The 72,089-nt window shown below is 33.6% G+C and overlaps 3 protein-coding genes and 2 long non-coding RNA genes across 16 annotated transcripts; 3 read left to right on the top strand and 2 right to left on the bottom strand.

Moving 5' to 3' along the window:
• The first annotated feature begins 14,182 nt into the window (after positions 1-14,182).
• LOC114305507 (uncharacterized) lies at positions 14,183-15,931 on the top strand. The gene is made up of 2 exons (XR_014361125.1): positions 14,183-15,375; positions 15,419-15,931. It is a non-coding gene; the product is annotated as an uncharacterized LOC114305507 (long non-coding RNA).
• An 8,512-nt stretch (positions 15,932-24,443) lies between these two features.
• On the bottom strand, positions 24,444-24,920 carry LOC145814399 (uncharacterized). The gene is made up of 2 exons (XM_082911192.1): positions 24,872-24,920; positions 24,444-24,784 (listed from the first exon to the last, which is right to left on the bottom strand). The coding sequence occupies exons 1-2, from the start codon at positions 24,918-24,920 to the stop codon at positions 24,444-24,446; spliced, it is 390 nt and encodes a 129-aa protein (XP_082767318.1).
• Positions 24,921-45,517: 20,597 nt separating this feature from the next.
• On the top strand, positions 45,518-58,815 carry LOC114305512 (uncharacterized). Of its 12 annotated transcripts, none has more exons than XR_014361120.1 (7): positions 45,549-45,790; positions 45,963-46,073; positions 48,887-49,002; positions 50,225-50,605; positions 52,344-52,527; positions 52,637-52,830; positions 57,897-58,815. XR_014361120.1 is itself a non-coding variant. In XM_082914845.1 (5 exons), exons 2-4 carry the CDS (start codon positions 45,966-45,968, stop codon positions 50,577-50,579), a joined length of 579 nt encoding a protein of 192 aa, XP_082770971.1. In that variant the 5' UTR covers positions 45,549-45,790; positions 45,963-45,965; the 3' UTR covers positions 50,580-50,605; positions 52,637-52,949. The 12 variants fall into 12 exon arrangements, 4 of the variants coding, with proteins under 4 accessions (XP_082770969.1, XP_082770972.1, XP_082770971.1 ...); XR_014361118.1 differs by having other exon boundaries at positions 52,347-52,527; positions 57,897-58,810; XR_014361123.1 differs by having other exon boundaries at positions 45,566-45,790; positions 45,938-46,073; positions 52,347-52,527; positions 57,897-58,810.
• A 6,393-nt stretch (positions 58,816-65,208) lies between these two features.
• On the top strand, positions 65,209-68,743 carry LOC145820123 (cytochrome P450 90D2-like). The gene is made up of 4 exons (XM_082914848.1): positions 65,209-65,386; positions 66,429-66,478; positions 68,171-68,320; positions 68,416-68,743. Exons 1-4 carry the CDS (start codon positions 65,353-65,355, stop codon positions 68,437-68,439), a joined length of 258 nt encoding a protein of 85 aa, XP_082770974.1. The 5' UTR covers positions 65,209-65,352; the 3' UTR covers positions 68,440-68,743.
• A 1,195-nt stretch (positions 68,744-69,938) lies between these two features.
• LOC114305506 (uncharacterized) lies at positions 69,939-70,575 on the bottom strand. The gene is made up of 3 exons (XR_003644394.2): positions 70,438-70,575; positions 70,306-70,347; positions 69,939-70,203 (listed from the first exon to the last, which is right to left on the bottom strand). It is a non-coding gene; the product is annotated as an uncharacterized LOC114305506 (long non-coding RNA).
• Between the last annotated feature and the right edge of the window lie 1,514 nt (positions 70,576-72,089).

The raw sequence follows: 72,089 nt of genomic DNA, 5'->3' as shown, positions 1-72,089 counted from the left end.
TACCGACTTAGGTGGAGACATCAACCATAATCGCCAAAGTTCGACACTTCAAATATTTGTCCCTCGACAAAGTCTTTGTCAACATATCCGAAATATTATCATTCGTGTGAACCTTTTCGAGTTGCAACAATTTCAAATCTAACGCATCACGAATCTAATGGTATCTCACATCAATGTGTTTTGATCTCGAATGAAAAATAGAATTTTTACTCAAATAAATAGTACTTTGATTATCACAATAAAGCACATACTTTTCTTGCTTTAAACCCAACTCTTGCAAAAATTTCTTTAACCATAACTCTTCTTTGCAAGCTTCCGTAATGGCAATAAATTCTGCTTCGGTAGTTGAGACAGTAACACATATTTGTAATCTAGATTGCCATGCTACAGCTCCCCCTGCAAAAGTCATCAAATACTCCGAAGTAAATTTCCTAGAATCAACATCACCGGCCATGTCAGAATCTGTGAACCCATCAAGCATCAACTTACTATCCCCGAAACACAAACACACCTTCGAAGTCCCTCGAAAATACCTTAGAATCTATTTTACCGTTGTCCAATGTTCTTTACTCGGATTAGAGAAAAAACAACTCACCACACCAACGACGTGAGCAATATTTGACCTTATACAAACTATGACGTACATTAAAGAACCAATCACTGAAACATAAGAAATTTTTAGCATCTCTTCCTTGTCTTTGTTACTTGTAGGACATTGATTCGAACTAGCTTGAAGTGACTCGCAAGTGGACAACCAACTGGCTTTACTTTATCTATGTTGAACCTCTCAAGAACTTTCTCAATGTAGCTTTCTTGAGACAACCAAATCAGCTCATTTTTGCGATCACAAACAATTTTCATACCAAATATTTGCTTTGCTGGCCCCAAATCTTTCATAGCAAACGACTTACTCAACTCCAATTTTAACTTGTTAATCATAGTGTAATCTTGACCCAAAATTAACATGTCATCAACATAAAGCAAAAAAATAATAAATATGCCATCCAAATTTTTTTTCACAAACACACAATAGTCCGATGCAATTTTAGAAAAATTATTATTCATCATGAAAGAGTCAAATTTTTTGTACCATTGCCGTGGGGCTTGCTTGAGGCCATACAAATTTTTCTTCAATTTGCAAACAAATTTTGCTTTCCCTTTTTCCACAAAACCGTCCAGTTGCTCCAAGTAAATTTCTTTTTCAAGGTCACCATGAAGAAATGCGATCTTCACATCAAGTTGCTCAACTTTAAAGTTTATACTTGCAGCCATACCAAGTACAACCCAAATAGAAGATATCTTCATAACCGGCGAGAAAATCTCATCAAAGTCAATACCTTTCTTTTGCCCAAAACTTTTCACAACAAGACGTGCTTTATACCCCAGATTCTTACTATCATTCTTCATTTTGAAAACCCACTTATTTTTCATAATTTTCCTTCCCTTAAGCAACTTCACTAAATCATAAGTGTCATTTTCAAATAAGGAATTTATCCACTCTTCCATGACCTTTTTTCAATCATCTTTCTTTGCATGCTCAATTGCTTCTTGGTAGCTCTCGGGCTCCCCTTGATCGGAAATTAACACATATTCATTAGGAGGATACTTTCTTGAAGGTTGTTGGTCCCTTGTAGATTTCCTCAACTCAAGCTGTGGTGGCAGTTCTTGAGTTGGATGCTCTTCCTCAATTTTTGACTTAAATTCATTAGGATTAGTATCATCCTCTACATCTTGAGTAGGTAGCTACACATCTCCCCCATTTTCATCATTCATCGAAGATGAAGGAGATCGATCTATGTCAATGAGATCACTACTTTTCGGCTCCGGTTAATCACCTTTGCCAACGCCTGCAATTGTTTGGTCTTCAAGAAACACAACACCACGACTTCGAATGACTTTCTTGTCGACCAGATCCCACAATCTATAACCAATTTCATCACACCCATAGCCAAGAAAAATGCATTGTCTTGGCTTGCTATCAAGCTTGGACCTCTCATCTTTTGGAATGTAAACAAAGGCTCAGTAACCAAACACTCTCAAGTACTCATAAGATACATTTTTACTAGTCTAAACTCTTTTGGGAACATCACCATTCAAAGGATAGGAATGAGGCAAATGGATCCTGTCAACCGCTGTCCTCATTGCCTCAACCCAAAAGGATCTTGGCAATTTAGCATGTGAAAGCAGACACCTTATTCTTTCCACAATGGTGCGCTTCATCCTCTCAGCAACACCATTTTGTTGAGGAGTTTTCTTAACTGTCTTTTGGTGTCGAATACTTTGCCTGCGACAGTACTCATCAAATGGTCCAACGTATTCACCACCATTGTCTAATCGGATACACTTCAATTTCTGCCTTGTTTCTCTTTCAACCATGACCAGAAAATGTTTGAATACATCTAGAACTTGATCTTTAGTTTTTAGTATAAAAGCACAAACTTTCCTTGAATAATCATTAATGAAAGTAACAAAATAAAGTGCACAACTATTTGTTCTAACTTTTAAAGGACCACAAATATCTGAATGAATCAACTCCAAAACATTTTCTTTCTAGAAATAAATTTTTAAGAAAAGAAATTCTATGTTATTTTCCCGTCAAACAATGAACACAAGTTTTAAGATGTGTACCTTTCAAACCGAGTAGAAGCTCTTTCTTGAACAAAACTTGTAGCCCTTTTTCACTCACGTGCCCAAGCCGCTTGTGCCACAATTTGATAGAAGTATCATATTCAAGTACATTGACAACACCTTTACAAATTTTTCTTTGCATCGAATAAAGTGTATGAGTCTTCTTGTACTAAACCACCACCAAAGAACCCTTTGTGAGCTTCTATATTCCATTACCAAATTTGTTATTGTAGCCATCATCCTCTAACTTCCTAGTAGAAATCAAATTAAGACAAATGTCGGGAACATGCCTCACATTTTTAAGCAACAACTTGTAGCCCAAATTTGTTTCAAAGCAAACATCACCCATGTCAATAATCTTGGACAAACCTTCATTACCCATTCGAACACAACCATAATCTCTTTTGGTGTAGGTAGTGAAGAAATCAACTCGAGAAGTCACATGAAAAGAAGTACTCGAATCAATCACCCAATTGCTCTCTTGGCCTACAAAATTGATGCAATCATCTTCACAAATGACCATGATATCATCGGTAGTAACTACTGTTGTGTCTTTTTGCTTCTTATCCACACTTTTGTCATGCATTTTCTCCTTATTCTTAAGCTTTCGACATTCTCGCTTCATGTGCCCTTTCTCATGACAATAATGGTACTCAATATCTTTCTTTGAAAAAGAACCATCTCTTGATTTGTCACGACTTTGATCACGACCATGAGGAGTCTTACCCTTTCCCATTTTTTTGCTTCGGTCTCTCATAACAAATGCCTCCGAATGAGAGGAACCCGTTGATTTTCTTCCAGTTTCTTCATTCAACAAGCTGCTAGTGACTTGGCTCATTGTGATAACTCCATCGGGCGCCGAATCACTAACTGTCATAACTAAAGTCTCCCAACTTTAGGGTAAAGAACTAAGTAACATAAAAGTCTGCAACTTATCATCAAAAATAATTTTCATAGAAGCAAGTTGGTTAACAATACTCTTTATTTCATTCAAATGTTCTGGAATGAGGTTGCCATCTTTATATTTTAAATTAACCAACTTACAAAACAGAAAAACTTTATTTGTGGCTGATTTTCTGTCATAAAGGCCTTCTAATTTTTTTTCCATAAATCATGTGTTGAAGTTTCAGTAGCAACATGATGAAATACACTGTCATCAATCCATTGACGGATACCACCAATAATTTTTCGATTAAGCCTCTTCTATTCATTATCTTTCATATCATCAGATTTGCCACTATCACCCTCGATAGGCCCATACAAATCTTTACAAATAATAGGTCCTCTATTTTAGTTTTTTAAGTTACTCAACTGCTTCCATTGAAGCTAGACATACGACCCACATTCCCCCTCCATTGATTTACACAAATAAATAAATCCAAATAAACCGTAAACTCTGATACCAGTTGTTAGGGAAAATATATGATTTCCCACAAGTAAATCAATCAATAAGAATAAAAACTAATGAGGAAAATTTAAATCAACAGCAACACAAGAATTTTTACGTGATTCCCTTAATGTGAGGTACGTCCATAGGATCGAAAACCAATTCCACTATTAACCAAAGAGTTTCCAAACGATTACAAACGAGACACGAATGGTCTCACAAAATTACTTTTAGGTGAATTTCAAATAATCACAAATAAACAAGAGCAAAACCTCACTAAATAGATGAACAAAAACTTTCAAAACAGAATTGTAAAAGACCCAAAATAATAATCTAAATCAATCTCCAAGCACCAACCAAAATTGACAATGCTTCAAAGTAGAACTAGAAACCAATCAAATCTTCCAAGCAACCAATTGAAAAACTGCCCACCGAATTAATGTATGTAGCAGCTGCAGTCTCTCTGATTTTTTTTCTTGGGAAAAACAAAAAAAATACCAATATTTATATTGTGAACTCTTGGGTTTTTTTATCAAAATCCCAGGTGTACCAAACTGATTATAATCAAACTAACGGACTTCTCAAGATTAGATATAATATATTAAAATATTTTATAATCAATATCAAACCAAACTAAAATCTTTTAATAAATCAATTGGATCGCAAACTACCCAACATGAAATGCTGCATTTTTGCTTAAAATATTCAATATAGTCTATCCCTGTCTTTGATTTTGATAAAAGTTTTTGAGTGGCCTATATCATTTTTATTACAACTGTACGAGTACACAAAAATGATTATAGAATTAAACCACATGTATATTTATGCTATACCATTATATAGTATAAATGTTAGAGTTCACCTTGGCGTCTCATTTTTTAAATTTGCTCAAAATATCCTGGGATAGTTAGATGGGCAACCTTGAATTCAGTTTTTTTTTTTCTTTCCCAAAATCTCTCAACTTTTGATTTTTTCAAATTCATTTTAATTTTTCAAATTTTAAATTTAATACGTGTATGTATTGCGTGTGCCGTCACTTCTAATATTATATATATATATATATATATGATCTGCTGAAATTATCATAAAAGTTACCATTTCACTTAAATTGCTTGATCTATGTTTTATGTAGTTGAGTTCATGGTTGATTCTTTGCCCGTGAGATGTTTTTTAGTTTTATGGAGACGTGTGATATGGGCTTATGTCGTCCCATATGTTTGATTGGTTGATCTGGATAAACATCAGAGAACTTGCCAGTTGGTTCATCAACAAATTCAAACTAGTTATAGTCTAATGTGTCATTCGAAAATAATTTTTTATTAACTTTTTAATTTAAAAAAAAATTAATGTGTTAGAGAATAATTTTTTATTTTTATTTTAGTTGTATAGGAAAATGTGAAAAATTGATGTGATGTTTTAATTTTTTTATTTGAAATTTCTATTTTACCCTTGTTTTAGGCATTGTTTGAAAATACTTTCTTAAGTCAACTTTGACATCTCTTCAAAAAGATAAAAAATCAAAAAGTTAAAAAGTTATTACTATTTATCAAAAAAATATTAAAAAATTAATTTTTCACACAAAAGTACAACTCAACAATCATGTATGTTCAGTGTTGTGCAGCGTTTGTTAAGAAAAATTGCACAGTTTGGGTGCAATTTTCACACACTGTTGTTCGGCCCGTGGGGGCCCATCACAGTTCCCATTTTGATAATCTGAACCGTTCAATGTGTAGAACTCATTGAGTACTATATGTCTGTAAAAAATCACATTAATCGGATATTGATAACTACATGATCAAATCAATTTTGTATAAAAAAATGGATGGTGTTATAATTAAGGATTGAAAAAAAAATAAATCTGATCAGATAGCTATCGATATCCAATCAAAGTGATTTGTTATAGGCATATAATACTTGACGAGTTCTACACATCGAACGGTTCAGATTATCAAAATGTGACTCGTGATGGCCCCTACGGGTTGAACAAAACCGTCTAATGCAATGCCCAAAAAGTAGCCAATAATTTCTTACCATCAATTCGGCTGTGCAGATTGTACGACTGTACAATACACATCTCTAATCTTCTCCTACACACTTCTTTATATAATTTTTTAATACATATTCTTTCATAAAAAGTCAAAAAGTTAACTCAAACATCCATATTTTTTTTCCTCACTTTTTAGTCTAACAAGACGAAAAGTACACTTATTTAGGACAACCCAAACATGTGTATATATATATATATATATATATATATATTTGTGGCTATTTTAGAGGGGAGGGAATTAACGTATTTGGGAATTGAGGAAAACCTGATGTGGTCATCGGTTGGACAGATATTCGAGCATTCGTGTAGAAAGGTACGGGTGTTTATGAGGGAAAGGGGAAACAGGGCTCTGTCATACATTACGTGAGCTGGAGTAGCCTTCCAATAAAGTGAGGGAATAGTCCCTTACAAAACACGCCCCTCACGCCCCCTCACGCACCTATGAGAGAGAGGAAAGAAAGAAAAAAAAAAAAATACATACATGTAGTCCACATTCATCGGAGGTCATGCGGGTCACCCATTTTTAAGGGGTCTCAAGCATCAATCTTTTATCTTTTTGCTCTGGATATATTTCAAGACACGGGCTACCCATGAGGGTTGGATGGAATTATTGATTTTTCAAACTTTTTTTTTTTTTATTTATGATTTTTTGACTTTTAAACTAAAATGTGGTGTTGCCAAACAACACCTAGTTGTATGGAAAAAATTAATGTGAGCGTAAGTTGGTCTTTTTACACTGATAGGAGTCAATTTTTTTTAAGGCTGCTATTAGCACTTATCTTTATTCTTTGGACCCTTCAATTTTAACTCTTTTTTTTTTAATTTTTTTATTACAATTATAATTTAAAAGTAAAATTACAATAAAGAACAACTTCTAATGGAACATTCACCCACCAATGCAGATAATTAGAAACACACTTTATAATAGTGTACACCTACCTCCACTCTCCACCAAACCATTCGACAAAGACCATTCACCAACCTAAACCCTAAATGGTATTCATCTTCTCATCACCACCCTAAACTCCAAATGAAAAATCATTGTCATTGTGGGCTAAAGTTTTTAGTTCAAGTCACCATTCGTTAATATAAGAAATCAACAGTTCAGATAAGTCCAACAATGGAGGATGATGACAACAACTCAGACGAGATTGGCGTTGCATTGGTTGGTTTATTTATTTTCTCGATCCTTGAATTAATGATTCTTTGTCGTTTTCGATTGGTGTTCTATTGCTTGATGTTGTTTGGTACTGGTTTGCCGACTATTAAGGTTTTGTTCGGTAACACAGTGTTGAACAAAAACATTTAGTTCAAAAGGTAGGTTCTAAAAAGTAATGTTTTGTTTAGCACTGGTGTGCTAAACTGTCACGACCCAAACCCGTCCCTATAGGTTTAGCATCGTAACCGGCCAGTAATCCTTGGATTACCAAAGGCCTCTTGTTAGATTAGCATATGATAAGGGGCTGCAGAAGCAAATATACGAAATATACGAGGTCCAATGAGCTGTGATGACATACATGGGGCATAATAATTTAAAACTTTTATAACATACAAGTGACGACCCAAAGGTAACATATTTACACGTTACTCCCAGAAGTGTAGTGCCAGAAATTCATCCTAACTAAAAAAACAACAGAATCTAATAATTACAAAAACAACCATTAAACTTGACTTCATCTGTAACCTCCTCGGGAGGTACATTGGTTGGCCGACAAAACAAGAACTTTGGCCGTCAACTCTAGGCCTGGTCATGTGCTTGCTTACCTACATACATAATATAAATACTGAGCGGAAGTCCAATGAATAATAACGGAGTAAAGGGTTTTAATGGACGAGTCCGTAGAGATTCAGAAATCATAATTCAGTTTCGTATCAAATTCATATTCTTGTCCAGGTCATATACAGAAATCATAAGTCATGCTTAAGTATACGTGGTACATCCATTAGCACTAACAGAACAAGTACAAAGCAGATGCAGAACATGTGGGGGGTTATAAATAACCAGTTCCATAAAGGAACCTCCGGATCCGGGTAACTAAGAATAAACATGCTGAGCCCCATGATGGAGCTTCTGGTACGGGTAACAGAGTGCAAACATATTAAGTTCCATAATAGAACCTCCGATACCGGGTAACAGCTAACACATATCATATAATACTAAGGATGCCACAAGTACATGTCAGAAATTGGACAATCATTCATTGTACAGAACACATCATTTTAGAAAATAGCTCTTAATTCATCATATAGAAAATAAATAAAGTTGAATATAACTTTACTAAGTTATTACTCACAGTTGGCTTCAGGTGCAGACAGACAGAGCAGGCTAATCGAACGGTTTACAGCACCTGACCTACATGACACATAACAGATACACACCTGAGACACACGTTTGAATTGCACATAACTTATTTCGTTTGTTCTTAGTGTGTTTCTAACCTTTAATTCTCATTATGAAGTCTTAACCATGGCCTAGGAATGCCTAGGATGGAATGAGGATGCAAAAATGCATTTGAAAATATTTTTTCAAAACTTGCTGAAAATAGGGTCCACGCTCGAGCGTGGCTTTCCTCGCTCGAGCGGGCATGCAAACAATGAAGCTCCGCTCTAGTGGACTGTAAACTTTTGAAAAAGTACTGCTTACACGTTTTTCACGCTCGACGGACGCTCGATCCCCGCTCAAGCGTGAGACTCAGAACCTCGCTCGAGCACAGATTCCCTCACTTGAGCGGACTGTAAGACACATGAACTCCTGGGCAGATACATTTCATGCTCGAGCGTGACTCACGTCGCTCGAGCGGAAGTGCACGTACCCAGAGTATACGCTCGAGCGTGAAATCCCCCACTCGAGCGTGGATCAAATTTCTGGAATTTCTAGGTTTGATCTTCAAGCTCAAACTCAACCTATACACCTCAAAACTCAATTTTTCTGGGCCCAAAACTTGAGGAAATATATGAAAACTCTTAAAACAACATGTTTAAAGGATCATATCAAGAAATCATGGCCCAAAAGCATGCCAATTGTGCAAAAATTCAACTTGAAACTCAAGAATAATTCATGAACATAACATGCATGCAATTCTTTGAACTAAGGCTCCTCAAAACACGATCAAATGCTACCAAATAACATGAAACTCATTATTTTCTCAAAATTAAAGTGAATTCAAAACATGCATGAGAGAATTATTTAAAAATTAAACTCAAAACATGGAAATTTATGCATGCATGTATGGATTGATTTAGTTCCCTCCAAACCTAGCTCAAACCTTACATGAATTCATCTAATTCACTAGAATTCTTGCACTAGTAATTCGATTTCATAGTTAAGAGGGTGAATGCCTACCTCAAGTCTTGAATTCTCAAGTATGGTAGCTTAATCTTCCAAATTCTCTTCAATTTCCTCTAACTTTCAAGAAATTTTCTTGTTGAGTTCAACTCTTCTCTCCCACTCTCTCCCTCTCTCGTTTGTCTTTCTTGGATGAGCTCAAAATGTAATGGAATGAAAGAAAAAGAAGAGAGTGGGCTCAATTGGTGCGTTAAATAGGCTTGGATGCAAGTGTGATTAATTGAGGCTGATTGGTGCACATTAATTTAACCTAATTTAATTGTTCCAAATCGAACTTCGATTGAACCTACCATAAAATTCTAAAAATTCTAATTAACATATAATTCAGATCAATTTCTGTATCAAATGCCGATAAGGCCTTCAATTCGCAAATCAAACTAAGACACGAACAGATCTTCCTACGCAAAACAGATATAAACACAAATAATGCAACACACACATGCAAATTAATTCAGAATTCCTCCTTAATTACTGTTAGGCATAATTAATCATGGATTAATGTTAATCATGGATTAATGTTAATCATGAGTCGGGGTTGTTACATAAACAGTTCCCATTTGTAAGGTTTTTTCCCCAGTTGTCATTCAATTGAGGGTTTTCCCCTAATATGTTGGAGGATAAATTTTCGACGACTCAGCTCTTCAGTTCCATACGAGTTTGAAGAAAAGATGCAATGGTATAAAATTGAAAAAACTTCGTTCAGTTTCAGATGAATTGCAATGGTGTGATCACTATTAATGGGTTTAGGGTTTCGAATAAATCAAAGAGAAAGAGAGACCGTCGTTCTTCAGTTTGTTAGAGGAGAGGGATCATCGTTCGTCATTCATTAATGGGGGTGTGCACATGAGGTTGGTATGCATAACTTTGGTGATGATATTATGAATAGGGGTCAATTTAGTATTAAGTGGGGTGATAAAAGAAATATTATTAAAATTTTAGGCTTATGATGGAAGTTCAAAGAATTGAGGGTCCAAAGAATAAAGATAGGTATTAATAGCAGCTCTTTTTTTTAAGATACATGTCAAACATGTTGATTTTGACTTTTTAACTTTTTTATTGACTTTAAAGTTTTTTTTTTGGCTAAAAAGTCTCTTTCCAAGTAAGACATAAGTGAAATGAGCTATTTTTATCATATATATACAAAACACAAACCACATTGTGAATATGAAAAATGTTACACACATACACAAATCTGACAAATTAGTCTCTTACTCGTAGACGTTACAAACATTAATCAAATCTTGGTATTCGAAATGAAGCTCGTTAAAATAACAAGCTATGAGTAATTCAATTAGGATTTGTATATTTGTATAAGATAAGTATTGATGAGCATGCAAGAAGAAGGCAAAGTCAAAAAAAGATTTTGTTTTTCTTTGAACTGTTCTTCATGTGACCAAAATGTATGAGAATTTTTAGGCTTAACAATTGAATAACAGCGAGAATCTTTTACTTACCCCAAAAAAAACAGCGAGAATCTTCTGCATGATTTTCTAGGAAACAAAAAGAAAGTTGAACTTTGATTCCTATACAAAGATTATGTCTTTATTGCATAAGCTTTATTTGAATGTAACCAAAGCACCTAGGTAGTTCAACTAAGTTATGAATTATTGTTGATTTAGTAATCTCAGCTTTTGCCAATATTGTGCAATTACAAAATTAATATTTGAATTTGAAACAATCAAATGTAATAAGACCAAAAAAAGCTAGGATGATAAATTTTTTATCACCATTGTTGTTCTTTCCCTTTCATATAAAGGCTCAGCCTTGAGATTTTTGGAGTTCAAAGTCGATAATCAATTAATAAATATCACTAAATCATTTGGGGCCCTTTACATATTTTTTTTCATTAAATAAAAAATTTAGCACAAGTAGCAAAAAAATTAATTCTTCTTGATGATACAGATTTGTATAAATATCAATATTATAATAACAATTGAGCAAAAGACAAGATAAATATTTAATTAATTGAATAGAAAAAAAAAAACTACTTGTGTTGTGCTACTGCTTTGAATTCTTGAGAAATTCATTAGTGCTCTGCTGTGTCGCTTTTCTCAAATTTTTGGAAAAAATTGAATTAAGAGTTAGGGTTAGGAATTAAGGAGAGAGAATGGGCCCTTTTAATTTTTAAAGGTCAATTTATTTTAATTTATTTTAGGCATTCTTTAATTTTTTTTAAACTTAAAACCTACCTAATATATTGTACCAAATTATAATAGGAAGAGACTCCTTTTTTGGGTCTATTTTGAGAGATACTAAGCCATATGTGGGCCTATGCCCAGGCTGGCCTGTTCATATAGTTACTAACCAAGAAATGTTAGGGGGTTCAATTATTGAATCTAACATTTTGACAATTCTATCCTACTTTCAAGTGATTATTCTTGCTTAGTGAAGAGGATATCTTTACAACCAACAAGAAAAGAATCTCAATTAGGAAAGAAAAAAAAAAGTACTTGAGTTCAAAATCACTTGTCACGCAGTGTCTTTCTTTATTTTAATTGGATCATATTTATATTGTTATTTTGTAGCACATGATATTGTCATGTGGTATCTTATTATTAAGTAATACAAACATAGATAATTAATACGACACGAATATATGTGATTTTTAAAAATATGTATATTATCATCAAAAAAAATATATATATATATATATTTATAAATTTATAATGTGTCAAGTATATCTCAATGATGAGGGGAAAAAATAATGTAACACTAATTGAAATTAAAAGTAATATTATCATATATTCCATAATTTAAATATCATGTAACAATTGCAATACAAATAATGTAAAATAATTGAATCTTTTTAAAGAGTGAAAAATGCAGTTTATACAATAAAATCAAGTGTCTTGCTAATGATGGGTTGTTAGAAATACTATATATGTCAAAAGATTTATAATCTCAATATACTTTTATGTATCCTAAATTACTTTCACATTCTAATACAATTTTTGCGCACTAACAATGGCCTTTAGAGAACATACAAGCAAATGAAAAGAAAATATAACGACTTGCAAAGGCTCAAACAAAGAAAACCTACGCAAACTATAAAAAATCGCCAAAAAAGAAAAAATTAGGATTTTAGAAAAATCACTAATCTTCTGACAAATATGATTTGGAGAAACAAAATTTACATCAAACTCACAGACACATGATCTTATAAATGTTGTAAAACATATTTATAATGCACAAGTTAGTTTTTGAAGAAAGCAAAATATTGTTATTGTAAAGAGATTCATCACATAAATCGTGTTCGGAAAATTTAAGAGAAGTGTCGCAAAAATGTCAAATATCATGAATTTAATATTTTAATCGGACACACTTAATTTACGGGAATTGGAGTGGCTCTAACACCAACATGGCACGCCCAATCCATAGAAGTGTCCATGTTTATCCACACCTAATAATTTTCAGTGCAGAGAGGATTGGACAATATTGTTGAGCTCGTAGGGCCTATAATTGATCTCATTTCAATAATCTGAACCGTTCAATATGTAGAGTTCATCGAGCATTTTATTCTTGCAAAAAATCACACTGATCGGATATTGATAGACATTTGATCATAACACATTTTTGTCAATAATTTTTTTTAAAAAAATCTCATTTATCATTGACAAAAACATGATCTAATGAAGGGGCTATCGATATCCGATCAATGTAATTTTTTTGCCAGAATAAAATACTCGACAAGCTCTACACATTGAACGGTTTGAATAATCAAAATGAGACTCGTGGTGGGCCTCATGAGCCCAACAGCATCGTTTAATCCTTATCCTAATTTTTATTGGTATCTAAAAAACACAAAAGGAAAGAACAATATATTCACTAGTGTGCTTGGTATCATTTTTTATTTATTTTTTATTTTTGTTCCAAAAAAGAATAAAAAATAAAATTGATACAAAAAATATTTGTAAGAACTATTTTCAAAAGTTTTCTAAAATCATTTTTTGTTTTTTAAGAAATACTTTTTTGAAACTAATCATATATGCATAAAAGTAATGTTTTTCCCTTTCTTATGTAGTACATTCTAAATGTCTACTTTTTTTCTTTTTTCTTTTTTCTCTCTCTCTCTCTCTCTCTCTCTCTCTCTCTCTCTAAAAAAACCACATCAGTATATTTTTTCTATTTACATATAAAGTTCTACACAAATTCAATTTCAATTATAATAACCAATTTATATAGACTCTATTTGTGAAATACTTATTTTTTTATATAGTTTATTTAGTTTTGTCGTTATCAGATTTCTTTTTATATAGTTTATATTTTGATTTAATTGTAGAGACCCTAATTTTTGGTAATTACACATGAAACCCTGAGCCTTAGTTTAATAGCATTTTAGCACCTAGTTTCGTAAAAGTCTGCAAAATAGCCCAATAAAGAATAATTTTCCTTTATATTATCAAAACTAAACCGAGAACACCCCTTTATAATTGGAAATACCCTAAAACTTGGTTTTTATTTATTTACCTCTTAGTTTATAAATTAATTCATACATTTTATATTTATTTTTATTTTTGATTTTGTTGTTCTTTTATTTATTATTTATTTGAATAGAAAACTATTGTGTATTTGAATATATACATAGTTTAAATATATATATATATATAATATGTTGGTGGAAGAGTTGGTTGGATAACAACAAATAAATAAATAAATAAAAAATAAAAATATCTAGATATTTATTTAGTTCCCTTAGCCATTAAGCTACCTTATACTCTATAAATTGAGGGCTTGTCCAAATCCACTCCCATGTTTTTAAAAAGCCCAAGGAGAGAGTGAGAGAGGGAGAGTTGGCTCAAGGGAAGTAGAGAAGTAAGAAAAAAAAAAAAAAAAAAAAAAAAGAGAAAAAGAAGGAATTTTTTAAGGTAAGAACATACCTCTCCCTTAATTTCTCCAATCCTTTCATCATCTCATTCTATTGTCTAGTATGTATCTTGTGTTACAAATTAATGGTCAATAGGGTTTTTGGTGTGTGTGAAAGTATGGGTATGATATAGTGTCATTGTCTTGCAAATTTGTGAAATTAGGCACTGTTGTAACTTCTCTAATTTTAAAAAAAAATATCAAATCTATCTAATTCTCAAATCTGAATTTATTGTACGATATTTTATGTGTTTAGAGCTTATCACAATTTTATTAGCTCCTAATTGTGTGTTTTTAGGACTTGGGTAATTTGTTGAAAAATCTGGTCCAGAGTCTCTGAAAAACAGTCCACTTTTAGAAATTTTATAAAATTCTAGAAAAATCATCTCATGTTGGTTCTACTGTCAAAATTTAGGAATCTGAGTCCTGTTTCCAACAGATTTTATTTGAGTAAAAACCGTCGGGTAGATTGAGAGAAAAGCTAGTTTTCCCAAAGGGTGACAAATTTGGACAGGTTTTTGAATATAGCTTGTAGATGAATTTCTGGAGGTGCTATGCACATTCTGTGAATTGGAATTGAAACTAGACAGGTTAATTATTATTTCTGTGCAATTTCAGCCCCTAACTTGACCTAGAAGTATTTTTCCCAAAGCACTCTTGTTAGCCATGCAGAACCGAACAGTGCTGGAAATGGTGTTTTGCTGTGTTGTTTGTCTCTAAGTATTTTAAAGCATGCCTAATGTTATTTTCTTGACTTACCATACCTATGTATGATTATCATGGGCTACATTTCATTTCTTATGTTTGTCTCCTGCTCTTTTATATTACCGAATTACTGAATGTGACTAGCTTGCTTGGCAAAAGATCTAATAAATGGGAAATGGAAAGGGGTTGGTAATGGGTGACGTTCACCCTTGTGCTTCAGAATGATTTATGTAATAAACATGTGAATGGAATTAAAACCAAATGAGTTAAGTCTTGTGCAAGCGATCTAAGCGAGCCCCTAGGTTGACATGGATGTATTCAGACTCTATGCGGTGGTTTTGGGGTGTAAGCGAGCCCTTTGGTATGGTATGTTATGTGCAGGGTGTAAGCGAGCCCTAGGCATGATTTGGTATAGTATGTGCAGGGTGTAAGCGAGCCCTAGGCACGATTTGGGTGTAAGCCAGCCCACTTGTTTAGCCGTCCCTTTTGAGGTCCATCAATGTCACTGACCGGTAAATAACCAGGAGGTGGGCATAGGTGGTAAGGTCTGCAAAGCAGCAAAAGGAGGAGTTCTGAATAGTCCGGTGTTCAATCCGTGTGGATGGGTAGGAGGATCTCTTTGGGGGATTCTAGATGCCTAGTCTAACTACTAATTCGTAAAACCTTATTGTAAGTACGTTATGTATTCCGATTTGTTCTGTGTATGGTTGATTGGCTGATAGAAGATGTGGGGTATGTGTGTTTTTACTGGGCATTCCAAGCTCATGGCGTGTCATGCCAGGTGATGAAGCAGTTTACAATGGTGACGGTTATTTCGAAGGCAAACGAAATGAACTGTTGGAGCTGTGGTTCATTTGAAGACTTAGACTAGTTGTTTTTTTTCCTTTTAACTTTTGGTTTGGCAATGTTTTGGCAATCCTGTAATGGAATATAAACGAATTATCTGTGATATTAACTCTGGTTATATATGTATATTAAGATGTTCTGGCCATCTTACATTAATTATTATTATATTTGAAAAAAAAATTATCTCGATATATAAATAAATAAGACAGAATGTGCTTAATTATATATATCGCACAAATCAAATTAATTTTCTCTTGTATTTTTTATTTTTTGTCTATCTTATTGATATCTTAATATTAATTTATATTTAATTTTTTATTTAACATGAAATTATATATATTGAATTTAAATTTTATATACTTATATACAATATATGTGAATAATTTAAAAAGAATATTAAAGATAAGAATCAATACTCTACGTAATTAATTTATGTATTTTCTTTTTAATTCCATCACAACATATTTATATTAAATCTTTTAAATAAATTTTGTGTAGCTTTATACATATTTTTATTTTGTAAATAAATATAAAAATAAAAATTAAATAATTAGAATCACTTTTAGTTTGGAAAAATTAGTGAAATATCCCTTTCTAATTTTGGATAGTAGGAGATATCTAATATATTTTTTTTATTAATTAAGGTCCCTCGATGAAATTTTTCTGTGATCATACCATAAAAAATTTAAGATTTTTCTATAAAATCAAACATTTCTTTGTAAAAATTGAAATTCTCTATGAAAATTAAAACTTCTCTGTGTTGATGCAAAATTTCTCTACGTCAAATTTTTTCTGTGAAAATGTTGAGGGACCCCAATTGCTATGAAAATATTATATGTTCGTTATCTTATAAAATCTTAATATTAGGGACTTTAAAAAAATTCCCATTTAATTTTATATTACAAATTCTCTTTCTAATTTTAATATTAAAATGAATGTTTATTTTACTATATTATAATTTAATATATATCATATAAAATTATTATATGATAATTACACTTTTATACAATACAACTAAAATTATCAAAATAAAAAAATAATTTAATTAAATTTATTATACATAAGTATTCAACTAACACTTTTATATAGAACAATAAGATTAAGATTATCAAAATAAATAATTTAAATTTAAATTATTCTTTTATAACCCATATCATAATATAAAATATCATTACGTTAATTAAAGTTAACTCCATTGTGTTTTTATATTAGACATCAATAGAAGTGGTTTACATACACATGTAGCGTCTAATTTGATATTGATTGATTTAAAATTAAAATAGTGGATTGATTAAAAATTAAAATAATGGAACTTAATATTTTTTAAAAAAAGTTTGAAGAAGACAAATTAATAAATGTCAAATGATAAATAGTATAGAGTATTATTTTAAAAAATAATAATCCATAAAAATGATTGTGTATATTTAAGCCACCTATTGATGTTTTTTGAATAATTTTTAAATAATTTTTTTTTTGAATTTATCAGCTTGATTGGTTTGGATTTTAAGGATTCATTTTTCAAAAATTGAAATTTTTGTTTTCCCTTAATTTTTTTAATATTCTGAGCAATGTTTTTTAATTTTTAGATACACCTAACTTAAATACACTAAAAAAGTATAATATTTTTGAAAAAAAATCTTTGAAAAATTCACTAAATACCAAAAATATAAAAGAAAATACGAGAATTCAATACATTTTTTGTATTCTTGTATATATATTGATTTTTAAAAATATTTTTTTATATAAATATTTTACTTTTTAAATACATCCAAGTAAGGTACATTTAAAAAGTAAAAAATTCTTAAAATTTTAAAAATATTCACAAAAACAAAAAAAAACATGAAAAAAAAAATATGTAAAAATAATTTGGTTGGAATAAAATTTTTGATGTGACACATAATTAATCAAATTCCTTTTGAGAACTGAAATTATTAAGGTTATAGAGATTTTGTATTTGATTCTCTTTGAGAACACTGTTTATGATTTAAATTTTTAATTTTTTTATAAATAAATGTGAGTAATTCTTACGATCTTATTGATATAAGTATAAATCATACATTTGAGTCAACCCACCTTAAACACTTTTTCTTGTAATAAAATACTTAAGTATTAGCATATAAAAATATTATAATATATCTGCAAACACAAATTTCATAGCTGTAATTAAGACATGAAATAAATGCACAAATAATTAATTTTATTGATTATAATAAATGAGGTACAATCCTTTGTGGTTTGCTCTATTATAAAAGAACAAATGCTCTGATTCGATCTCTGAAATGGGTGTAATTCAACGGCTGTAGAAGCTTGTTGAATCGAATAAGTTGATGGATTTCTTCAAGTCTTCGAATGGAGAAATTTTGAGAAGAAAGGCTTGATCAAGGGCTTGAACAGCTTGATCTTAAACAAGTCTTGAGATGATCTCCTTGAAAAGAGAGACCAAATTTGTATTTACAACTTGAAAGGATTGGCACAGGTTTGGAGTGCTTGATAATCCTTTCTTTTGGGTTTGAAGAACTTTAGAGAGAATTTTAAAAAAAATATTTGGCAGAGTCTCGAGATTGCTTAAGAGCTTGCAAGACTTTTAGCCCAAAAAAATTGTCTCCTCTTTCTCTTGGTAAGAGCCTCTATTTATAGGCTTAGGAGAGAAGGATCGATTTTGGAAACTTCAAAATTGATTTGAATTTCTAAGGAAATGACAATTTATTTCTTAATTTATGAACATGATTTGCAATTCAAATTTAAATTAAATTTTGATAAAATATTTTCATGGGCCCACACATTTGGGTTGACCCATTGTTAAAATTGGTTCACTTTTCTTTTGGTGTGACCCATAATTTAAAATGGGTTAAGATCCATAATTTTAGTAGGACCCGTACCCATTTGAAAACCATCTTAATTTTGACCAATCAAGAAAATTTATTTGCCTTGATTAATCAGACGGTGATCAAGACACGTAAAAATTTAAATGTTTACAAATTACACCCACTTTAAGATTTTAATTTAATGATTGCTTGCTAGCATTAAAGGTGAGATTTGAAGTAGCTTCGTCATGCTCACGATGTAAGGATTTAATTGCAAAAGATCGCCATTTTTTTTTTAAAAAAAAAAAACACACAGTCTGATTAAACGTCTCCCTCGTATGGAAGGTAATGTTTAAAAAGCACAACTAGGGTTTTAGCCTTTTCCTTCCGCCGCCCAATATGCATTGCTTTTCTCTATAAATGATTGATGAGGGGTTGGTTGCTTTATGCTTGGAGTCTATGCTGCTGTTCCGTCCAGCCATGTTGATATGCTAGAGACTAGGACCTGTTGCCTTCTGCTTGACAAGAAAGTAAGACTTTTATATATTTGTTTATATAATATTCATCATGCCCATAAGTCATTGATGCGAGCCTTCAACAACACAACATTTTTATTTTATTTTTTTTGTATGATGTCACCTTGGTGTGATGTCACCATCAATTTCACATGTCTTAAATACCTTTTCTTTACTTTTTCCACTGTGTCATCAACTTTGCACCGAACGATTTTTTTTAAATTTTTTTTTTTTAATTTTTAAATCTTCTTTACAAATTACATTTTATTATTGTCCATAAGAATAAAGAGTTTGCAAGAATAATTGAGTAATATATCTTACTATCCTTTCACCATAATTGATTATTTTGACTTATGTAGGGGATGTGCGTATCAAATTAGCCACTTGGATATTAGGGTAGTGAAGTAGACACTTTCATCACCACCTATGCGACCATAGGTGATTAGTTTGACTCATATGGGGGAATGCGTTTATCGAGCTAGTCACCTTGATGTTGGGCTACTGAAGTAGACACTTTCACCACTATCCATTCGACCATAGGTGATTAGTTTGACTTATGTGGGGAAATGTGCCTATCGAGTTAGTCGCCTTGATGTTGGGCTAGCGAAGTAGACACTTCCACCACCACCAACCATTCAACCATAGGTAATTAGTTTGACTTATGTGGGGGAATGCACCTATGGAGTTAGTCACCTTAATGTTGGGCTAGCAAAGTAAACACTTCCACCACCACCCATTCTACCATAGGTGATTAGTTTGACTTATGTAGGAAAATGCGCCTATCGAGCTAGTCGCCTTAATGTTGGGCTAGCGAAGTAGACACTTCTCGCACCACCTATTCGACCATAGGTGATTAGTTGGACATATGTGGAGGAATGCACATATTGAGCTAGTCACCTTGATGTTCAGCTAGCGAAGTAGACACTTCCACCACCATCCATTCGGTCATAGGTGATTAGTTTGACTTATGTAGAGGAATGCGCCTATCGAGCTAGTCGCCTTGATGTTGGGCTAGCGAAGTAGACACTTCTACCACCACCCATTCGGCCATAGGTGATTATTTTGACTCGTGCCATGATCATATATATGTCTCTCCACAACACATGAATTTTTTTTTTTTTTAAAAAAAAAATATTTGTTTGGCCTTGTTAATTAATGATGGTGTACTTCAAGACTTTCAATAAAGGATACTTGACCATTCTCAAGGACTCTAGTGATGCTATTGAGGAGGGAAGTACTCTTCCAATTTTCCCTTCTTTCCTTGATGCTTGGGGCTTGAAGGTTGGGCCACTTGATGGTTATTTTCATTTGGCGCAATAGGCTCGTGAGACTTCATGTCAATTGGTTGAAGGCCTGTCACACTCTAGGGTTTTATTATTAAAATCATCTAACCATGAAGAAGTTGAGGATCTTTGCTCATTTCCTATCCTTGGGAGTGTGGTTTGGGATCAGAATGTGGCATGAGGCCCTATTTTCAAGGCCATAGCAGAGCCTTCTTTTTGTGAAGGATATTGGGAGTGGTTGGAGGATGTGTTAGGGCAGCATTGTGAGGTACTACATCATGCGGGTATTTATGATGCAATTTATGCTTCATTGTTCTCGTATAACCAACTACATAGTGTTATGCGGGCCTTTTGTGATCTTTGGTGTCCATCCATTAATACCCTTCACACTTTTATAGGCGAAATGTCTATCTCGCTATGAGATTTGCGTCAGCTTGGTGGACTTTCTATTAGGGGTGCAATATACGATGAAGTAGTGCCAAATGCCGAAGAGTTGGCCGAGAATATGAAGGATAAGAATTTCCTTCTTCCTGTCAGTTGCGGATATTTATTCCTTGTTTACCATCAGCTTTGTAAGGAATTGAAGAAGAATGTGGTGAGGGTTACTAGCTGGATAAAATTTTGGTTTAAAAGGGAATTCAAGTACTATAAATCAACGAAGAGGGCTTCAAGGAACAAGACTCAACGCCCTATGGATACTAGCAACCCTTTTGGTATTATTAACACAACTCGGTCTCGAACTGTGCAAGGGGACGAAGTCTTCAGTGACTTGGGGATTGCTGGTGCGACAAAGGGTGAAACCTATCTGTCAGCTTTCCTTGTCTCTTGGTTGTGCAAATTTGTTCTACCCCGTAGGGAAGGCGACTTGATTAGACCTGGGGTGTTTAAAGTTACTCGTATGATGGCTCGTGGTCATTTATTTAGCCTTTCTATTCCTGTACTTGTTAGCATCTACAAAGGGCTGAATAGAATTGCTTCTTCTTCTGATCCTGGAAAGTGCGATGCCATCTTCCCGATCCATTATGTTTATGCTTGGTTAGCAAAGTATTTCAATACACACTTTAGTATTGAATCTGCTCTGAAGCCTCGAATGACGAGATATGTTGGTGAAAGGATGGCTAAACATTTTGAGGAGTCAGAGGCCTATGACTTATTTCGATCATGCAAAGATATGATCTTGTACCGTTTGGTGTACAGTGAGGGCAATCCCAAGGAATTGGTTGATGACGACTATCTTTCTAACTCAAATTTGGAGTAGTTCATCAACATCCGTTCAAGCTATTTGACCTTGCGAAGTTCGCCCGCTATGGTCATTGAGCCATATAATACTCACAAGTTTAGCAGGCAATTTGGTTTTATTCAAGCCATCCTTGGTAAATTTAAGGTTGATCTTCGGGGATGGTAGGTTACAAAACATTATTCAACATTGGGATTCTTGTGTTTGTGATGGTACTCATTCTATATTGAGGTTACCAACGCATTTTGATTTCCCATCTCGTTCCACTACCAAGGCTTATTTGGAATGGTGGTCCTAGCTTTATGCAGGCTATTGCTCCAACAAAGAAAATTTTGTCCCAAGGAGCAAACGTTTGGCTTCACCAAATTAAGAGATGGTTAAAGCGAAGAAAAATACAGTTGCTAAGCAAAATTCTAATTCCAAAACCAACGAAATGGTTCGAGGAAGTTGGTGGGACTCTTGGTGGAGTGGTAGACGAGGACCATAGTCACGGTGATCGTAATTGGCGTCATTTAGAGAGAAAATCTAGTACTAGCACCGTTGGAAGGAACACCACTACTTTTAATGACGTAGAGTCATTTTTTGATCGGCGTTCCTAACACTTCTCAACCAATGGCTACCGATGTTGTATTGATAATGACAAAATCTTTTATTTGTCATTTCAATTTATTGTGCCTCAATATATATATATAGATATGTATATATTCAACTCCTCTTTAACTTGTTTTGACAGTTGCCAAATGATGACTTTGATTTGGCGTCCACAAATGAGGATATGAGACTTCTTGATGAGTTCTCAGATAATGAAACATCAGTTCATAGGCCATCAACCTTTGATTTAGTGATTGGTCGTAAGAGTTGTCTCTTAGTGGACCCAACTCCAATTGTCCAAACTTCTTCCTTACCTGCTGCTCCTACACTGAGTCAAGTTGCACCTTTTGTGGCTTCTACTATTGATACAAGAAGCATGATCCTTAATGCTCGCCGCTCAACAACTTCAATACTTGATAACCATATTAAAGGTTTATTGAGCAAAACTCCTATTCAGAAAGTTCCAGCATTAGGCCCAAAGCTCCAAGAGCTTTATGATGAGCTCTCAAAGCTTCAGGTAGACTATTCTCCATTGCAAAGCCAGATTGAGAAGCTCGTACAAAATGTTACTACGTACATCTCTATGAAATTAACATTTGCTAAAAGGATGACTTTAGAGGTATAGGATCAACGTTTAGCAGATGTCAGTCAATGTGTCAATCATGCTCTAGCTTTAAGAATAAAAGAGTTGAGCAAGTTCACTTGCTGAAGTCTGATTTGGGTAGCCTTGTAGCAAAGAAGGCAAAATTGTTAAAAGCGTTGGAGTATTTAGATTAACAATCATAACAACTAGAGACTACACTTAGTGTTGCTGAAGCTGAAATAGTTCAAAGGCGAGCCATTGTTTCCACTTTAAGGGATGAACAAGCTACAATAGAAGCAGCTGAGGTGATAAAAAGCGAGGATATTGAAGTCGCCAACAAGTTGGAGTAACTTTTGAAAGTTGAACAAGGCGAGATCCAGAGTTTATCATGGTTGCCATGATTTATTTATTTATTATCTTTTTTTTGTTTCATTTTTATTTTAATGAACTGTAGCTCGAAACCAAATGCTTCATTATAAAATAATTGCTCTAGCAAACAATTTATTTATGAAATAAATATTATAATTAGAAGCAAAATACTTTTATTGTAAAACACATTTGGTTTATTGATTTATTTAGCTGTTCACAGTTTATACTCATGCGGGCCAGAAGTAGTACATTTTTTTTCTTTTTTAAATTTTTTTTTAACAACTTTATTTCATATGTGCCAAAAACATCATGAAATTTATGCTCATGCGATTAGGAGCATTACATTCTCATGGATAGTAGCGCTTTAAGAACTTGCCGTTGATTGGGCCAACTCTTATACCTTCTTCATCAACAATCTTGTATGCTCCATTAGTGTAGACTTCAGTCACCACGTATGAACCATCCCACTAAACAAAGAACTTGTTGCCAGTTCGGTGGATAGTGATGATAGGTCTTCGAATAGCCAACACAAATTCTCCAACTTGGAAAGACCGGGGTCTAACCTTGTTATTGAAAGCTCAGGAGAGTCGAGCTTGGTAACACATAAGTTTTTGTTGTGCTTCCAATCTCTTCTCATCTAATGTTTCTAATTCAGCAAGGCGTAGTTTTGCATTCTCATCATCAGTGAGACATTCCTGTATAGCTATCCTTAATGAAGGAATTTGTTGTTCCAAAGGAAGAACTACTTCAACACCATACATAAGGGAGTATGAGGTGGCTTGAATTGGGGTACAATGTGTCGTATGGTATGCCCAAAGTGCTTCTCTAATCCTTTTTCAATAGGTTGCCCAAAGTTTTGTTAAACGCCTCTGCCAATCCGTTGGCAGGTGCATTGTACATTGAGGAATTGCGCTGCTTAAATCCAAATCTTTCACAAAATTTGTCCATTAGACTATTGTAGAAAGGCTTTCCGTTATTAGTGATGATGTAGCGAGGTACACCATATCGATAAATAATATGGAATTTGATGAAATCAACAATAGTTTCTTTTTTGACTTCTTTAAGTGGGACGGCTTCAGCCTACTTAGAGAAATAATCTGTGGCAGCCAAGATGTATAAGTGGCTTGAAGAAGACTTGGTCAATGGGCCAACTACATCTAGACCCCATGCATCAAATGGCCAAGAAGCAATTGTTGGGTGTAAAGGTTCTGGTGGTTAATGGATAAAGTTTGCATGAAACTAGCAAGGTTGACACTTTCTTGAGTGGTCCAAGCAATCTTTAACCATCGTAGGCCAATAGTAACCCATCCTTTTTACTCGAAAGTGAAGTTTATGACCAGATTGATGCGCTCCACATATCCTGGAATAGGCTTCTTCCATGGTTTGTTGAGCTTCTTCATCCCTTAGGCAACGAAGAAAAATTCCTTCAAATGATCGTCGGAATAAAGTTTCCTTGTAGTAGATGAATTGAGGAGCTTGATGTCTTATTTCAGTTCTATGGCGAGAATCATCAGCGAGCTTCTCATGTTCAAGGTAGTCTATAATTGGCATTCTCCAATCGTCGACTTCAATGGCTAGTACTAGAATTGCGTTTGTTTCTATAAGGCGACAGTCCAACAATTGTGGCAATACCCATCATTGACATACAGGGACACTAACTTGTTCACCTTCTAACAATGCAAATGTAGTTGCTAGATTGGCAAGTGCATCAGCCATGCGTTTTTCTTTCCTTGGAGCATGTTTGAGTACCACCCTCTCAAATTTTTCAATGAGATGAGTTGCATATTGGAAATATGGGACTAAGTTGTATTTCTTGACTTCATAATCCCCCCCCCCCGGAGCTGATTAATCATTAACTTAGAATCCCCATAGACATCTAGGTCAACAATTTTTAGCTCTGTTGCCATTTGTAAACCAATGATCAAGGCCTGGTACTCAACAACATTGTTTGAGCAATTTTCTCAAAGAATAAATGAGTAAGGCAAAATATGCTTCTGTGGTGAAACAAAAATGACACCTGCTCCTGCCCCTTCCTTTCTAGTAGCCCCATCAAAGAACATTATCCAAGGCTGTAAAACTTCTATGAACAATATATCTTCGTCAGGGAATTCCTCATAAATTTCCCAATCAGTAGGGATGGGATGGTCGACCAAGAAGTTTGCAAGGACCTGCCCTTTCATCGTTTTTCTTGGTACGTAAATTATCTTAAATTCATTAAAGAGGAGAGGCCATCTTGCTAAGTGTCCTAAGAGGATGGGCTTAGATATAACATACTTTATTGGGTCGGCTCTTGCAATGAGATGCACTGTATGGGCTTGGAAATAATGTCTTAATTTTTTAGAGGCAAAAACAAGCGCCAAACACATTTTCTCAATGGGTGAGTACTTGAGTTCCTTTTTGGTTAATCTGCGACTCAAGTAATAGAGTGTTTGCTCTTTATTTTCTTTGTTATTTTGGGCCAGCATTGCTCCAAGAGACTCTTCTTGAGTCGCAATGTAAAGTATCAATAGTTTCCCCTGAATAGGAGCTCCTAATACTGGTGAATGAAGCATGTATCTCTTAATACTATCAAAAGCATTTTGACATGCTTGATCCCAAACAAATGGAGCCTCTTTTTTCATCAGTCGACTGAAAGGTTGACAACGGCCTGCCAAGTTTGCAATGAATCTGCGGATATATGCCAAGTGACCTTGGAGGCTTCTAAGTTCTTTTAGGTTTTTTGGTGGTGTCATCTTTTGTATAGCATCGATTTTGGATTGATCAACCTTAATGCCTCTATGTTGAACAATAAAGCTGAGGAATTTTCTAGATGTGACTCCAAATGCGCATTTGAGTGGATTCATCTTCAAGTCATACTTTCTTAGCCAGTTGAAAACTGCACGAAGGTCCTCTAGGTGATTTTCCCTTTTCTTAGATTTGACCACGAAATCATCAACATAGCACTCAACAAATTTATGGAGCATGTCATCGAAGATCTTTTGCATGGCACGTTGATCGGTGGCATTGGCATTCTTGATTCCGAAAGGCATCACTTTATAACAATAGATGCCTTTTGTGGTACGAAATGCAGTTAACTTTTCATCCTCAGATGCCATCCGTATTTGGTTGTATCCTGAACACCTATCCATGAAAGACAACACCTCGTGTCTGGTAGTGGCGTTTATCATTAATTCCATAATAGGAAGTGGAAAGTCATCCTTGGGACATGTTTCATTCAAATTTCGAAAGTCGACACATATTCTAATCTGTCCATTCTTCTTGACTACCGGGACCATACTTGATATCCATGTCGGATATTTTCCTTCACGTATGAACCCAGCTTCGATCAACTTGTTGACTTCTTCTTCCACTTTAAGGATGCGCTCAGGTCTGATATATTGATGAGCCTGCTTTATAGATTGCATACCATGTTTGATCCCAAGGTGATGGACAGTAACCTTTGGACTGAAACCTGGCATCTCTTTATACGTCAATGCGAAGACATCTTTATATTCGAGGACCAGATCAAAAAATGTCTTTTCTTCCTCAGGTGTTAAGAGTGTTCCCACAAAGATTGGTCGAGGGTCATCAGGAGTTCCCAAGTTGAGTTCTTTCAAATTGTCAACAGTTGATTGCCCCTCATCTTCAAGTTCTGGGAGAGCTTCTTGGAGATCATCATCCTCTGAATCTGAGCTAGAATCTTCTTCAACTATTACATGGTGAGAAGCAACATGTTCAATTTCTTCTTCTCTTTTACTTTCCGCTTGAGTCTTAACTTCTCCAGTTAGTATGATAGTGTGCCTTTTGACCTTAAGCGGACCTTCAACACTAACTTTAAGTGATGTCATGCGTTTCATGCGAGAATGAATCAAACTTTGATTCTCATCATCCTTCTTTGTAGAATTCAACTCAATTGCTGTTGTGTTTCTCTTGTTCTTGCCTTTTCTAGGTGATGTATTCATATCACCAAGTCGAGCAAAAATGGACTTTTGTGACCAGGAAGTTTGTTTTTCATCCCCTTCCTTAGTAGTGCCTAATCTGTTAAAAACTAAAGGTTGAGAAGTTGTACCTTCATCTGCCTCATCAACAGTGCTCATCCTATTAAAAACCGAGGTCTGAAGTGCAGGAGCTTCAATGCAGTCAGACACTGAGACTCGAGGAGTTGGGTTTTTCCACAGTGATATGTTGTACGTCTTCCTTCTTTCCTTTTCTCTTGGCAGAGATACGAATGGGTTCAGTTAGTATGAATTCGACTCCGGTCTTTGGAGAGTTCACCCTGCACTCTTGTTACCTTAACTTTCTTTACGTTTCATTGAGACCATGAACTTTCTCACTTGTAAGTTCAGGACTTAACTCTCCCAGTGATGAGGGATTAGCAAATTCATAACCTGACTTGGCTAGAAGCTTGTATGCTTGTGGATCAAACCTTCCATTCGTCCTTCAGGTAAGAAGCCATGTTTGATAGAATTTTGCACAGGCCTAACAAATCCCTTTAGTGGAGGTTTGATATAGCGATCCCGGTTTTTACCCGACTCTTATGATGTTATGGGCTCGAGTTTAATGCTTTCATATTGTTGTCTATCTCTTTCTTCCCTTGTATACCTTTGAAATTGGTCCTTGGGTTGTTGTGGTGGTGTTTGGAACAGGTTGATTACTTAGTTTTCAAAACTTGTGTTGCCTAGATTTTTAGTCTTACGCTCGAGTGGCCATTCTTGCGCTCGAGCGGCCATTCTTGCGCTCGAGCGGGTTATGCAAATTTTGGTTCTCTGCTTGAGCAGCCTTTCTTACGCTCAAGCGGGAGTTATGAACTCTCAGTACTCTGCACTTCTGCAAAAGTGCTGGAGGAATGTTTTTCACGCTTGAGCGACGTTTCTTACGCTTTAGCAGGTGAGCGCTCAAGCGCCCCTTCTTGAGCTCGAGCGGTTGGTCTGTCGTCTGCAAAAGTTCTGGAGGTGTGTATTCTGTACTCAAGCGGGTTTCTTCTTGCGCTCGAGCGGATCAAATCTGTGTCTGACGCTCGAGCGTGAAACCTTTCGCTCAAGCGGACTACGCGTATATCAGATCGCGAAAAGCACTTTTTACATCACTTTTTCATATCTTTTCACCCAAAACCTTAAAGTTGAGAGCCTCTCTCTCTAAAACTCATATTCTCTCTAAATTTTGACCTAGATCCTTTGGTCTCTACACCCTTGAGCCTTCATTAAAAAGATAGAGCTCCTCAAGATCTTCTTTTTTACCCGATTAAAGTTGGATTTCGGCATTTTTGGGGTTTCATCCTTGCTTGGCTTGTCTTTTCTCTTCAAGGTAGGGATTTTTCTACACTTTGTTATGGTTTAACTTAGGTATCTTGTGGTTGGATAACAATGGTGGGTTTGGGGGTATTTTGAACACAAACCTAGAGTTTGGGTGAAATGTAAAAGTGGGTTTTTGGTGGAAATGAAATAAAAGAACATGGGGTTTGAAAATGAAGTATTGTTGTGTCAAAATAGTTGATTTTCGTACTTGGTTGAGGCTTGGGGAAGAAGAAAAATTTGTCCTAGAATGAGTATTATATTTATTTTGGATAAATGAATAAAATTGATATTGTAAGCATGGAATTGGACAAGTATGGAGATAGATAGTGAAATTGAATAAATAATATGTCTCATCTTTGATAATTTTGATTAAATTGTCTGTCTTGAGAGTGTATATCTGATTAGAAATATTTGTATTGGGCTATCGGTGAAGGATAGCTTTGATTGTTGTAAAAATTACATGTGGATTAGGTGAATTGAAACTAGTCCATGGTTGATTATCATTGAATATGATTATGTTGAGTATGCATTGTATATGTATAAGTGTTTGAGAGTGGAAAGCAGATGTGCTCCATTGTTTGGGAGGAGAAAGGGGATGGACTCCATTATAATTAAATTGGTCGGAGTGTCCTGGGTGAAAGTCCCGAAATTATACATGGGTGCCGATCTTGTGGATGAAATATCCGTAAAATGGCAATTGGGAGTGTTTATGTGTTGATTGTGAAAATGTTGAACCATTGAGTTGTGGTCTCATTTGGATTATTGAATAATAATGAAGTTGGCTCTTGCATAGAAATGAATTGAAGGAAAAAAGAATGAAATGGAATATGGATTTGACAATTGATAACTACTTGTAATGTGAACGTTTTCTCCCTAGCATTGTTTATGCTTACCGCTTCCATATCTTTGTTAAATCCTATATATCATGTTAGATTATTCCTATTGGGCTATGGCTCACCCTATTTACGAAAAACATTTCAAGTAATGATGGGGTGCTTCCACCAAGGCAATAACGTTGGAGGGATATGTGAGAAGCTAGCGCTTCTTGTTTTTGATATATTTTGTATAGCTTAGAGCTTTAATTGTAAGGGCTAGTCCTACTTTTGTTGTAACCAGGTCAAGACTTGGAAAGGTGTAAGCCCGAAGGGCATTTAATTATGTTGAATTCTTTTGTATCATTAACTTCATGTAATGAAGAAACTGTTTACTCTGATATATGTTGTCATTTATATATGCTTATGAGTTATATCTATGGTTATATTTTGAAGGTGTTACATGATTAGGCTTGACAATCCCTCCTGTGGAGTTGGTATTGTTGCATCTGCTCGTAGTATTTGCAGATTTTCTTTTATTGCGGGGTGAGCAAAGTCTCCTTTAACTTTTACAGACGTTGTGACTTCTTCAAATGGCAACTGCCCTTCTTTTCGTTGAGACTTTGGCACATACCTAAAGACTTGTGTCATTACATGGCATTTTGAGGATAAAGGCTATTTTTGTGGTGACGCGCCCTCAGGTGCCCTTTTGCCACTTGATATGTCTTCCCTTGAGAAGTCTAACACAACTTGCTTTTCTTAATTCATTTTCTCTTTTCTTGCAGAAAGGATTTCAGCTAGAATAACTTCAGGTATCCTATTGGAAGCCAAATAAAATTTTGCATCAGCGAAGTGAGACTTAGTTTCTATAAATGGCTTGTCATCTGCTAACACTGTCTTTATTCCACCTTGGTCAAATTTAAAACATTGATGGAGAGTTGATGCAACTACACCATTTCCATGGACCCAGGGTCGCCCAAGTAACAAATTATAGAACGTTCTTGTATCGATGACGTGAAACAAAGTACTGGCTGTGAGTTCTCTAATTGTGAGGTTCAAACGAATCATACCAATCGCGCGTTGCCCCCCTTGGTTAAAACCTTGAATAACCAGACGGCTTTGAGCTAACTCATCAATTGGGATTTTGAGTTTCTTCATGGTGAACTTTGGCATGATGTTTATTGCTAAGCCTTCATCAATAAGGATGCGGTTAACTTTTTGTTCACTAATAAAGCCAGAGACAAACAATGGGTGATTGTGTGGCTTTGAACCTAGTTAAAGGTCTTCATCAGTGATTGTTGTGCAACAAGGAACAGAAGTGATGGAGTTCACCTTGGGATAGTCTAGCTCATTAACAACAAACTCATATTTTCCAAGATCTTCTAACACTTGAACAAGTGCAGGTTGTACAGACTGAGGAAGATGAGACGCTTCACGCAAACCAAAGAGTGGGGGTAGCTTTTTCAAGGTTGTCAGGACCTCAATTTCCTCCTTATCTAGCGTTGGCTTAATGGTGTGAACTAGTTCCATATCAGCTTCAATGGTTAAAACCATATAGACCGCCTCGACCAAGTCATCTCCAAAATACCCAATAAGGAAGAAGTCTTGTAAGATGATGTGGGCACACGAGTTTTCTTCAGGAAATTTATCTTCTTGTTGCATTTTCTTTTCATTCTTCCTTTTGTCTATCACTTCCTTCTTGGAATGTCAATGGGAGTTCTTCTGTTCTTTTACTTTCTTGAGTGAAAAATGTTGAGTCTTAGACTGGCTTCTTCGTGACTTCCTTCGTGTCACGAGAGTCCAACTTTCATCTTCTCCAATAGTTAAGACTTCTTCAAAACCGTTATGGACATGCATGTCTTGATTTGAAACTTGAAAAATGACAAGTTCAAGTGAACCAAACTGGATGACTTTGGGAATTGCTTTCACTATTGGGATTGCAGATTGTGACATTTCTGTCTTGGATTTTGAGGATGGAGAATTTGGAGGTTGCATTCTGCCGATTCGTCAAGGTCCCAGAGGATTTTGTTCTTCCTAGCCAAGTCCACGAGCAATTCCTTTAACACGAAGCATTTCAGTAGGATGACTAACTATCCAATGATAATGGCAGTACTGGATCCTTCACACGACCTATTTTTTCAGGACGTTTGCACTCAGGAGTTAAATGACTTTCTTTTCAAGTAAATCTTCTAACATCCCTGGTACGTCAGAGTCAGGAAAGGGATACTTCTTGTCACGACCCAAACCCGCCCCTATGGGTTTAGCATCATAACCGGCCAGTAATCTGTGATTACCAAAGGCCTGCTTAACAGTAATGACAATAATACAGAGTAAGGGGCTGGCGGAAGCCAAACAGTAAATAAGAGATGTCCAATGAGCTGTGAAAACCTGAATGCAAAAAGACTTTTATGCACAAGCCACATTCATAACCCAAACATATATACATACGTCATATACACATGACATCCGGGTTAGGGACCAAATCTCTTCAACATAATTGTACAGTCGGAAAGTCTTATTCATCTATTACAAAACAGAGACAAAATGGTGAATCTGAAACACCCCAAAACAGCCTTGGCTTGAATGGACTTGGAACCTCAAAGTGAGGCACAATGGTTGGCTTGACAAAACATAAGCTTAGCTCGACGCTCCTAGCTCCAGTCCGGTACCTGGACACCTACATACATATATAAATAGTGAACTAAAGCCCAGTGAATAACTAATGCGTAAAGGGGTTAAGAATAAATGTCCTTTCATTATTTAAAACAGTCATTTGCATCAGTAAATCAGTTATTCATTCAGTGGCTCATATTTCATGCCATGTCAGTCAATTAGAAATCATAGCAGTCATACGTGGTACGTCCAATAGCAAAATAGTACAGTAGGTCTTAATAAACTGAACAGTCAGTTGATGGCCATCAAAACAGTAAACAGTAGTAGTTCCAAACATTGGAACCGACAGAGATCTCTATAACAGTAGCAGTAACAGTACAGTAACAGTAAGTTGCTATGGATGCCACGAGTACAATTTACAAATAGGGCAAACATTCATTCAGTAAGCAATGTCACTTCAGAAAGCAGTACAGTCAATCATTCAGAAATAATTATAGTTGAATGTATCTTTACAACATTGTTACTCACAGATTACTGGGCTATAGACAGGCTAGTCACCGTCCTCGGGTGCCAACCCTACACAGTTGCAGAATGAACACATATTAAGTTACACACTTGAGATCAATAGCTTAGCCCCTAACTTGACTTGGTGTGGTTTGATAACATTATCCTCATTAAGATGCCTTAAACATGGCCTAGGAATGCCTAGGATGGAATGAGGATGCAAAAATTACACTTTAAAACACTTTTCAAAATTTGCTGAAAACAGGGGTCTCGCTCGAGCGTGGCTTTCTCCACTCGAGCAGACATGCAGACAAAGAAGCTCCGCTCGAGTGTGGCTTCCCTCGCTCGAGCGGACTGTAAACTCATGAAAAAGTATTGTTTGCATGTTTATCACGCTCGATGGACGCTCGACCCACGATCGAGCGTGAGACTCAGACCCTCGCTTGAGCGCGGATCACCTCGCTCGAGCGGACTGCAAAACACACGAACTTCTGGGCATATGCATTTCACGCTCGAGCGTGACTCTATACGCTCGAGCGGAAGTGCATGTACTCAGAGTGTACACTCGAGCGTGAAGTCCTCCGCTCGAGCGTGGATCCAAAATCTGAAATTTTAAGATTTGATCACCAAGCTCAAACCAAGAATCAAACATGCCAAAACTCATCCTTTTGGGCCAATTTTCTGACACACTTAGAAACTCATAATACAACATGTTTTGAAGATCATTTCATAAAATCAAAGCCCAAAAATGTGACAATTGAACACAATTTCAATCCAAAATTCAAGAACATGATGTATATATGCCATGCATGTGTTTCTTTGAACTCAAAGCTTCTAACACATGATCAAATGAGCCATTCACTCCAAAAACATGATGAATTCTTAAATTACAACTACAATCTAGACATGCATGGAAGAATTTTATGCAAAACAACTTCAAATCTCCATAATGTGGACATGCATGTATGAATGGACTCTTAAATTAACACATTAAGCTAATTCTTGACTCAAATCACCAATTCTTCCATAAACCAAGCATGAAACAACTTAAACTCATAATTGAGGGAATGAATTTCCTACCTTAAGTCTTGAATTCCAAATGTGGTAGCTCAAAAATGCAATTCTCCTTTGGTTCCTCTAAATTCCCAAGCAAATCTCTTGTTGAGCTCAATTTTTCTCCTTCTCTCCCTCTCTCTCTCGGTTTGGTCTTGGAGGTGGATGAGATGATGTATCAAATGTATAAATTAAGTCCCAAACAATGTTTTAGAAAATAGCCCACTCAATGGCAAAACATGTAATTAACCTATATTAAATTAATCTAGCATTATTAATTCCAATTTAAACATTCCAAATCAAATTTTAATTAAACCTACCATAAAATTATATAAATCCTAATTAGCATATAACACTAATCAATTTCGGAATCGGTCACCGGAAAGGCTTTCAATTCGTAATTCAAAATTAAAACGTGAACAGATCATTCAATAACAAACAAATAGAAATGTAAGTAAATCACATATTCATGCAATCAATTTAGAATTTTGTCTTAATCAATTACTTATCATGCTTAGTCAAAATTTAACGCTAATCAGAGGTGAGGGTTGTCACACTTCTTTTCTTGTAATTCCTTCAGAGATGGGCGTGTTTCCTTTCTTTCTTCTTTCTTCTGGTCTTTCGTTGAAATCTTGATTGGAGCTGTGGTTACCGCCATTGCTTCTTTGGTGGTACCTTTGAAAGGCTTGCCTCATTTTTTCACTTATTTGTTATCTTTTCTTTGTTCAAGAATGGAAAGGTCTTTTTCGCCATGGTTGGCTATGCTAATTTCCATGTCATGTGAACGCGTAGCTAACTCTTCAAATGTTCATGGTTTTATCCCTTGAAGGATGTAAAGGTGTCCCCAATGCATGCCTTGCATGCACATCTCCATAGCTGAAATCTCAGAGAGTCGGTCTTTGCAATCTAGACTTAGAGCACGCTAACAGTTGACGTAGTCTACCACAGGCTCATCATTCCATTGCTTGGTACTGGTTAATTCTATTATGCTTACCATACGGCGGGTGCTATAGAAATGATTAAGGAATTCACGTTGTATTTTCTCCCAACTGTCAATTGACTCGGCCGCCAAATCAGTGTACCAATAAAAGGCATTTTCTTTAAGTGACCAAACAAACTGTTTGACAAGTAGATCACCGTCTATCCCGGCATTGTTGCAAGTTTCAACAATGTGAGCGACATGTTGTTTAGGATTACCTTTTTTGTCGAACTGTTAGAACTTAGAAGGTTGCTATCCACTAGGTATTCTAAGAATGTCTATCCTCTTTGTGTAAAGCTTGGAGTATATGAAAGCACTTTGCGAGGGCCCATCGTATTGTGCTCGGATGGTATTTACAATCATGCCTTGGAGTTGTTGAACAGACAAAGAAGCAATAGATGCTGGTTGACTACTTGTGCCAATCGCTTGCCTTGCAACAGATGTATGCCAAGTTTCCTTACCAACAACTTGCTTGGACTTATATGCAGGGTTCACCTTCTCAACAAACGTGCCTTGTGGTGTAAAGCCAGGTTGATGAGAATTGTCTTGACTTGCTTCGTCAGTATTTCGTGCTTTTAACTTGTTCATCAAGGTGGCAATTTGAAGATCTTTCTCTTCCACAGTTTTGGTGAGCTTGTTAATGGCACGAGCCATGGTCGCCAATTGTTCTTCCACTAAAGTGGTGCCAGTGGTCATGACTTGTATAGCCATCAAACGAGACGCATTTGAGTGATTCGATGAAATTGAACGTTAAGGACTACTAGGAGATGATCTTGATTGTGAGCCTGTACTTGAGTTTTCATCAGAAGCTACGTGTGTTAGGTGTGGAGAGAAACCTTCTGGTAGAGAATCCTTTGAGACAGAAGTGGACTTCTTCCATTCCCTTACTTCTTTTTGCTTAGCCCCAGACGTAGATACAGTGATAGATTTGTGAGACTTGCCTTGCATATGCTTTGTTGTATTGGCGGTCGGCATGACCCCGTGAGTGGCGAGAGCAATGGTTGCCTTGGTCTTGCTACGGGTGATCAGACCCGTAGAAGTGCTGTTGTTGCTGGTCGTGACAGCAACATTCTTGCTGGCGTTCTTATTGATCGGAGCAATTTGAACTTTCTTTGAATCCATTGTGCTTGATCAAACAAGACTCTGGAAAGATGCCTTAGGAGAAAGAGATAAGAGGTAGAGAGGTCCCACTGGGCGTGCCAAAATTTGTAAACACAAATTTCGTAGCTGCAATTAAGACACAAAATAAATGCACAAATAATTAATTTTATTGATTATAATAAATGAGGTACAATCCTCTATGGTTTGCTCTATTACAAAAGAACAAATCCTCTTATTCGATCTCTGAAATGGGTGTAATTCAACGACTGTAGAAGCTTATTGTTAAATCAAACAAGTTGATGGATTTCTTCAAGTTTTTGAATGAAGAAACTTGGAGAAGAAAGGCTTGATCAAGGGCTTGAATGACTTGATCTCGAACGAGTCTTGAGATGATCTCCTTGAAAAGAGAGACCAAATTTGTATTTACAACTTGAAAGGATTGGCACAAGTTTGGAGTGCTTGATAATTCTTTCTTTTAGGTTTGAAGAACTTTAGAGAAAATTTTGAGAAGAATATTTGGCAGAGTTTCAAAATTGCTTAGGAGCTTACAAGACTTTTAGCCAAAAAAAATGTCTCCTCTTCCTCTTGGTGAGAGCCTTTATTTATAGGCTTAGGAGAGAATGATCAATTTTGGAAACTCCAAAATTTATTTGAATTTCCAAGGAAATGACAATTTATTTCTTAATTTATGGACATGATTTACATTCAAATTTAAATTTAAATTTGAATTATTTCACTAAATTTTGATAAAATATTTTCATGGGCCCATACATTTGGATTGACCAAATTGTCAAAATAGGTTCATTTTTCTTTTGGTGCGACCCATAATTTAAAATGGGTTAAGATCCATAATTTTAGTAAGACCCACATCCATTTGAAAATTTTGACTATCTTAATTTTGATCAATCAAGAAAATTTATTTGCCTTGATTAATCAGACGGTGATCAAGACACGTGAAAATTTTAAATGTCTACAATATCATAATCAAACATTACATAATTAAAGACCTGATGCACCACTTTAGACATAGCAAAAAATATAAGAAATTAGAAAAGACTTTTTCGATTAATAACAAAAAAATACACTACAAGTTATAACCAAGTCATAATTTGTATATTATAGAATTTTTCGTTGTTTTTATTTTTTTTCCAAAAAGATATTTCGATACAAGCAGAATTCACGATTTTTGATAAACTTTGATTAACAAAAATAAGAATTTAATTTCAAGTTAAGAATACACTTTTCTTTTCTTTTTTTACTTTGAAAAAAATTATTTTAATAAGCTTATTTTATATAAAATGAGACACAATAATAAAAATTTTCATCAACTATTAACAAATCTATTTACGGGTTCGTTTGGAAAGTAGGTTGGCTTTTTGGCTTTTTGACTTTTTCGCTAGCCTGGGGCTAAAAAGTCTCGTTCGAGAAGGATTTTTTTGACTTTTTTGACTTTTTGTGAGAAAAAGAATGTAATGATTATGGGTTGGATGTGATATTTTGTCTTATTGGGCTAAAAAGCCTATTTTGTCTTTTTGTAGCTAAAATAGCCCAAAACCCAACCCAGCCTATCTTCCCAAATAAAGGCTATATTTTGTTTGGGATGTGCTACATAAGAGCATCTCTAATGATACACCAATTTTTTTCATCAAATCTAAGTAAAAAAAGGCAATGTCCTCAATCTGATATCAACAGCTCCAACGGTTGCACTGTAGCTTTCATCAGAAGGCAGTGGACGTCCGGCTAGATGACCGGACAGGCAACTGAATTTTTTTTTTCCCTCCATTTCTGTTTCCCAATTTGTTTCTCATTTCTTTTTCCCTCCATTAAAGATTTTCCATATTTTGTTGCCTCCAATAATAATTTCCTTCAAAAAACTCATATAAACACATTAATTCATATACCATATACCAGAAAAGAGGTACGTGATATCTGCAACCAACCAGAATTGAAACTAGAGCATAATGAGTATCTCAAATTCTTACATATTTACTTCATTTTTAGCATCTTCTTCTTTCTCATCCTCTGATGATGAAAAAACGGTCACACTTTTGGGGGTTTATGAGATAAATAATGTTAGTATGATTCAGATTCTGCAATTAACTGATCTATCAAAGAAAAGGTGTGGTTCTATTGTAGGACATAATTACATACATCGCGATAGATGGAATGAATGATTGTTTGCAAATTATTTTGCGCAAATCCAATTTATTCACCTGTAACATTTCGGAGACGTTTTCAAATGCATCATCATCTGTATCTGCGAATTTTGAATGCCATTGAAGCACACAAACCATATTTTGTTTAAAAATAAGATGCAGCTCATATCTTTGGATTGTCTCCCTTGGAAAAGATGACTTCAGCAATGAGAATATCTTCATGTGAAGTGGCAGCAGATGCAGTTGATGATTATGTACGTATTGGGGAAAGCACTACAATTGAAAGTTTGAAACACTTTTGTAATTCAGTAATTGAAATCTTTGGATTAGAATACCTGAGATATCCAACAATAACTGATATTACTAGATTACTTGCTATTAGGGAGGTTCGTGGGTTTTCGAGTATGTTGCGAAATTTAGATTGCATGCATTGGGAGTGAAAAAATTGTCCAACGGCATGGCAAGATCAATACGTAGGCAATCAAAAAAAGCCAACCATCATTCTTGAAGAAGTAGCTTCTTATGACTTGTGGATTTGGCATGCATTTTTTGGAATGTCTGGATCACATGATGACTTGAATGTGTTGGATCAATCGCCCTTATTTTCTGATCTTGCCCAAGGTAAAGCTCCCCCTGTCCATTACACTATTAATGGACACAGTTATAATATGGGTTATTACCTTGCTGATGGTATATACTTTCAATAGGCAACACTGGTTCAAACAATCTCTTCTCCCCAAAGAGCAAAGAAACAACATTTTCCAATGATGCAAAAGTCGACAAGAAATGATGTAGAGTAGGCATTCGGATTACTCTAATCCCGATTTACAATCATAAGTGGTGTCGTACGTTTTTGGGATTTGAAAATGCTTGGGAACATAATGAAGAGTTGTGTTATAATATGATTGTCAAAGATGAGAGAGATGAGCATCTTGATTTCGATTATGATATTTCATCAACCAACTCACCAATAGTACTTTCGTGTAGTAGTAACAATGACTTCTAATCATTTATGTCTCGTCATTTAGGTATTAGAGATAAAAATGCATATCATGCCCTCCGCAATGATTTAATAGAACATATGCGGCATCTTTACGATGAAAACTAATTCACCACGTTGACGCGAACATGAACTGTTGGTTATTTTTTGGAATGAGAGTTGATTATGCAAGGAAAGCTGTTAGTGTTTGTTTGTTGTTAATGGTCTTCACAATGTACACATCCGTTCTTGCTATTATTTTTGGTCCGTTAACTTTGTTATTATCCAAAATAGTGTGCATTTGTTACCAATAGACCGATGTCATAATTTACTGATGTTGTGTTCTGATATGGCTTTGGACTACTAATTATTATATGTATCTACATATATTAAATCACAAATAAATGTAGTACATTTGAATGAATTACAAATGAACAAAGCACACTGAACAAATGAATTAAAATAAATAAATATTCCAGTTAAAATATATATTACAAATCAATTACAAATACCAACTGATAATTCAATAGCGTATGAAACACCTCTGTATCTCATAAATTTGAAAATTCATTTATTGACAATTTAGTATCTCATGAAAATTCAATACCTCGTACATTTGACAATTCAACACCTCAGTACAATCCAACTATTTGACCATCAGAATGTACATACGACTTATAGGTTTAGTGAATGCCCATGAAACACACACCACTATTCAACTACTTCATTTAAGTAATTTACCCACCTCATTACTTCCCTCCACCACTTACCTCATTTATTAACACTCTATATACACTCAATATTGGATATAATCCGAATACAAATTTTTCTCCACAAATCGCAAGTTAAAGCATTAACAAGCCAAATTGTGCTCTCAAAACACTCTATATCCACTCAATATTGGAAGTGTGCATTGAAAGAAGCAGCAAGGCAAAGCAACAGAAGCAGCAAGCCAAAGTTCAGCACAAACCGAATACAAAGGCTGCTTCGCAACCAGTCAACCGGTGGATTGATCGGCAGGTCAACCGACCCTGCTTGTTCTTTTTTTTTTTTTTTTCCTATGTGCAGTTCCTTATCTGTTGCACTTTTACACAGCACACTTCACATCATTTCGTTACCTTACACTGAATTTAAGCTCCTTGAGGAATCCACCGATCATATTTAACTCATTTCCAATCAAACTGAACAGATATTCGCATCATGCAAAAGAGCAAGACTAGAACATGGTGAAAGCTCCAACCCTCCACCACGTCAACAACAGCAACAACGGCCTCAAAGTTCAGCTTATCCTACGACATATTTTCTTACCTACAATCATGACAAGCCTTTTAAAACTTTTCCAGCTGACCTATTGTAACCGGGAGAAGGGTTAATCTTCCACCTCAATATGATCTACTGTTAGTTAGCAAACTTGAGACAATGGGGTGGGTAAATTTAATTAATTTACCACAAAAGGTATATCTACGTCTTGTGGCTTTATTTTATCTTCACTTGAAATGTACTAATGAAGAAAATGAAAATTTTAGTCTTCTATCTTATGTGAAAGGTAAGAGTATTGAGTTTGATATCCTCTCTTTATCACGAATTATTGGAGTTGAGGAAGGGGATATGCATATCTATTTTCATAGTGAGTCTGACCTACTTGTTATTGTTGGCAATATCAGTGAAGTATATACTACTATTTGTGAGAGGAGATTTATCGGGACTAATTTACAAGCAAAACATAGAAAATGTCACTCCGAAAAGAGGACATTTTGATGTTGTCCCATATTATAATGCTTATTTGCTATACTGTTTTGAAGTTGGCCACAAATTGAATTTGTGCTACATAATAATGAAAGAAATAATGGTCACAAATCTTAGTCAATTCATGGGCTGGTCACTACTTTTTGGGGCTTTGTTCACTAAAATTTTTAAAGCTTTTAAGATTCGACTCGTAGGTGAAACAGAGATTAAAATCTCTTCGGTCATTTCGGAGTACACACTGACCCGTGCTGGTGGAACTGAAAACTTAATGGGAAGTCTTAATGCAGATGTCCCACCAGATGATGCTCTCGAAGACCCTTATGACAATACGATGCCAACAACTAAACAACCTCAATATTGGATTGATTTTTTGGCTATGGAACAAGACCGACATAATTAGCGCGTTCAATGGGAACAAGAAATGACTAATCAGTTTAGTGCATTGGGTACACAGTTCGATGCATTTGCCACTACTCAGAACTCATTAATTCAATAATTTGGTGAGTTCCATTTGGACACTGAAAGACGTCATGAAGTGACAAGCAATCGCATGGATCAAATTAAGCATCGCGTAAATGACATCTATCAGCACTATTTCCCTCCACCACCACCAGACAATGACTTTTGATGTGTTTGGATGGCAGATTGTATGAAAAGAAAAATTATGTAGTTTTTGTTTGTTTTTACAATGTACTATTACATTCTGTATTTTCATTGTTTTGTTTTTTTATACAAGTTTTTATATTTTGTTGGGACATTTTTCTTTATGAATGTAGTGGTTCTACCTTTTATAACATATTGGATAATTATATTTTCTGGTGGTCATGTAAACATGAGTGCATTGTAGACTTTGTTACCAAACACAGAACAAATGACAAATAACCATGTGAATGATAGCTATTTGAACTGCTAAATATTTGTTCGCATGTTAAAAAAAAAAAAAAAGGTATACAAACAAAATTGATAGATATTTGTATTGTAAATGAAAATTTTAAAAATTAACTCTGTACAAAAAATTTAAAAAAACTACCTCTGTACAAAAAATATCTTTTGTGACTATATTTTGTGTGTTGCTATCTTTTTTATTTTCAAAATTGATTTGGAGTAAGTGTGTTTGTATTATTATTTTTATTTTTAAATAATAAAACTAATACAAATAATTTCAATACAACCAATAGAACCCACCATCAACATGAACTGTTTTTGTTTTTACATAATAAAACCAATACAATGCACCATGAACATAAATATAATTCCAATGCATTTCCCTATAGAAAATAGATTAAAATGCAATACAAAAATAGATTAAAATGCAAGAAATTGTTGATCAAAATAAGAAATGCAATACAGAAATACACTGTAAGAAATTGAATAAAAATCGTGGTCTTTATGAACCAGTCAAGGAAATGTATTTGTTGATCGAAATAAGATTTACCATTGAAACTTTTCATAGTACGTCCTTTGCATAAGATTTAAATTTGTCATGTCCATTAACATTATTTTATGATCCTCATTTCGTTGTTCTCTTTCATTCATCATGGATAAGATTTTTAGTTGTTCCTCCCTATCCTCGGCCCTCATTCGATGCTCAGCAGCCTTCTGTTCACGATCTATCGCCTTTTGTTCATCTCTTCAACAGTTCTAATAGAGATAGTTGATAATACTTCAACAATTTTAGATTGGTTGGCAGCCATTTCATTAAATCTAACATCGTGAGTTGTTTGATTCTTTAGCTTATCTTTCGCAGCTTTAGTACCAATTGGTCGTATTGATGTATTACTCGGTTGTTGGTCCCCCGTAATATTGTTGTTGGGTTAAAAAGCCTCACCTTCAGTTGGTGGATTCAAACATGGATATGCATGTTGCGTGAGTTTTTTTGGTTGTATCTAAATTCATCTCACTTACAACTTCGGCGCAAAATATCCTAACTTGTATCAAATGTGAAGTGTTTTTTCTGTATTGCATGATACATCCGTTTCGCATCAGTGACCTAAACAATAGAAACATGAGAATCATTTTGATAACAAGTATATTGAGCACTCCGAAAATTGATATTTAATAACAGAAATGAAAATTACCATGTTTGTCTCAGTTGTTCCACTTTGTTGCCTCAATTGAATTTGCTCAAGAAAATCACAGAATTTATTAATTGCCTTTTGCATGACAGACTAATGGTGAGACAAAAAAATACGGTTTCGATTTGATTCACCGCTCAATTGTGAATTAAAATAAACGAGTACTCATTCTAAAAATATTGCCATGGTCTGACTATTACTAGTAATGGAGATCTTGAGAGATTGCCAACCAAGATCTACATAAAGTTTCATCTTCTATAATTGTAAACGCTTTAAACACAAGAAGTTTCCGAAATAAAATTAATATCATTGTTGTGCTCTGAAGTTTGTAATTTCTCAAACATTTCAAAATCTTCCATAATTTGAAGAAAATTAAGTAGGATACAATATCCAACTCAGATAGTGAAATATATTGTAATGATATACATTGTAGCTGAGAAAGAGATAATATACACTGAAGCTCACAAAGAAAATAGAAATTCTACTGATATAGTGAAATTAAAAGATTGATATATTTTATAGATCACACTAACGGTAACTTTGTCAAATACTTTGCAACACCAATGGTAACTTATTGGAGTTGTATCTGCTGAACGCCTAACTTTGATAGAAATTTAAATCTATATACAATCCAATTTTTTCATATTGCATTTTGATAGAAATTTAAATCTATATCAATGTTGAATTTATTCTTAGTGCCATAGAAGCAACCAACTTTTGAAGCAGTTCGCAGGCCAAATACTTTGCAACATTTTTTGTATAAACCAAACGATCGGTGGGACAATCGGTCGGATGTCCGACCGATTGTCTCGTGGGATCCACTTCCAACGTAAACAAATAGTGAAATGGTGAAATCTAACCCAGCTTCTCAATTTGGTGAAAGTTTTGACCCATTCTCAATTTGATATCATTTTGATGAAATTGTTGGAAAGATAAAAGTTGCCATTTTACATCAAATTTAAATTTGGTGCTCAATCTGATGAACCGTTAGAGATGGCCTAAGTGCACTTTTTGACTTTTTAGTTAAAAAAGTAGAGAAAAAAGATATATGTTTGAGATAATTTTTTGACTTTTTACGAAAAGATGTATAATAAAATATTGTAGTAAAATCAAAATGATAATTTTACCCTTTTGACTTTTTGATTTTTAACTTTTTAACTTTTTTGATAGTTGAATTCAAAGAGCAAAATAATACCTAGTGCCTTTTCCCACAAGATATCTTTGAATAATACATACTTTTTAATTTTTTTAGTAATTTTTTTGACTTTTTAACTTTTTTGATTATCCCAAGCAAGTCCTTAACTTTTTATTAAATTTTTTTATACATATGAAAACTCAAAATTAAAATTTTATTTTCAAAAAAATAAATTCTGTGCATTGAATCACCAACTAATTATTGAAGTATTATTTTTTTTGGGAAAATTACACTGACACACCCTGAGGTTTATATTTATTACAATTCTCCCTTACCTTTTGGAAATTACATCTCCCTCCTCGAGGTTTAAAATTTTATTACAGATTCCCCCCTTAGCAATTTAATTTTTTTAAGGCAGTGGCTTTGGTCCAGTCCGATCTTGGACTGGACCGTGCTATGGGGCCCGTAGGGACCACCACGGGTCCCGTTTTTAAAATCCAAACCGTTCAATATGTAGAACTCATCGAGTACTATATATTTGTAAAAAATCACATTGATCGGATATCGATAGCTATATGATCAAAACAGTTTTTTGTCAACTGTTAATTTTTTCACCGTTCATTTTTTTTAATACAAAACTGATTTGATCACATACCTATTGATATCCGATTAATGAGATTTTTAATAAGTATATAGTACTTGACGAGTTCTACACATTGAACGGTTCGGATTTTCAAAACGGGCCCAAAAAATGGACCCCATGGGTCAGACTGGACGAGTCCAGTCTTGATCTCAACTGGAGACAAGCTGGACCCTTTTTTTAAATACCAATTTTGCCCTTACTGGGTAAATTACATTGACACCTCTCACATTTTAGAAACTACAATCCCCTCCCCAAGGTTTAAAGTAGAATTACCAATTGCCCATTCGGTTAGTATTAGTCAGAAAAAAAAAATTATTGAAAAAAAAATTAATTAGAAAAAAATTTATTTGAAAAAAAATTAATTGAAAAAAACTTTATTAGTAAAATTTTTAAATTTTTGTTAAAAAATCAACGTAAACTCATTTTTTGAATTTGCGTTTTTTTTCTCAAATTTACAAACTAAAACAATCATTTATGAATCAAAAAAATTATCAAACAAGTTTTTATGACAGTTTTTAAAATTTTTGTAAATATAAATTGAAAACTGAAAGCAAAATAGTTACCAAAAAGGCCTTAAATGATAAAAATATCGTAAAATTAACAAATAATTAAATAAGTTATCAATATAAAAAATGACTTATCAAAAGATTCTTAGGTTATGTATGGTTTGATTTTAGATTTTTTTTAAAAAAATTAAAAATTAATTTGGTTAAGAATCTTTTGATAAGTCATTTCTTACGTTGGTAACTTATTTAATTATTTGTTAATTTTACGATATTTTTACCATTTAAAACCTGTTTGGTAACTATTTCGTTTTCAATTTGTAATTTATATTTACAAAATTTTTAAAAATTGTCATAAAAACTTGTTTAATAATTTTTTTGATTTATAAATGGTTCTCTCAATTTGTAAATTTGAGAAAAAAACGTAAATTCAAAAAATGTGCTTACGTTGGTTTTTAAACAGAAATTTAAAAATTTTACTAACAAAATTTTTTTTCAATTAATTTTTTTTTTCAATTAATTTTTTTTAAATAATTTTTTTTTTCAATGGATTTTTTGTCTAAATAATACTAATCGAGAGGGTAATTGGTAATGTTATTTTAAATTTTAAGAAGGGAATTGTAATTTATAAAATATGAGGGGTGTCAATGTAATTTATCCAGGATAAAATTGATATTTAAAAAAATTAAATTACTGAAAAAAAATCTGTAATGAAACTTTAAATCTCAAAAAAAAATTTTCAAAAAAATGAGAGAAATTGTAATTTACCCTATTTTTTTTTAATTTTCTGCCAAACGAAGCGATACGATCTTGACTTGACGCTTCAACCATCGGTCCAGTAGCCACAAAAAAAACACCATCGATCCAATTCTCTATCGAAACCCTAACCAGACAGTACTGAGAGAAGTAATCCTATTGATTAGTCTATCATCAATTAAAGCCGAGGAGCCCTGAGAGAGGAGACAACGTTAACTTATTATATTATCTATCCAAATTTGACGATCTTCATCACCGGTAATTCTTCTTGTTCTTTCTGTCTCTGATTAGGGCTAAAAATTGATGCTAGTTCAAAACCCTAACATTGTACAAGAGATATGTTTACTCATTATTGTGTTGTGAATGTTAAAAAATAAAATAAAAATTAACATGTTTCAGTTGGAGGGTGATTCTGAATTTTTATTTTCAGAAAATGGAATCTTCTTCGGTGATCACTCCCGAAGATGTTTTGAAGTGTTTGATGAATGACGGTACCATTGATGCCATGAGATTGAAGATCATCAATCAGCTCAAAGCTAATGTAAGTACGTATTATCTCAGTTTTCAATATTATTATTATTTTATGTATGTTTTGATTTATTCTCATGCTCATTGATCTATTGCATTGGATTGGACCTAACCAATTGTTTAATGGACTACCTTATTGATTTATCGGCAAATTTCAGTTACAAATAAAAATGGTATACTTTATATAAATAATAATGATAATTAAAATCGTAAAATTTTCCATAAATATACAACTGATGTGTAATTTCCCCTTGATCTATATTGCATTGGACCTTAGGGACAACAAGTTGATACGCCTAGGAAATCAAACCAGGAACACAACAACCCTTTACTTCCAAACAAAACTTTTTTTTTTTTTTTTGGCAATGTTTTTCTTGTGCATTTACGTAGTGATGACATACTGTAGGTGAAAGGGCTCCAACCCTTTTCGTTTGATTTTTACCTCTCAAGTAACCAGGGGCTTCAAACCCCAAAATTTCAATAAAGAAATATGTTTTATTTATTTTGAGTGAGTAATTAACGATTTGGAGCATTTGATCAGAAATAGGGGCCTACGTTACAACCAAATAATTACTGCTAGTTTAACAACTAATAAGTGGTTAATTGTGGACTCGAGTTTTGAAATGCAAACTCACAATGAAACATTTTGAAATTTGTCTCAAGAATGCTATACTAGATTCTCGTGACTTTTGCAATTCTAGTTTTAGGACAAATAAGTAAAATTCGACAGTTGCTTCTCTTTGGTACCCTTCTTCATGGTGGTTTTGCCTGTGTTAGATTTGAATGAGTTCTTGATTGAGAACAAACATTTGTTGAATCCCTTGTATAGTGGCATGTATTTATCATCTTGAACAGTTTTTTCTTCATATTGGTAGTAAAAGATTACTTAGCAACTAGTTTTCCCTTTTTGATCAAGTAGTCGTTGAAAGATGGCAGACAATTTTAGGCCATAGGCTCGTAAATTAAGGCCCAAAGTCCCAGAGTTTTAGGTCAATGCCCTTGGCTGTTAACTTAGGAGGAGATGAAATTCCGTACTGAGTTAGGCGGTTAGTTAATCTAGTTGCTAACTAATGTATTATCTTCTCCTAATCTATCCAAAAAGTGTTACTTGTTCTGGTTGAATGAAATTGAAATTCTTGTTTTGTTGAGATGCCAAGTTCTTGGAGGCGTGGCAACTTTATTTTTTGTACTATGGGAGCCAATATCCTAGTTGTTGATTCCTAGGTTTACCTTTTTAAAATCTAAGAATGTGTCTCCTCTTGATTGTGGCCAGCTGTGATGCCCTGATCTATTTATGTAGCTTGTCTGAAGTGAGGTCATATATACTTTGTGGTTTGATTCCACAAATTCCTAGATCTAGAAGTGTGGTTCTTCTTGATTCTTTTGTTTTTTCGCTCTAATTATCCAGCACTAGAATTTCCCAGTACTAAACTTCTAGTAATGTTAGACTGCTCCCACTAAAAAAATAAACAACAAAAAACTTGAAAAAAATTAGTTGTTATGTTATCAAGAATTTTAGAAGTTAAGATTATTTTAAAATAAATATTTAAATATATGGTATATAAATACGTAAATAAATAAACAAATCAAATGCACTAAAAAGGGGAAAATTTTGTTAAGATATGGTGAACATTGGAAGTCCAGGTAATTTAGAACAAGACATTTCCGAAAACTTATACGTTATATCAAAACCAGGCAGACATGTCAATACCAGTAGACAGGGAATTGAGACACTAAAATATGGAATCAAAACTTTCACTTCACACCTTGATAATTTTATTTTCAACAAAGCTAGGTTACTTACTTTTGATGGTCCTAACCTAACCCTAATGAAATGATTTTAACCTTAATATATAAGTTGGCTATGCCTCTTGTAAACATGATGATTGTTAGATATGAATAAGATACCATGATTGCAACCCTAGTGCATGTAATTTCAAAATTTAATCAAGACCCATATCTTCTAATATTTAATTGCTTTGTATTTCATTCCCCTAAGGCTAACAATGTGTCTTCAGCCTTTCAGTAGTTTTTGTTGAACCTGTCATGCAAGGTGTCTCCACTGCTTTACAGTTCCAATTTATTAGGGGGTTAAATTCACAAGTTGCCTTTGATATTAGTCATCTCAAGCTGAATATTATCTAAATTGTCAAAAATGTTGCCAACCTTTCTTATTGCATTTTTAGTAGGGTATCTAACTTGGTCTCAAATATTCGAATGTTGGGAAAATGTAGACCCTAAGCCTCTTTAGTTAAATAGATTTTTTAAAATTAATAGTGTATGTTTATCTTTGTTCAATATTTTCTCTACTTCGGAACTACTCAATGTTTCCATTCTAATTTTTGTAAATCATGTCGCTGAAGAGCATCCATTGAACCAACTTTGCCTAAGTTACTTTCAAAGTTGTTCATTTTTTGGACCAAATAGTTGAATCAGGGCCTAACTTATTTGGGGAATTTTGTCTCCATCAAGATTTTGACTATGTTAGTGCTAATGTGGTTGATTAGTTGTAGAATCCATGGTGACAGTCAGTCACTTGGCTTATTAATGACAAGGGGACAAGGTTTTAAGACTAAGATGTAAACTTCAGTAATTTTATTCACCCATGCTCATATGCATTGCTAGTCTTGGAGTGACTTTCACTGTGAATTGATTTCTAATGGACCAATCAATCATTTCAAAACATGTTGGGAAGAAGGATCACATGATTAAGTTGTATTTGCTTAAGGTGATTTCTGGAGATCAAAAAATGCTTCTCATGGAAGGTGTTCTAATGTTGTGCTTTTCTTTTATTTTTCTTTGTTTCCGCCCTCTTTTTTATTGTAGGAAGAGCTGAAGAATACTACTATTAAAATGGCAGAACAGAGTAAGGTTCTTAACACTCCAGGGGCAGAAAAGCAGACAAAAAGAGAGTTGTTTGACGCTCTTCGTCAAGAACTTGAGTAAGTGTTGGTATTGCTTTTGCAGTGTTCGTTTCATACCCGGCAAGGGAGAAAGTTTATTTTGTACTTTTTTTCGAAAGTGGGGGATGGGGGCTGTCTAACCTGCTTCACACTCCCACCCACCCAAAAAAAGAAAAAGAAAGCAATTGCTGTTGCTGTTACCACTTGAAATAGTTTAGCCATTTGATTACTATTTGAAGTCTCTAAGCATCTGGCTGTTACCACTTGAAATAGTTTAGTCATTAAATTAGTTGTGCTTGTGCTTTATGGTAACCTGATGGAAGGTGATCAGTCTTGTATTGACGCATCATGCTGAATTGTTGGAAAACAATTCATGCAACATTCATAAGTGGGTTATACAGCAATATTGATCAGCCAACCTGTTCTGGAGTTGATCAACAACATTTCCCCTAAAGATCTGTTAGAATATTTTTTGCATGTATTACATGAAATGAACACATCTTTTCATATTTTTTTTAGTTCACCCATGTCCACCCTCACCTTTCAGCCCTTCCTTCAGGAGGGCAGGCATCAGCAGTTTTGTAGTGATGTAGCTTATGTATGATAGATCAATTTTATGTTTGGTAAAGGAAAGAGATGCTTGAAATGGGCCAACGGATGACAATATTTTTTGCTCAAACCAGCTGTTAGTCCTTTTTGCATTGGTTTCCACAGCCCCCCCACCAAAATGTAGGTGAATAGTGTCATGTTGTTTTCTATATAATGTTATTATAGATCTATTCAGTGAGATTGTTGGAGATATGTGGGAAAGTATGGGTCAGTCATGCAGAAAAATCAAGTATTTTATTCCTACTAATCATTTATGAGGAATTAGTGGAAAAACAATCTCCATTTGAAACCTTATTGTTGAAGAGAGGACTGCAAAAAATAGTAGAATTATTAGTGGCCCTCCTTAATGGAAACTGTGCATAGTGCATTATCCAAAAGAACTGAAAAGGAAGAAACGGCTAAGCAATTTAAGAAGTAATTAAAACTCATCACGAATTTCTTCTTTTCAGTTCTGTGACTTTTACTCTACCAGAGTTCCCTTTGAAATTCTGTTTTAGCTGTTTCCATATGTATATTGGGGAATCTTCTTAGATTATAGCAATTATGTTCTCATGATTGAGAAAGCATTCTATCATTGTTGTTAATCCAACATCTCCTGTATCTTACTTCAATTTGATTTGATTTTTCCTCATATCATGTTGGTGTCTTGCAGGACTTCAGTGCTTGAGAAAGCTTCTAAATCAGTTTGGGAGTTGATTTTGGACAAGAATGGGCTTGGAAAGGAAATAAATGAAACTGTCGAAAAGGTATTCTGTCGATTAAGTGGCCGTGAGCCTCCATTGTTCCCTCCAAATGTTGAAACCCAATCAGGGAAGAAAGAGAGCGAGAAAGGCAAAGGGAAAGAGAGAGATAATGGAAAGGAGAACTCAGATTCCACATCCAAGAAAAGAAAATTGGATGAGATGAACTCTGAAGGGGCAGCAGATGAAGTTGCAAGTGGATCTAGCAAACCTCCGGCTGTGCCTGATGATTCTAGTAAAGTGCCTCAGCCAAGTGTGACAACATAACCCAGCCTTACTTGAGCTTGACGGAGGTGACTAGAGAAAAGAAATGGAATAAAAATTTAACTTATAATTGATTCACATTTGTTTCACTTTTTCCTTCCTACCACAAATTCCTACCCAAATCTTAGATCCAAACACAGCCTAAATTTCCAGTAAGCTATATATGTTGGTAGTGTTGACTTATAGTGGTATATTGTGGGATGCAAATACATCTAGTGTTTGTTTGTACCTATTTCAATGCCTGATATCAATTAAGTTCTTATTTTCTCTAAAGCAAAATGTCACAAATAGTACATTAGCCAATTTGACAGCTAGGATGGTATAGCCACGCAACTCAAATTGAAGAATTTGCTGTAGCTTTATATGTCAGCTCTAGTAGGGTCTTCAGCTAATAAGTACGAACTCTTCTAAGGTGGCAAGAAGGTGGGCTTTCTGTGTTCAATGTTGAGTCGAGCAATGACACTTATTAGATACTTTTGACACATGTTGGACACAAGTACAAACATGTCTTTTATTTTTTAATTTTTTTTAAAGACTCAGACATACATTGGACATTTGGGGGACACTTTTAAGCAGGTGGTGCGTCTAGTTCTGACGCATTTTTAAAACTGATTGTCATTGGACATTTCCTGACACATCGAATACTTTGACATGTGTTGGGTACATGTCCAAATATGTTTTATTATTTTTTAATTTTTTTTTAGAATTGAATACACTTAAGATGCTTGGGGGCACACTCATTGTTTTAACACATGAAATATATTACAAGTTTGAATAAAATAATTTAAGATATAATGATAAAGAAAAACAATATAGATTGGTATTATGTTGTATATTTTTATTAATTTTTTATGAAATATTAATATATATGATATATAATAAATATATATAATCATAAATTTTGCACTTCTCTCACATGTCAAGTCTTGCAATTTTTTGAAAATTGTCAAGCTGGTGTTTGTGTCATGTCGATGTTGTGTCTTGTGTTTGTGTTCGTGTTTGTATTCGTGTTCATTTTCATGCTTGTTATGTGTTCTTTGGTATGTATGTGGTCATGTGATCATTTATAGTCCATAGATAATACAAGGGTCTTCATCATATCTGATGCCCTGTCTTCCCACTCATTAGTTGCAACATTTGTAATTAATGGATATCTAACAATGCAAAATGGACACCCATGGAATGCACAAATATATGCAACATGAGTGCATGGAGGCAACTACTTTTTTTTATTTTTTATTTTTTATGGAAGTTTGAATTATTGCAGTTGTATAGATGCTTTGCACGACTCAACCATAGCAGTTTTAATTTCTACGAATTTCTGAAATTCCTTAACATTTTCAGGCTAATATATATTGGTTCTAAGGTAAAAGCTTGGTCTGTTTTGCGTTTGAAAGTTGTTGTTTTACCTTAAGATTGTGTTTGGATTATGGATTTGAGAATGAAATTGGGGGGGGGGGGGGGGGGGGTAAAAGCTTGGTCTGTTTTGCGTTTGAAAGTTGTTGTTTTACCTTAAGATTGTGTTTGGATTATGGATTTGAGAATGAAAGGGGGGGGGGGGGGGGGGGGGGGGGGGTTGTTGGTAAGGGAAAGAAAAATTGAAAAAATTCTTTCATTTTTCTCTTACAGTTCTCATCATAAACCTGAGATTCACACATAGCTTAATAATGCAAAAGCTGTTTGAATCTAGTCTACATCTTTCCGGGGCTGTGAATTCCTAGGGACTAACATGGATGATATTGTTGTATATTTGCTCCCTGAAATAAGCAGCAGAGCTGAGCTAACACATGAAGTGGTTCAACAATGCAAACCTGTGTCGGTCATCTGTACTGCAGCAAGCTTCAATGCTTCCTGCTATAGTTTGAATCTAGTCTCTGTAGTCCTCGAGGAGGAGAGCTTATGGCAAGGGCGATTCCTTGTGCATCATTCTCATCCTAGTGTTTTGTACAATGTATGTGTTCTTTTCTTTCCTGGCACGTGAGAAGCAATGCCTGATTATGGAGTGTCTTCCTTTCGAAACTCGTTTGGTTCTTATTTTCTTCTTATCTTCTTGATGTTAGGTGGAATGCGTTCTAGGGCATAAGCTCTGAAGAGGAGGAAGTTAAGTTGCAATCTGACCATGTTGCAGGATTCTAGTAAATTTCACTGCACTATGTTGAAATTTACTATGTTGCCATAAGGAAAGAGCATACCTAAAGAGCATATTTTCTCTGTTTTGTTGACTGCTGCTTAAAAGTAAAAGCATACTTTTTAGGTAAGTATATCTCTATACTAATCATTTTGCTTTCTAAAATTGCTATTTATTGTGAATTTTTGTTATGAAAATAGTGTATGACATAAATTTAAATTTATGAAATGTGAGTCACACTCAAATGATTGTGGGTTTTTTTTTTTTTTTTTTAACTTAAAATGATTGTGGTTGATAGATCACTTCCCAATTTAGATAATTTTGTGGTCCAACTAATGATGTAATAAATCTTATGGGTGTATAAGGTGAATCACTTATGTTAAAGATTTTGGAGACAAAAGCCACGCGATACTCTAGAATACTCTAGAAGTATCTAATAATTTTTCTCTTAATAATACTGTCTTATTGATGAACACGTGGCGACACAAGGATAATAGGACAGAAGATTGGTAAAGGCTATTGTCACAGAGTCGTCACAACCTTCATCTTGGACCAGAACTCATTATTGTCAAACTTTCCTAATCACAACAAAATAAAGAATCTATAGATACGACTTCCAATTCTAAATCCAATCTATTGCCAAGTACTTTAAATAAAAAATAAATCATATGCTATGTAGGTTCTAAATTGATGAAAATCTTCTTGGCTTAACATAGAGCTTTTGAGAAAAGAAGATATCATATGCATTCTTACTAGTTTGGAAAAAAGAAGATAGTTTCACTACAATTTTGATGGCTAAAACCTATTCATGGCAGGGTTAATGTTTGTGAAGACTAAGAATGCTGAAAGCAACAGAACTTTTTATTTATATTTATTATTTATTTTTAATTACTTTGCAAATCTGAAGTGTAAATACAACATACATAGCTATACAAGGGAAGATGGAATTTCAATCTACTGATATTGCTAAAACTGCTTCGAATCCATTGGATCTATTTTTTTATTTTTATTTTTTATTTTTTCCTAAAAAGAAGATGGCCAACATCAAAACTCAGAATAACACTGCAAGTCCAGACCAGAGCTAAGTAAACATAATCTAATCTACAAAACTAAAATTGTCAAATCTTCGAACTCTATGAATTTGATTTTTTCTAAAGACATTATTGTGTTTTTTATTTTCAGAAAAATTGGTGCATATAAATTTTAAAATTGTATATACATTCATTTTAATATGTATGCCTACACACAATTTTGATAAAAATAATGAAAATTTTGACCAATGTGTTGCATATATTTTTTGGTATAATTTTCGTTTTTCATATTTCTTGAAACAAAAACAATAAAAAGTTTGAAAACCAATGTCTCTATGGGTGTGCGCGGTGTGCATGTGTTATGCTTGGAAGCTTGGAGTCATTCATGTTCATTTTTATGATATTTTTTTCATGATACCTAACATTACTCTTTCATAATGAATAATAGGAACATATTTTCAAAAGATCCCTCTTCCTATTGGGAAAAAAGAAGAGCAAACTTAGAACATTGCTACGAAGGAAAGTAAAAAAACTAGAACTCTATTCATCTAAGATTTGCATTTCTAGAAAGGGAACTGGAAATGGAAACCATTTTTCCATTACATATTTCCATTACATATCTACAAAATAACGGAGAAAGTCATGAAACAAACGTGTGTAAAAACATTAACTTCTACACGCACACATGCCTATCACATCCTCTATTTTCCTCCCCTTAATGGCCATATCATGCCCATCATTGGACTTCGTAGTTAGCATCAACAGCTTCATAATCATCCCCCTTTGGATTCGAGAAGGCATGTTGATAGTTGTTCTCTGGAAGATGCGTCATTTGGTTCTCATTAGAAACTTTCGGAGACAAGTAACAGATGAGTTGCTGTGGGTAGACTAGGCAACTGCGTACCTTGAAATGGTCGGTACTCAAGTTATTGGCACTAATGTTGTGATTTGTGCTAACATTATGTATATGGTTTATTGCTTCATCTTATGGCTCAAGCGATTAACACATAGACCTCACTCTGGAGAGGAAGTGTTCTCTTATCCGAGCATACAACTAGCGAGTCACTTAGCAAATGGTTTTCAATATCACTTAGTATCCCTGTGTTTGGATTTGCCCTCCTCGCTACTCCCCTAAAAGCCGGTACATGATAGCCTTGGCATGAAAGGCTGCTTTGGATTGGGTTGCTGAAGCAAGAGGAGGTTGTAGCCCTTGAATCACATGAATATTTTCGACATTTATTCCTTTCTTGATCCCAATGAGTTGCCTTTTGATTGTCAAACGTGTAATTATCAACATTCTCATATGTTCGCGAAAAATCCATAACTGATTATAACATAACACCATAAAACAAATCAACATAATATTTTTTTTAGGTTAAAAAAGCCAATGAGTTTAAACAATAGTATTGAGATATGTATCAGTATCAACGATACGGTTGTAAATCGATCAATATTGGACAGTATCAACTGATATATCAATGAATAATGGTTTTAAAAATTCAAAATCACAATACGATACGTAATGGTTGATATTTAAAACCTTTCCTGAACGTGAAAACCATCAACCGAAAATTACCTGTGTATCTGACATAGGTGAATTTGGGTCCACGATACGAACAGGTCGTTGAGTTAGGTTGAGGTTGTGAATTGGATAACGACGAGGAACAAAATAAGATGTAGGAATAGACGAGGAAGAATATGGCAGCCTCGAAGGGACATGTGATTGGTATGCTCGAAAATCAAAAGAGATATCAGTAGCCCCAAAGATGTTAGAGCAAAAGTAAGGAGATTCAAGGATCGGGAAAGGTTTCTGGCTGAGCCCAAACAGATGATGGTCACATTGCAAAAGCTTTTCGTAGTGTTTTTTCAAGAATTCTTGGAGGAAATTTCACATAATGCCTCCTGCAGAAAAGCCAATTCATTAATGGATTTTCTGAGAAAGTAATTTCACTCTGCGTTTAACAATTTAGGATTACCAAAATCATTAATGGTAGTCCAAGATTTTGTGTATCCAAAATTAATTCTACAATGAATTGATACTTCGCTTCAATTGACATGAAGAATTTGCTATAGCTTTATTAGTCAGCTCTAGTAGGGTCTTTAGCAATAAGTACAAACTCTTTAATGCTGTGTTTGGTTGGGGAATTTGGGGAGGGATTTGGAAAGGGAAATGGAAAAGGTAGGTGAAATGTGAATAAATCATGCTTATATTTCACATAGTTTTACACACCTTTTCTCTTTCCCTTTCCAAATCTCTCCCTAAATCTCCCAACCAAACACAGCATAAAGGTGGCAAGAAGGTGGTGTATCTGTGCGTTGAACACCGATACTTATGAGATACTTTTGACACATGATGAACACATGTCTAAATATAGCCCTGTTTGGTAGAGCTGTGGGAAAGTGCTTATAGTTTATGCCTAAACAGCTTATAGCTTTTAACTTTCAGCTTAAGCTGATTTCCAGCTTATTCTTAAAGCATTTCCTGCCCCACTCAAAGAATAAGCTGTTTTCTGACTTCCACAAAGCTATAAGTTATAAGCTATAAGCTAAACCAAACACATCAAAATAGCTTAAATTAAGCTGAAAGCTGAAATAAACTGAAATTAAGCTGTACCAAACAGGGCCTATGTCTTTTATCTTTAATTATTTTTTTAGACAACGCATCAAAGACTTTGACTCGTGGTGTCCAATTATGTTTTATTATTTTTTATTTTTTTGTTAGACTCGAATACGCTTTAGATGCTTGGGGGGTAGACCCATTGCTTGGACACATAACTTACATACCAAGTTTGAATACAATAATTTAAGACATAATGATAAAAAATAAAAATATAGATTTGTATTATGTTGTATATTTTTATTAATTTAAATGATATACAATGTATAATAAATATACAAAATCATAAATTTTGCAATTTTCTCACATGTCATGTCTTTGGAGTTTTTTTATTTATTAAATATTCTAAAAAAAAAATTATTTAGAGAATTGACCCACTTTTGAAATTATTTGGGAAAGTAACCCAGTTTTGAAATTGCATTTTGAACATGCACTTTCAAATTGAAATTGTATTTTCAACATGCAATTTTAACTTTTCAAGTCTACATGTCAGATTTGAAGTCTAAGTTTGAAGTCTACATGGATAATGACTTGCTGATGTGGCTTGAAATTGCATAATGCAATTTCAACTACAGATTTCAGAATTCAAAATCGCCTCATTCAGATGAAGTACTTACGGTCACTTGAAATCGCATCTTCAACATGTTGAAATATAATATTCGTAGAAGGAAAATGTTGTGCTGAAGAGTTTGAGTTTGGCGTTCACTATTGTTTTGGGAGTTAAATAAGCAATAAAAAAAAATAAAAATAGATTTGAATCGACATTAACAAGAATCTTGCATGTTATCAATAAAGAAAATATGATTTTAGTGTTGTATAATTTTATTTATTTTATTTTTTTACATTTTTCGAAAATCCCTCACGATTTGACATTGACAAGAGGTGGGTGTTACCAATGAAATCGCTTGTTGGAGATGCAATTTCACTTGAAATCGTATGTTGAACATGTAACTTCAAGTCAAGTTGCATTTTGAACATGTGATTTCAAATTTGTCACCAATAAAAAAAATTATAAGAATTTTTTTTTAAAATAAAGAAATATTACTGCAAACGCCGTACTTCAAAATCGTTGTAACAGTCATGGCAAGTGAAATCGCATGCTCAACATGCAATTTCAAATGGGTAACACTCACGGGAGTGGTGAAATTGCATGTTGAACATGCTATTTCAATTGAAGTTACATTTTGAACATGCGATTTCAATACTTGGTGAAATTGCATGGTGGGAATGAGACATCAATTGAAGTTGCATTTTGAACATGTGATTTCAAGTGAATACTTGGTGAAATCGCATGATGGGAATGGGACATCAATTGAAGTTGCATGTTGAGGATGCAATTTGAATTGAAGTTGCATGTTAAACATGCAATTTCAATTGAAGTTGTGTTTTCAACATGCGATTTTAAGTGAGTGTATTCATTTCATACTTGAAATCCCACAGGACTGGAAAATACAAGTGAGTGTATTCAAATTGTACTTGAAATCCACAAGATAGGACTGGTGAAATTCAAGTGAGTTTATTCAAATCGTACTTGAAATCCACAGGACTGTCGCATAGTGAGAATGGGGGTTCAATTGAAGGTGGATGGATTTCAATTGAAGTTGCGTGTTGAAGATGCGATTTCATTTGAAGTTGCATGTTGAAGATGCGATTTCAAGTGACTGCAAGTACTTCATCTGAATCAGGTGATTTTAAATTCTGAAATCTGTAGTTGAAATTGCATTTTTAACATATAATTTCAAGCCACATCAGAAAGATTGTCCATATAGACTTCAAACTTAGACTTCAAATATATCCATGTAGACTTGAAATCGCATTTTCAATATGCAATTTTAAGTTAAAATTGTAGGTTGAAAATGCAATTTCAATTTGAAAGTGCATGTTCAATATGCGATTTCAAAATTGAGTTACTTTCCCAAATAGTTTAAAAGTGGGTCAATTCTCTAAATAATTTTTTTTTAAGAATATTTAAAAAAAAAAAAAAAACTCCTTGTCTTTGCAATTTTTGAAAATTGTCAAGTTGACATTTGTGTCATATCCATGTCGTGTTTTTTGTGCTTCTTATGTGTTCTTCTAGGGTATAATTTGTATTTAGTCTTGCAATATGTTGAAACATAAGTCTTCAATTCATATGAGATTTGATCATAGTTGATGATATATATTGTCTTGGATCTCATGGCTTTGATTTGATCAAGTAAATATATATATATATATATATATTTTTTAATAAATATTGTTAAATATCTTGTTAACTTCTTGTCTCATATGAAAATACATTTTTTGTTAATTAACAAATTGTAGTGATGCAACGTACTTGTAAATCAGATTGTAAATTTTACGGTGTAAATGGCCTTCCAAGTTTTGTTTTCTATAATTAGACCAGGAACGACTTGGCTTATGCCACATTTTCACATAGAGAAATGATGCCTTCGTCGACAAATTTGAAAAAAAAAAAAAAAAAAGGTAACCGAGCTTATTTAATTATTATTTATTTTTAATTATTTTGCAAAATCTTAAGTGTAAATACAACATATTAGGGGTGATCATGGTCCGAATTGGTTTGAATTGGGATAAAACCAGGACCAATCTGTTATCTACGATTCTTAAAAAATTAGAATCAATCCAATCTATTTAAATCGTGAAACTAATCCGTTTAAATACATATTAGATCGATTTAGCACAACGGATTCATATAATTAAATAACAAAAAAAATATATATATGAAACATTTAAAAGCAATAAACAAAAGCAACAAACAAAAATAATAAAAGTAGATACACACACTACAAGAAAAAGCATTTTTGCCGACCACTTTTAGCTACCAAAACTAATTTAGTCGCCAAAAGTCACGGAATTGGCTACCAAAAATAATATTAGTCGGCAAAAGTCAACTTTTTAGCTACTAATTTTTTTTAGTAGGGGAATGTTGATTATTGGCTACTAAAAAAAATTTAGTAGCTAAAGATATTACAATTGGCTACTAAAACAATTTTTAGTAGCTAAACATATGACAATTGGCGACTAAATAAAAATTTAGTAGCCGTTGAGGTACCTTTCGGCTACTAAATTGTTTGGTAGCCGAATGAAAATAAAAAAATTAATTTTTAATCTTTCCCGACCAAACTTTTGGTCGCCAAATGTCAAGTTTCGGCGACAAAATGAGTTTTAGTCGCCAAAGAGCTACTTTTGGCTACCAAATTTTTTGGTAGCCGAATGAAAATAAAAAAATTAATTTTTAATCTTTGCCGACCAAAATTTTGGTCGCCAAATGTTAAGTTTGGGCGACAAAATGAGTTTTAGTCGCCAAAGGCATACTTTTGGCTACCAAATTTTTTGGTAGCCGAATGAAAATAAAAAAATTAACAAAATAGTTATTTTATTTTATTAATAACAATACCATTAGTCTCAACTTGAAAATTTGACTAAACAAAATAGTTATTTTATTTTATTTTTATTTTTATTTTTATTTTTAGGTTGTACACCCACCATCCAAAATTATTAATATCTTATTTTATTTTTTATTATCTAAAAATATTAATTTTTTTTAAAAATTAATTATTAAAATAATATAAATTTCTTATTTTGTCCTTTTTTTAAATCCATTAATAATACAAACAGAACAATTATGACAATTGATATTTCTAAAAAAATATACTATCAAACAGGGCCGGCCCTGAGTTCGTTGGGGCCTAAGGCGAATTTCGGAAATTGGGGCCCTTTTATATTGAAAAAAAAATCATGAATAAAAACGATAAGTTACAATTTTTTTATTTGTTTGTAACCATAAAAAAATTTACTTACACATATAATCATTAAAATTATAAATAAAACAATTTAATAAAACAAAATTAGAACAAAAAAATTACGAAAAAATTATTCAATTAAAATTGATAAAGACCTAGGTAAAAAAATTTGAGCAAAATTATTTATTCCACTAAAATCTAATAGATAAAGAAGGTAAAAATAAAAAATAAAAAAATAGGGCCCATATATTGTATGCATTATTTTTCTTGAGCCCAAACACTTTTTTTTTTAATATATATTTTCATTTTAATAAATATGGACCAAACTACACTTATAAATAAATATGGAGTAAATCATACATGGACCCAAAAAAATATTTTGGGGCCCTTTAAATTGATTCTAAAACCAAAAAAAAAAAAAAACATTGAGCCTATAATATTTTACCAAATTTAGGGGCCCTATTTTTGGGCCAAATTTAGGGGCCCTATGTTATATATGTTTATATGTTTTACCAAATTTAGGGGCCGTATTGTTTTTTATTTATTTATTTATGTATTTTCATTTTAATAAATATGGGCCAAACACATTTATAAATAAATATGGGCTAAATTATACATGTGCTCAATAAAACATTTGGGACCCTTTAAATTGATCTTAAAACAAAAAAAAAAAAAAGTTGAACCTATAACAATTTTTTAAATTTAGGGCCCTATTTTTGGGCCAAAATATGGGGCCTAAGGCACAAGCCTTACCTGCCTTACGGCAGGGCCGGCCCTGCTATCAAAAGGTAATTTTGAAAAATTAATATTTTTAAAATGTAATAATTGTATTTTAAAAAGAAATTAAATTCTGAAAATAGACTATTATTTTTAATAATTGTAATAATTGGGCCTCACGCGAAAGGTATGCTAAAATGGGCAACTTGTTATTGGCTGTTTGTCGATAGTTTTACATTGCAAAAATTTAAAGGCATAGTTACAGGTCAGTCTGATGAATTTAATTTTTAATAATAAATTTATTATTTTAAAAAAGTACAATTAAACTATTTATACTTTTTACATCATCATATTTCAATAACACTAATAAATTAAGAATAAATCAAAATTCACAAATAAAAGACAAAATATCCCAATTATTTATCATTTTAATAAATTTTTCAATATTATTACCAGTACTAATGAAATAATCATTTTACAGACACAAAACATATATTAAAAAGTTTTAAAAAAATTTCATTATCAAAATGAGGGCTAAGTGTGTAAAAAAAATTCACAATTGACTTATGAGTAAATAAATCTGATTTGTAAGGCTTATTTTTAAATTTATACTTTCTAAATATTTCTAAATTTTGTAATTTTTTTTCACAAACTGAGTCATAAAACTCCAATAAAGTAAAAAGTATAAACAATAAATAAAATTAAAAAATATTAATTTAACAAGCCTGATCTATTTTTCACATCTCTAAAAAAATTAGCAGCAAATATTTTCACAAAATTTTATCTTAATTTGAAATTCCCTCTCAAATTGGGGATTCCCCCCAAAATTTTGCCCTAACCCTTCTCTGTTTCTCATCTCACTCTCACACACAACTCCTTCTCATTCCTCACTACAAGAAAAGTGGGTATATGAGACGGAACTATTTGCGACGGCACACTTGCTCGCTCGTCACTCTGTCTCTTTCTCTTTCTCTTTCTCTGTCTCTCTATATCTTTTCTCTATTCATCTCTCACTCATCTCTCTCTCTCACTACCCATCTTCTCTACCACATTTACCACTACTGCAAATGCCATTCAACTACCACCACTATTCTCTTTCTCTCTTTTACTCATCACTCTTCTTTCTCTGTCTGTTTGTCTATCTGTCTGTGTGTCTTTCGTTCATCTTTCTTCTCTCTATCTCTCTCATTTGTCTTCTTTCTATGTCTCTCTCGCTCATCTCTCTTCTCTCTATCTCGCTCATCTCTTTTCTATCTATGTCTCTCTCGCTCATCTCTCTTTTCTCTCTCTCTGTCTCTCTCACTCATCTATGTTCTCTTTATCTCTCTATTTTTCTATTCTCTCTCTCGTTCATCTCTTTTCGCTCTCTTTCTATATATCTCTCTCATCTCTTGTTTCTCTCTATTTTTCTATATGTCTCTCCCTATCTCTTTCTCTTTCTGTCTCTCTGTCTCTGTCTCTCTCTCTAAATCTCTTTATCTCTTTATCTCTCTCTCACTTATCACTCTTCTCTCTTTTTCTCTCTCTCTGTGTCTGTTTGTCTGTCTCTCTCTCTTCTCTCTCTCTTTCTCTCTTTCTTTCTATGTGTCTATCTATCTGTTTATCTCTCTCCCCCATTGTGTTCACATTGCTCACTCATCTCTATGTCTCTCTGTGTCTCTCACTCATCTATCTCTTCTTTCATCTCTTTTCTCATCTCTTTTCTCTCTCTGTCTTTTTCGCTCATCTCTCTTCTCTTTATCTCTCTCGCTCATCTCTCTTCTCTCTATCTTTCTCTCTGTCTCTCTCGTTCATCTCTCTTCTCTTTATGTCTCTCTTGCTCATCTCTCTTCTCTCTATCTCTCTCTGTCTCTCTCGTCCAGCTCCATTCTCTCTATGTTTCTTTTCTGTCTATCACTCTCTCTTACCACCCATCTCCTCTACCACCTTCACCACTACTGCAAACACCATTCCACCACCACTATTACTTCTACTGTCGCCACTTCACCTCTACGACTACCATTACTACTACTATCGCCACCACTCCACTACCACCACTACTACTACTGCTACTACTACTACCATTACCTCTCTTTCACCCCTGCCACTCTATTTACACTACCACTACCACAGCTTCACCACTAATCTCTTTCGCCATCACCATCACCATCACCACCACCACCACCATCATCTCTTATCCACCACCTTCACTACTGCTGCCGCTCCTTTTCCTCTACCACAAAAAATTAGTTCATGATATTTAGTAATAAAAAAAAAAGGCCGCAGAAAAATATTTTTTATTGACTACAGAAAATTAACTTTTATTTTAGTGAAAAATATTTTTCATTAAAATATATATTACTCCTACTTCTACAAAATAAAAAATAATAATATTTTTTTTCATTAAAATAAAAATGAAACAAATAAATTTTCAATCTTAATAACTAAAAAAAAAAAAATTTAAAAAAAAATTCATTAACTACAAAATATATATATATTTTAACAAAAAATAAATTTATTTAATTATTTTTTTATTTTTATTTTTATTTTTCATCCCCACCCCTAAATTGATTTCCATTCCCGCTCCCCCATTTATTTTTTTCCCATTCCCGCTTCCACACCCCCTCCCCAAAAAAAAAGAAATCCCTAAATCTCAAACCCAAAAAATCCCTAATCTCTTCTTCCCCTCTCTCTCTCTCTCTCTCTCTCTCTCTCTCTCTCGAGATCGACGGCGAGCGGCGGCAGATGAGGGCCAGCCGATAGTAGCCGAAGCGCCAGCCGAGATCAGAGACCTCTTCGACCGAACCCCGATTGGAGCTCTCCGGTAGAGCTACTTCAGAGCTACACCAAACCTGAGGCTTCTATTTGTGCAAGGTAATGTTTCTGTCTCTATTCCTCTTCTCTCTCTATTCACGGTTTTGGAGGTTTTGTGAATGATACCTCCAACTTGGGTTATGTTTGACAAAATTTTTTTTAACAGGTTTTTATAATCATCTCAGATGATTATGTGTGGTTCAATTTTCAGGATTTTGACAATGTTAATTAGTCTAGAATTTTTTGTTTTTGTTTTGTGCAAGTAGATTTCATGTTAATCTTTCAGTGGTTTTACTTAATGGTAGTTAAGAAATGAAGCATACTGTATAAAAAAGATGATTCTTGCTCTTAATATCAAAACTGTAAATTTGGGGATTGTAGATGATTCGTGTATGTGTTTTTTTAAAGTAATGGTCCAATTCGTAATTTGGGAATTTATTGATATTATTATTCTTTGATTTTTGGGTATGAAAGAGGAAAGAATTTAATAGTTATCACGTGTGCTTTAGTTATGATGTTTGTGCTATCAGTCCCATTTCATTCATGGAAGTGGGTAGTCAGTTGGGTAGATCTGTGTTCTTCCTTGGTTGTTGAGACCATACCAATCATTTAGAACTTCATGGAAAGGGCTTTTTCGGGCAAATGGTTATTTTGGTTCAATTATTATATTTTGTGGAATTTTAACAAGATCAATGAAAATGATGATTACGAGTGTGATATTGATTTTTTTTTTAAGTATATTTGTTTTGTTCAATTTGTATATTTCATTATAGTGTTTGAAACTTGCAAAATTCAATGAAATAAATGAGAAAAACATACTATTTTTAGTCATTAATTTTTTTTAAAACAACAAATATATATATTTTTTTAATTTTAATAATGGGCAGGTTTTTGTATATTTGTTTTATTGAAATTCATTTATTTGGGTCAACTTTGCCTTTCCCTATCTATAAAAATTAGAATTAAAATTTTTTTGTTAAGTTTCTAATTTTTCTCTATACTTTTAGAATTTAGAATTATACTAAAAAAACACTGTGCCTTTAGGCACGGGCATACGCTAGTCATCATACATATATCTATTGAGTATATATGTTTTTATTTTATTTTATTTTTTGATGTATATAGATATAGGATTTTGGAGGGGATTTGAGAAAAAATTAGAGATGATTGGGGTTCAGAAGGAGTCTTAAAGGATGAAGAGGCTCTTTGTTTAGATGCAACACATTATGGAAATGTTGCAAGGTTTATTAATCATAGGTAAGTTCAACAAAACACAGAAGCGCATATGCCCTTGTGGCTTCCTCTTAATTATTAATGTGTTCTGATCCTTGTTGGTTGTTCCTCAGTCATTAACATTTGGTTTTACTCTGAAATTATCATAATTGATGTGTATATGTATATGATGGTAAGTTTTCATTTTCATCCATTAAATTATCATTAACATTTGGTTTTACTCTGAAAAGCATGTAGTGTGCATGTCTTAATTTATCCAAAACAGGTTGTATTTTTGTTCCTGTTGCTTTCTAAACTCCTCAATATGTTGAACAAGCACAATTAGGAACAGGTTGACTATTAACTATATATATTTTGCTTAATACATTAGTGTAGGTATTAGGTATATGTGGTGGTTGATTGTGGACCTCTGGGAAGATAGCAAACACTTCAATGGCTAAGGATTGCTGGAGGTGGTGAACGAGAAGACCAAGGATTGATTGGTTTAACATGATTGTCAAAAGTCTCATTCATTATGAACTGGAGGAGAAGACCAAGGATTGCTGGAGGTGGTAGTCCCTTTTTATTGATTTTTATCTCATTCATTACAAAGTCTTGCATATAGTTGAAGGGGAGATTGAAATTGATTGATTGGTTTAACATGATTGTCAAAAGTATAGACATATCCTACTTTTATCAAACTCTCTCTTATACATTTAACCAATAGCATTTCTTGCAATATAAATTTTATAAACTAATAACAGGCTAGACAGTAGCCCTGGAACGGACTCCTAGCTTTACTTAAAATTTAGGAAAATTATAACCAAAGTAGAAACTCCTAAAAATTAAAATTCCTAACAAACATGACTTTCTATGCAAGAGCTTCTTTATTGGCTAATGATGGGCTTTAAGTGGGCTGTTTTTGGAATCCTTGTCTTTCTATCCGTCTATCCTTTATTAACAGTTTGTGCCTGTTCTCAGTGGACAGAAGGAATGAGAGGAGAGAAACATGAAGGGGCATATATAATCAGTTAAAAAACTCATCTTAGGTAAAGGGCTCAAGGAACTGAAATGCATCTTTATGTAAGATGCACCTGTGCTTTATGAACTGTCTGACAGATTTGTGTAAAATGCATGTGTTCTAGGAACTTTCTGACAGATTTTCATTTATTTATTTATTATATTACCCTATTTAGGGTTGTCATGTCCATTTTTCTAATGTCAAGAATGAATGTAATGGGTTTTAAATAATTTATGGTTGGTGGCTTTTAGATATTGTAACCACATCTTTATATAAAAACTATTATATATATAACGTGGTAATATAAATTTATTTAATTCTTTTGCATGGATAAGATTGTTCAACATTATTACTATTTTTTTTTTAATATGTGCCAATTCTCTCTCTCACTCCTTCCTGTTTCTTTTCCTTTCTTTTCTTTTTTTTTCTTTTTTAATTTTTATGAATCTGAATAGGAAAATATATGTGTGTGTGAGGGAACTGACCTTGGTTGCTCTTCACTTTTGTTTTGTGTTTTTGATAAGATATATAAGGAGTCAATAGGTACTGCTCCTATTAATTGTAACTCACAGATACAATTATGTGGACAGAAAAACTAGTTGAGGAGCACAGGGAGTTCGATGCTGTGATTGCTTTAGAGGTACGATCATGTTAATTGTAACTTCTGTTAGGTAATGTTGGCTACATTTCTACAATTTGTGTTCCTCAAGTCATGAATTTTGTATGCATACTTGCATATAAAGGATTTTGTGTTAAACATGGTATTAGCTATTTTATCACTTGTTTATCACTTGTTTACCTATTTTTTATATCCACTTAATAATGCTTGGTATTAGCTATTGGAATACTCTCCTTGGTGTTAAACATGGTATTCATTCTTTTTATTGTCTTCTTTAGAGAGGATGCAGGGTCTCAGTGTCTTTGTCTAAATTATCTTAAATTTATGATTCTTCAAATGCATTTCCATGAAGTTACATGACTCAGCATTAAACTTTTGATTTGTGCTTTAATGTCTAGAATTCATATTATTTATGAATTTGGACAAATCTAAATGGATTTTAAATAGATATAATTGGTGGAGTTCATGATTTTGGATTAAGTTTACCAACTCTAGCTGGTATTAAATTGTTTTGCTTTTTAATGGTATGATAATCCAATAAATAAGGAAATGCACTTGTTGGAAACTAGGATTTTATGATTTTGTTGCCTTGTCGAGTCTATAATTAGTGTTAGGTGGGGTCATATATCTTAAGTTGGAAAATGCTGCAATCATTTGCTGCTCTTTTTACAGAGCCTGACATGGAAATTTGTGGATGACAAGAATTGTAAGTTCGTAATATACCTCTGATTATGCCATCATCTATTGAATGTAAAAGTTCATCAAATCTGTGGTCATCATTATTATTATTTTCTCCTAAATTTGGCTTAGTTTCTTGGTTAATGCATTTTTTCCATTTAAGATGAAACCCCTATCATTTAGTACTGCAATTTTGAGGTTCTAAACAAGTGCTGAAAATCAGCAGCGGTGTGCTGAAAATATGTTGCAGAATGCAGAAATCTAAATGCCAAGATTATGGAAAATCTTATATTGGACTCCATATTTATCATGTGCTTGTGTAAGTGACCAAGATTTCCCAAAATTCTGTTCTCATAAATTGTTTACACTGTTATCCCTCAAGAATAAAAAACTGCAGGCATAGCAAAATATCAATTATATTGGGCAAATATTAATACACTGTTATCAATTGGATTTTGTTTCCAAACATTAGAGGGTCAACTAGTTAGCTTCAATTCCAAAATGGTATGTAAGACAGAGAGAGGGAGAATATATTAGAATTTAGAGTTTTACCCTCTTTTCATTAGTGAACCAACAACATTTCTGTCATTTTTATGCTCCTTGTGCTCTGTCTAATCAGATATGTTTGTATAATAATTGAATCCCCTGTATTGGTATCTATCCAATTTTTATCTATTTGCTTCTCATTAACTCACTCTATTATAAGATTTACCCGTTGTTGTTGGTGGTGGTGTAATTGTTGTTTGTGTTCGTGTTATAAAGCTCTAGATGGTGTCTATCTCAGAGTCAGATTTATCAGATATTTTGATATCTGTGCTTGATATCCCAATAACATGATTTCGTATGAATTATTTTACCTGATAAACTAAGATCATAATAACTATCCTTAATAGTCCAAAGTAATGATGAACCATATTACATACACAGTAATTATGTTCCCTAATCCTCATTAATATGTTAGTAAGAGTAATAATTATGTTTCTAAACCCTTAAAGATGTTACTTATACTAAAGAAGGTTCATATGTTCTGTTCAGATTGTTTTTCAAGTACTAGTGAAGGCATTGATTAGCATGGATCCAGGTGATGACACGGAGTTTCTAAAGAAACAATTTCAAGAATTCATGGCTGGTCTCATACCTTTACCAATTAACATATCTGGAAGTAGACTCCACAAGTCATTACAGGCAAGTTAATAATGTAGTCACATTAATTTCTTTATTTTTCTTATTTTACACTATTATGAGAAATTAATAATAAATTTGAAGATGGGTTGTTTCAGGCAAAGAAGAAAATGGTTGAATGAGTACATAAAATCATCGAAGCGAAAAGAAAGAACAGAGGCAGATCAGAAGTTGCAAAAGATGTAGCTGATGTTTTGCTGAATGATGCAAGTGAAGAGCTATAAATGACGATCTAATTTCAGATAATTTTACATTGTGTAATTGGATTGAGGACACTATGAATATGTATTTCTATATTTCTAAAATGTGTAGTGGGAGTAGTTGGTTATTCCTCTATTATGTATGAAATTAAATTATTGACGTTGGATTAGACTTGGTTCTTATGGAATTTGTAATATATATATATAATTGGACGTTCAATATTAATTTTTTGGATGGTTGGAACTAAAATGTGTGTACGTTGTTGAATGCTTGATAACATATTTAGCATTAATGGATTATATTGTTTATACAGGGTACAGATTGTATTAATAATGGATACAGGTTGTTTAGAAAAAAAAATTAAAAAAAAACACGAAAAATTATTTGGCCACCAAATGTTTTGGTAGCCAAATAGGTAATCAAAAGTTTTGGCTACTAATAATTTAGTAGCAAAAACATAACCCAAAACATTTTTGTCACCAAATAATTAGTAGCTAAAAGATTTGAGAATGAGAGAAAGAAACTATTGGTGACTAATACTTTAGTGGCCAAAACATACACTTTGCCGACTAAACTAAGATTAGTAGCCAAATGTTAACTTTCAGCGACCAAAACAAGTTAGTAGCTAAATGTGTACTTTCGGCGACCAATTATTTAGTAGCTAAAAGTGATACCTTCCCCGACCACAACAAGTTAGTAGCCAAATGTGTACTTTCAGCGACTAATACTTTAGTGGCGGAAACATACCTTTTGCCGACTAAACTAAGATTAGTAGCCAAATGTGTACACTTTTAGCGACTAAACAAATTTTAGTCGCCAATACTATCGCCGACAGGGTAAAGGCAACGAGTTTAGCGACAAAAAATTTTGGTCGCTAAATCGTTTCGGCGACTAAATAAGTGACTTTTGGCTACCAATATTTTGGTAGCTAAAAGTGACATTTCTTGTAGTGACATTACACAAAGCAGAGTTCTTTTCTATATTAAAACTAAACATAGCATCAAACAAAAGCAACAAAAAAACTAGTTTTAGACAAACAAAAGCAACAAAACTCTATAAATAGAAGTAACAAATAATTGGAAATGATTAAACAATGGCCCGGCTTAGTAGGGCTTATTTCCAGTTTATTTTAGCTTTTAGCTTAATTTAAGCTATTTTGATTTGTTTGGTTCAACTTAACAATACAGCTTATAACTTTTTGTAAGTCAAAAATCAATTTATTCTTTGAGTGGAGAAGGAAAAATTTAATTTATAAGTAAAAAATTAGCTTATGTTCACAAGTATAAGGTATAAGCTGTTAGATTATAAGTTATAATCACTTTCCTACAACTCTACCCTACGGAGCCAATATTATCTATCCCGGGACCATGAATATGATATACAACACATCAATCAGTGGCCAACAACAAATAAAAGAATAAAGATAGCAACAAAGATATGATTCAATTATAAAACATGCACCTTCTTTTTTAGTGCTCTAATTTTTTTTTATCAATATCTAGAACAGGATCTGAAGGAGTTGAACATTGTGTTGAGTTTGAAGGAGGTGCAACCACAGTAGAATGTGTAGAGATAGCAAGGTCATTCAACTGAGATACCACTAGCTTAATAGATTCCAATCCCTGACTTGTATCTTCATCTGACGTTTCATTCCTATCCGAGTTATTACCCTTACCAAGAGCAGCCTGCACCAGTAACAGTGTAGCTTTTTAGCCTCTGTTAATGGGTTACATTTTGAGATGAGATGGAAACCAACAGTGTCACCAAGAGAGAAAGAGAGAGCTCACCGAGAGAGATAGAGCAAGAGACCAAGCCGCTAGTGATCTGATCTGAGATGAAATCACAAGAATAGAGAGAGAACTCAGTTTTAGAAAGAGAAGAGAGAGAGAGAGAGAGAGAGAGAGAGAGAGAGAGCTTACTAATTTGAGATGGAAACCAACAAATAGTGTCACCAATAGAGAGAGAGAGAGCTCACTGATCTGATTTGAGATGAAATCACAAGAACAAAGAGAGAACTCAGTCTGAGAAAGAGAAGAGAGAGAGAGTACCGAGAGAGAGATGAGAGACGTCTGATGGGTTGAATTAGGGTTAAGGTTTACCTTTTATAAGAAATAAGAAATAATATTATGTGGCAGGGTGTGTATAGTATAAATATAGATTATTTATATATGGTTCGGATCAGTTTCAATCTAGAACTGTGGGGTTAGAATCGATCCGTGAACTATAGATTTTTAAATTTTTAATTTTGAATTACAGATCCAAAAAAATTAATCTAAACCTACCGAATTAGATTAGACCGAATTGAATTATGAATTATACGAATTCCGTACTCAGCCCTACAACATGCATAGCCATATATTAGACAAGAGGGAATCTCAAGATATTGATATTCTAAAACAGGTTGCAACACTGTTATTGGGTTTTTTTAACCTAATTTGCAGATTACATGGCACCCAGTCAAATCTACAAAACTCAAATTGTCAAATCTTCCAACTCTAAATAAATTTTATTTTTTTCTTAAAGAGATTATTGTGTTTTTTTTATTTTTAGAAAATTGATGCATATAAATTTTAAAATTATTTATATATATATACCTTCATTTTAATAGGTATGTCTACACCAGTTTTGATAAAACAATGAAATTTTTGATAAATGTTCTGCATAGGGCCATCTTTTTATTTTTATTTTTATCATTTTTGTTTTTCATATTTCTTGAAATAAAAACAATGAAAAGTTCGAAAAACTCCATTTGGTAAGCCTCTCAAATTATAATTCCACCCATTGATTTGAGTGTGCTGTTTCTTTTGAGTTTTCAAATCATAATTCTACACCCATTTCTCAAAACTCAATTCAAAACATAGTCATTACTTTTCAAAACTCATAACCAAACATATAATTCAAAACTCTTTTCAGAACTCAATTCAAATTAATATTTTAATTTTGTTAAGATTTTAAATATTTTAATATTTAAATATGTTACGATTTTTAAAATTTTTGAATATTTTTGAATATTTTAATTTCAAAATATTATGATTTTAATTTTTTAAATTTTAAAATATTTTATAAAAATAAATTCAAACTCTATTTTATAAAAATATTTTTAAATATTTTAATTTTTTTGTTATGTATTTGGTAACGATTTGAGTGTAGAGTTGTGAAAGTAGTATGCAGTTTCGATTTATGCGTTTGGTTAGAGCATCTCCAACGGTTTAGTATTTTTTTCACCAAATTTGAGTAAAAAATGGCTCATTTTCTCAATCTGATATCAGTTGCTCCAACGGTGCATCAAAAAAAAGAATCATCCCGTGGGTCAACGAGTTGGTCAACCTGTCAGTTGACCGGTAAGGCAAATTTTTTTTTTTGTGACCTTTTTGAACTTTTGAACCTACCTAACCGTTGGTTCAAAATTTTTTTGAACCTTTTGAACCAGTAATTTGAATCATTTGTACCAGTTCGCAGGCCAATTTTTGCATGAGCTGGTCGACCGATTGGTCAACCGTGTGGTCGACCACCATGTGTAAAATTTTCACAAATTTCAGCTTTAACGGCTATGCACAGTGAATTGGTGAAC

This window comes from Camellia sinensis, chromosome 2 (genome assembly GCF_055761805.1).
Source record: "Camellia sinensis isolate YWXY chromosome 2, ASM5576180v1, whole genome shotgun sequence".
In the NCBI taxonomy this organism is placed as follows: Eukaryota; Viridiplantae; Streptophyta; class Magnoliopsida; order Ericales; family Theaceae; genus Camellia; species Camellia sinensis.
The sequence above is the reverse complement of the archived record's forward strand: the minus strand, read 5'-3'. Positions and strand labels throughout refer to the sequence as shown.

What these genes read in the sequence shown, in the direction of transcription:
- LOC114305512 (XM_082914845.1), top strand. Translation starts at nt 45,966, where the DNA reads ATGGAATCTTCTTCGGTGATCACTCCCGAAGATGTTTTGAAGTGTTTG. An exon ending in TCAATCAGCTCAAAGCTAAT is followed by an intron (nt 46,074 to 48,886) that starts GTAAGTACGTAT and finishes TTTTTATTGTAG; the next exon opens with GAAGAGCTGAAGAATACTAC. An exon ending in GCTCTTCGTCAAGAACTTGA is followed by an intron (nt 49,003 to 50,224) that starts GTAAGTGTTGGT and finishes GGTGTCTTGCAG; the next exon opens with GACTTCAGTGCTTGAGAAAG.
- LOC145814399 (XM_082911192.1), bottom strand. Translation starts at nt 24,920, where the DNA reads ATGGCTGATGCACTTGCCAATCTAGCAACTACATTTGCATTGTTAGAA. An exon ending in TACATTTGCATTGTTAGAAG is followed by an intron (nt 24,785 to 24,871) that starts GTGAACAAGTTA and finishes ACGCAATTCTAG; the next exon opens with TACTAGCCATTGAAGTCGAC.
- LOC145820123 (XM_082914848.1), top strand. Translation starts at nt 65,353, where the DNA reads ATGAACTGGAGGAGAAGACCAAGGATTGCTGGAG. An exon ending in AAGACCAAGGATTGCTGGAG is followed by an intron (nt 65,387 to 66,428) that starts GTGGTAGTCCCT and finishes TTATGTGGACAG; the next exon opens with AAAAACTAGTTGAGGAGCAC. An exon ending in GACTCCACAAGTCATTACAG is followed by an intron (nt 68,321 to 68,415) that starts GCAAGTTAATAA and finishes GGGTTGTTTCAG; the next exon opens with GCAAAGAAGAAAATGGTTGA.